General features: G+C 43.3%; 1 protein-coding gene across 5 annotated transcripts; it reads left to right on the forward strand.

Moving 5' to 3' along the window:
* The first annotated feature begins 2,105 nt into the window (after nt 1–2,105).
* CCDC169 (coiled-coil domain containing 169) lies at nt 2,106–47,642 on the forward strand. Of its 5 annotated transcripts, none has more exons than XM_054015293.1 (8): nt 2,106–2,300; nt 9,994–10,076; nt 13,170–13,280; nt 13,372–13,433; nt 33,269–33,367; nt 33,569–33,622; nt 40,706–40,782; nt 43,893–47,642. In XM_054015293.1, exons 1-8 carry the CDS (start codon nt 2,224–2,226, stop codon nt 43,990–43,992), a joined length of 663 nt encoding a protein of 220 aa, XP_053871268.1. In that variant the 5' UTR covers nt 2,106–2,223; the 3' UTR covers nt 43,993–47,642. The 5 variants fall into 5 exon arrangements, with proteins under 5 accessions (XP_053871268.1, XP_053871267.1, XP_053871269.1 ...); XM_054015292.1 differs by having other exon boundaries at nt 2,111–2,300; nt 43,890–47,642; XM_054015294.1 differs by having other exon boundaries at nt 2,114–2,300; nt 13,393–13,433; nt 43,890–47,642.
* Nucleotides 47,643–60,948: the final 13,306 nt, after the last annotated feature.

Genomic DNA, 60,948 nt, shown 5'->3' on the forward strand with positions numbered 1-60,948 from the left:
ATTTAGCGGGTCTAGTGAAGTCCCACTAAATCGACCGCAGATCACTCTCCCATCAACTCTTGTACTCCACTGGATCGAGAAGAGTAACGGGAATCGATGTGAGAGTGTCTCCCATCGACATAGCATAGTGTGGACCCTGCGGTATGTAGATTTAAGCTACGTCAATTTGAATTATGCTACTCACTTAACTTAAATTGCGTAGCTTAGATTGACTTAGGCCTTGTCTACACTACAGGGGAAGATTGAGCTAAATTACACAACTTCAGCTACGTTATTCAGGTAGCTGAAGTCGACGTACTTAGATCTACTTACGAAGGGGTCCACGCTACTCTTCTCGATACAGTGGAGTACAGGAGTCAACAGGAGAGTGATCTGCAGTCAATTAAGCGGGTCTTCACTAGACCCGCTAAATCAACTGCCACAGTGCTGATTACTAATATTGGTATTGCAGTAGTGTTTACAGGCCTCAACTAAGCACCAAGGCCCACTGTGCGAGGCCCTGTCCATGCAACACAGCAACGGTCCCTGCCCTAAAGAACAGACAATCTAAGTGTTAATTGTTTCTGTAAGGCTAAATAATTATGCAATGAATTTTTAGCCCTTTGTTTATCTACTACAACACTTCACAGGTCAAGGTGGTTTAGACAACAGTTAGCTTATCCTACCTGGTCAAAACTCTTGTTTAACTGGGTCAAAGCAATATCATGCTTTTTCATTAGTTTCTGGTATTCTGCCAAGCTGTCTGCTTCCTTTGTGAGTTTCTCTAGACAAAGCAAAGTAGGCGAGGCATCAGATATGTGGCCATTAAAGCAATAGTTGAGCAAACTCTGTAATAGGTTACATTTATTTGCAAAATAAGTTCCAGTCAAGTTTTCATACCATAAACAAGTCTGCAGAGTAAAATGCAGTGCTTCATTCTGTTTGGTGCCTTCAAACCTGACCTCACATTGTACTCTTATAAAATCCTCCCACCGCTGTGGCAACAGTATTAAAGAGAACGGCTATGGAGGAACTACTAGAGTAGGGGTTCTCAAACTGGGGCTCAGAACCCCTCAGAGGGTTGTGAGCTGTCAACCTCCACCCCAAACCACACTTTGCCTCCAGCATTTATAATGGTGTTAAATATGTAAAAAAGTGTTTTTAATTTAAAAAGGGGGGTCACACATCGAGGCTTGCTATGTGAAAGGGGTCACCACTGTACTAGAGCATATGTAGCTGGCAGCAGAGCACACCTCCCTTCTATTACACTCTTTGCATAGTCTCTTTAGCTCTCGTCTAGTCTATAACTGTAGAAGAGGAAGGGTCCATTTCTGCCCTGGAAAAAGTACTGTCTAGCCTGTGCCATGACAGGCTAAGCTTCCATGGGAAGTTTAAAGTTCCCATGTGCTGCAGGACACTGTACTGTCGCACTCTGCTGCCTCCCACAGAGGCAGAAACTGGTTGCAAAGCTTCCCTCGTGAGTTACTTAAAACTATTGCAGCCCCTTAGGCCGAGACACGTCAATCTATTTGGTTTGAGTCGGGAAGTTCCCCCTGTGGTAGCTGACTCCGTTCAGTCAGTCAATCTGTGCCGCTGCTTCGCCCCCGGCCCCTGCCCTGGCAGCCGCGCTGCAGGCGCAGCGTGAAACCAACACGGTGCCAGCGACGTTTAACTCCGCGGGCGGGCGCTGTGACGGGAGGGGGGCCGGGCTCCCCGCGCGTCCCCTCGGCCGGGGTGCAGGGGCAAGGCGCGACAGGCCTGGCAGACAGGGGCGCTGCCGCGTGACCGGAGCGGGGAGCGGAGCGTAGGGAGCACCGGGAGGCCGCCCCACGCGCCGCGGCTGGGCTGTGCAGAGCGGCTGCCCCGCGCGGCCCCTCCCGTTACCTAGCGCAGCCGCCATCCGCCCGTACGCCGCGTCGGAGGCGAGACACTGGGGCGCGCTCGCAGCCATGCTCGCCCAGCCCAGCCCAACAGTCAGAGGCTTAAGTCGCGCGCGCCTTCCCGCCAGCGCCCTCGAGACTCGTTCCCTAGCTCGCTGTCATGTGACCCAGCGCCACTCATGTGACCTGCCCCCTCCTGGAGTGGCTGTCACGTGTCCGGGATGGGCCCTTTGATCTGTGGCTCGCGTGGCTGCTCCCCTCTCTCCTCCCCCGCCCCCTTTATCCTTCCTCCTCTCCATGGAGATGGGCGCGCGCACACACATGCCCCGTGGCAGGCAGGGTCTCGGGGCTGCTGCGGGCAGCGATGGGAGAAGGCGGGGACTCCAGTGCCCTGAGCTCTGAGCAGCTGCGGCTGGAGCTGGGGCAGGAGAAACAGATGAAGTGAGTTCCCGTCCCAGAGCGGTGGGGAAAGGGGCCGCGCTCGGTGCCTGGAGCAGTGCCTGGGAGTCAGCGTGGGACGTGCTGCGGGGTACGCCGGGGAAAGGCTCCTAGCGCGCTAGAGAGGAGGTCAAGACTAGGGCCTGTCTGGTATAAGGTTGCCTAGTGCTTTCCATTGTAACACCCTGCTGTCAGGTGCTTCTAGCTTTGCCTTCCCTTGAGCACTGGGGCTGAACTTCCCCAGGCTGGTGTCTGCCTGGGGCTGAGTTGTTTTGGGAAAAGGTCAGCCAAGGAACTCCAGCTGTTTTAGAGAATGAGGCTAAGGAAATGTTTTCTCTTTGCTACGATGTTCTCACAATCTTTGCTTTGAGATGCTCTAGCGCCCACCTGCTTTGAAGCTGGAGCTTGACATTTGGCCAGGGGTGGCCTTTGTGCTCGGGATGTGCCTCTTGCCACCCCCAGGAAGTTCACACCGATTTAACCAAGTTCTAAGCCTTTGAAAAATATGCACATGCTCATAGATTTTAGCAGCTAAATTCCCCAAAGATTCCATCTGTGCTGGGCATGCTCCAGCGCTTACAGCTCTGGGCTGCTGCAGACTATGAGGGGTCGTCTAGGTACTTGAATTGAGAGCAGGGAGCCTTGTTTTGTTTGTCTGTGCTCCAAGTGACCTACTGATAGCCTGGAGAAGGAAGCTGCCTGATGCATGCAGAGAGGGCAAGAGCTACATGGTCTGGGGGAAGTAGATGGCACACAGAGCTTGGGGGGAAGAAGCTGGGATTGGAGGCTTTCGTGGTAGAGGGAGTTGAGGTGGGAGGAGACGAACTGGCTGGCAAATGAAACTGGGAGTTAGGAAGGGAAATGCGGGAGGACTTGGGAGTCACTAGGTTGGAGGAGAGTGAGACTGAATGAGGCTTTAGGAGGCAGATTGGGACTCTCTGGGCAAAGAGAGTGTGAGGAGTGGAATTGGGAATAGTAGGCAAGGAAACTGGGACTGGGATGGGAAGTCTGGAGAGGTGAAATTAAGATTTGCTGGGCAAAGAGACTAAAAGGGGGATGAGAAGCCTGAGGACTGGAGACTGGACTGCCTAGGTGAGGCAAGTGGGACAAGAAGCCAGGGGTGAGGAAGAGCCAGGACTAGGACACATTGAAGGGCCTGAGGCAGAAAGGGTCAAGCTTGAGGAAAATGGGTAGACAACTCTGTGCCCACTAGAACACACTCCCTTCCAGAGTCTGGAATGGAACCCCAGATTCCTGAGTCTCACCATCCTTCTGCTGTCAGCAAATATTACTCCTGGGGGAATTGTATGCCACTGCACACATGCACACTTCTTGTTGGATGCAGAATTATTTTTTCTGCAGAAAATACATTCTGTGGAAGAAGTGCTGCAGTTCCGCCTTTCACCCACCAGAGGCTGCTGTGGCGCCAGAACAGCCCGCTGACCGGCACTCGCAGCAGGCTGCTTTAGTCAGAGCAGCCAGCCTGCCAATGGAGCCAGGTTAGGAGGCACAGTGGGGCACACAGGGCTGTGGGGAGGGGGGTGGTCACAGACAGGGGTTCAGAAGGGCTAGTGTGGGGGGGATAGACTTGGGCATGGGCTCAGGAGTTAGTGGGGTGATAACACTGAGCCAGTGTCTGAATGGGAGGAGTGCTCTGGGACACATGGGGATGGGGGGTGCAGGGACACACAGGGTTGGGGGCAGATGTGCCTGATTGAATGGTAGAGGTTAGGTGTCAGTCAGGGTCTCTATGGAGGAAGCTCGCCAACTCCCTAACAATCCCTCCCCCTCCAAAAGAAACTTCCGTACTTCTCCCACCCACACCAATAACCCTCCAGGTTCACTCCCAGGTTCCTTCCCTCTCCCTCAGCTCCTCTGTTACCCCTGACTCCCCCAAGCCTTTGCACCGCTTCGGAGGGATGTGGGAAATACGTTTCTGAGTTGTAGTTTAAATGAATTACTCAAAGTTCTATATTAATATGCCTAGTAAGGAATCCATTTGCCAAAAAAATTCCTGAATCTTTTTTTGTCTGTATTGTTATGGACATACTTGCTGACAATATTTTGAAATAAATTACCAAAATAATTGAAACTGGCATGATCATATTGTGTTATGTTGACAAATAAAATATGCAGAATTTTGTAGAATTTTAAAATATTGTGTGCATAACTTATAATTTTTTTGGTGCAGAATTCCCCCAGGAGTAAAATATCTCTGAAACCCATTGGCTCCTTCTTTTGGGGTGGGAGCAGCAGTCGCTGGATACCCTCATGATCTTCTTGCCTCTAAGCCTGCCCTCTCATGCATTTATCTCAACTCTCTCCATCCTCCTCATGCTTTCCTTGCAGTATGCTAACTCTCTGACTTTCTCCCTTCCTGTTGGTGTCTTCTGTTCAAACCAGCAACTGTTTTGTTACCCTCCTGCCCCTGTGCCCCTCCTCCCAAATCTGAAGTGGATGGGGACAGAGTGACTGGAGCAAGGAGTAAATTAGGACTTCTCTCCACTCTCCCCTTCCCCCCTGGTGACTTCAAGCCTCCTTGGGTTATCTGGCCCAACCTCCTCTTGGACTGAGGGCTTCCTTTGAAACCCTTGACATTTGCAGGCACCAGCTTCCTCACAATTGGTTCCTTCCCTATCTCTTCCCTGATATGTCAGCTTCCCATCCCCTGTTTGCCTTCCTGCTTCTCTGATCATTGATTTGGCTGTTTAGATGCTGTCATTTTACTGAAAACTGATGGCATTTCTGGTACCAGCAATATGGTAGTCCTGGAGATACTGCTTGAGTCCTCTTTTTCTCCCACTCTGGGCTTCATGTATTCTGTCATGTTGTATCCTATACTTGGAACAGTTGCCATTTTCTTGTTCACCCATATCCCTCATTCTCTTCCTCTCCTTAAACCTCACTTTTCCAGTAGCCCTTTCTATCTTTTTCTGATCTGTAATCCTTTTTCCTTACCTTACATTCCTGTTAATCCAGTGTTTTTGTTCACTTTAGGCTCCAGTCCTGCAATCATGTCTGCACAAACTGGTGGTGTCTTTGCAAATTTAAGAGTCCACCTGCGTGGCTCAGTCTGTTTATTTGGGGGACTGTGTACTGAGCCTAATGGCCTGCTATGCAAGGCTGAGAGCTTCTTAATGAGGCTTTGATCCCTTAACTAGGGGACAGAGATACTCATGAAGACCAGGGCTTTAAAAAGTGCGCTCCGAAGTGACCGGACGAGGTAGCGAACGGGAGCAGCTAACACTGGAGTTTTGAGGGGGAGTTTGAGGTGGGGCTAGATACACGCAACGTTCTTTAAATTTAAAGCCAAAAATACCCCCTGATAAAAACAAAACATCAACAAAGGAACGAGCTGCAGGAGTAAAAAGAGAATGCAGGCGAAAGTTCAGCAACAGAATGGGGGCTATCCAGTTTATTGCACCCAATGTAGCATGTATTATTACCTGCCCTATGGGCAGGTGGCGTATATATGCATTCGGTGCAAGGAGCTTCTGTCCCTCAGAAACCATGTACAGGCTTTGGAGACCACAGTGGCTGACAGCCTCTGTGCTATTGAGGAGGATGAATGTCTCAGGGAAGGAGAATATCCAACTGGAGCAGAGGAAAACGATACCATAGTTGGGACCTCCCTTCCAGATAAAGTTGTGGTATCCTCTCGCACTGAGGATACCTCTCCGGGAGAGGGAACTCCAGTTATTAGGAAGAGACAGGTAATGAGGGATTCGATCATTAGAAACATACATAGTTGGGTTTACGATGACCAGAAGAATTGCATGGTGACTTGCTTGCCTGGTGCAAAGGTTGCGGCTCTCAAGATATCTAAATAGACTTATGTGTAGTGCTAGGGAGGAGCTGGTGGTCATGGTACATGTACAGTGGTCATGGTACATGGTATAGGGAAGGATAGGAGAAAGGTCCTAGAGGCCAAAGTTAGGCTGCTAGGTAAGAGACTGAAGTCCAGGACTCCATGGTAGCATTCTCTGAAATGCTTCCAGTTTCACACGCAGGGCCAGTTAGACAGGCAGAACTACAAGGTCTCATTGTGTGGATTAGATGGTGGTGTAGGGTAGGGAGGAGAGGTTTAGATTTATTAAGAACTGGGGAAACTTTTGGGAAAGGGGGAGCCTATACAAGAAGGATGGGCTCCACATAAACCAAAATGGAACCAGATTGCTGGCACTTAAAATTAAAAAGATCATAGAGCAGTTTTTAAAGTAAGGGCTGGGGGAAAGCCGACAGGTACAGCGGCGTACGTGGTTCGGACAGAGACATCTCTGAGGGGAGGATTTATTAATGGAGATTCTCTGTCCTAATAAGGAGGAGAGGATGGAAGATGATAAAATATGGGTAGGATCTGATGAGAAACAGTCAAATAAAAAAGAGTCCCATTCAATTACATCATGTAATGGCAGACAGATAAGTAGTGACAAGTTTTTAAAGTGCTTGTATACAAATACTACATAATAAGATGTGTGAACTAGGGTGCCTCGTATTAAATGAGGATATTGATGTAATAAGCATTGCAGAAACTTGGTGGAATGAGGATAATCAATGGGACACAGTACTACCAGGGTACAAAATATATCGGAAGGACAGAACAGGTCATGCTGGTGGGAGGAGTGGCACTAAGTGTGAAAGAAATCATAGAATCAAATGAAGTAAAAATCTTAAATGAACCAAACTGTATCATAGAATCGCTAAGGATAATAATTCCATGCTCGAATAACAAGAATATAGCCGTAGCCATATATTACCGACCACCTGACTAGTATGGTGATAGTGACTGTGAAATGCTCAGTTTGATTAGAGTGGCTATAAAAATAAAAAACTCAATAATAATAATAATAATGGGGGATTTCAACTGTCCCCATATTGACTTGAGTACATATCACCTCAGGATGGGATGCAGAGATAAAGTTTCTTGACACCTTAAATGACTGCTTCTTGGAGCAGCTAGCCTTGGAACCCACAAAAGGAGAGGCAGTTCTTGATTTAGTCCTCAGTGGAGTACAGGATCTGATCCAAGAGGTGAATATAGCTGGACCGTTTGATAATAGTGGCCATAATATAATTAAATTTAACATCCCTGTGGCGGGGAAAACACCACAGCGGCCCAGCACTGTAGCATTTAATTTCAAAAAGGGGAACTACACAAAAATGAGGAAGTTAGTTAAACGCAAATTAAAAGGTGCCAAAAGTGAAATCCCTGCAAGCTGCATAGAAATTTTTTAAAGACACCATAATAGAGGCTCAACTTAAATGTATACCCCAAATTAAAAAACATAGTAAGAGAACCAAAAAAGTGCCACCGTGGCTAAACAACAAAGTAAAAGAAGCAGTGAGAGACAAAAAGGCACCTTTTAAAAAGTGGAAGTTAAATCCTAGTGAGGAAAATAGAAAGAAGCATAAACTCTGGCAAATGAAGTGTAAAAATATAATTAGGAAGGCCAAAAAAAGAATTTGAAGAACAGCAAGCCAAAGACTCAAAAAGTAATAGCAATTTTTTTTAAATAGATCAGAAACAGGAAGCCTGCTAAACAACCAGTGGGGCCACTGGACAATCGAGATGCTAAAGGAACACTCAAGGATGATAAGGCCATTGCAGAGAAACTAAATGAATTCTTTGCTTTGGTCTTCATGGCTGAGGATGTGAGGGAAATTCCCAAATCTGAGCTATTCTTATTAGGTGACAAATCTGAGGAACAGTCGCAGATTGAGGTGTCATTAGAGGAGGTTTTTGGAATAATTGATAAACTAAAGAGTAATAAGTCACCAGGACCGGATGGTATTCACCCAAGAGTTCTGAAGGAACTCAAATGTGAAATTGCAGAACTACTAACTAGTTTGTAATGTATCATTTAAATCAGTTTCTGTACCAAATGCCTGGAGGATAGCTAATGTGACACCAATTTTTAAAAAAGGACTCCAGAGGTGACCTCGGCAATTATAGGCCAGTAAGCCTGACTTCAGTACCGAGCAAATTGGTTGAAGCTATAGTAAGGAACAGAATTGTCAGACATAGATGAATATAATCTGTGGGGGAAGAGTCAACATAATTTTTGTAAAGGGAAATCATGCCTCACCAATCTACTAGATTTCTTTGAGGGGGTCAACAAGCAAGTGGACAAGAGGGATCCAGTGGATATCGATATTTTCAGAAAGCCTTTGACAAGGTCCCTCACCAAAGGCTCTTAAGCAAAGTAGCTGTCATCGAATAAGAGGGAAGGTCCTCTCATGGATTGGTAACTGGTTCAAATATAGGAAACAAAGGGTAGGAGTAAGTGGTCAGTTTTCAGAAGGGAGAGAGGTAAATGGTGATGTCTCCCTGAGGTCTGTACTGGGACCAGTCCTATTCAACATATTCATAAATGATCTGGAAAAAGGGGTAAACAGTGAAGTGTCAAAATTTGCAGGTGATACAAAACTACTCAAGATAGTTAAGTCCTAAACAGACGGTGAAGAGCTACAAAAAGATCTCACAAAACTGATGATTGGGTAACAAAATGGCAGATGCAAAAATCAGCAAAGAGTCCTGTGGCACCTTATAGACATACATCTGTTAGTCTATAAGGTGCCACAGAACTCTCTGTTGCTTTTTACAGATCCAGACTAACACGGCTACCCCTCTGATACTTAAAATGGCAGATGAAATTTCATGTTGATAGATGCAAAGTAATGCACATGGAAAACATGATCCCAACTATACATATAAAATGATGGGGTCTAAATTAGCTATTACCACTCAATAAAGAGATCTTGGAGTCATTGTGGATAGTTCTCTGAAAACATCCACTCAATATACCGTGGCAGTTAAAATGCTAACAGAATGTTGGGACTCATTAAGAAAGGGATTGATAATAAGACAGAAAATATCATGTTGCCTCTATATAAATCCATGTTACACGCGCATCTTGAATACTGCACGCAGCTGTGGTTGCCACATCTCAAAAAAGATATATTGGAATTGGAAAAGGTTCATAAAAGGGCAATAAAAATTATTAGGGGTATGGAATAGCTTCAATATGAGGAGAGATTAATAAGACTGGGACTTTTCAGCTTGGAAAAGAGACAACTAAGAGCAGATACGATAGAGGTCTATAAAATTATGACTGGTGTAGAGAAAGTAGGTAAAGAAGTGTTACCTCCCAACTTTGTGTCATCTGCAAACTTTATCAGTCCACTCCTACAGAGTCATACTGATCACCATTTTGGGGATTGCGAAGTAATTCTCCTCCCAAGTTAGATTGGCAGGGACCTTGGGATTTTTGGTTTGTTTTGTGTTGGTTTGTTTTTGTTTTTCACCTTTCTCTGCAGCATGAGTCTAGCTCACTTGCTAGGATCATCTACGTATGTCTCACCAAATCCTTTCCCTGCCATTGCAGGGGCCTCAGGCATTCGTGCACCTCAGTCCCTCCTATTCCCTGCCTGTGGCACACAGTAGTTTAGTCTTCTGAAGGCTGTAATATTTTAGTCTAATCCAGTTACTGGATTTACTACAGGGCAACTGAGTAGGGTTTAGTAAGCTGTGTGCAGGAGGTCCGGTGGTCCCTTCTGGCCTCAATCTCTCCAGTGTAGATAATGGAATATAAGCACAAGGACACTTCAACTGTACATAAAATTAGTTAAAAAGTTAGATTTTGTTGTTAGTAAAAAGATTAATTATATAACCATTTAATTAACTTCTTTATCACAGGGAAATGCTTGAACTCTCAGTATTTGAATTGAGAAACACGATAACAGAACTTGAAAAAAGACTTAGCAGTGTTGAGGATGAAGGTAAGTGAATAATAATTAATCTTGGCAGGATTCGATTTTAATCGAAAACTGTCAGTAAATGTGGATTTCAGCTGACACACTGACTGGAGTGAGTGAGTGGGTCCCTGACAGCACAGCTGTAGAGAGCTCCCTGTGCTGCCTCAAGGCAGTGACACCTGGTCCCTGTATGCTGGGGGGGGGGGGGGGGGCGGGGGGCGGCTGTGGTCCTGGCAGGGGTGAGCAGAGACTCCTGCTAGGACTGCATGGAGGAGAGGAAAAGCTCCCCACTGCCATTTGCTGAATGGCTCTGCACTCACCACCTGGGAGTGCCGGAGATCTCTGGTTTGCCATGCCAGTACTGCAGCCTTCTCCACATCTTAGGCCTGCAGGGATCAGTGTCACTGGCCCAGCGGTTGTGCAGGGAGCTCTCTGCAGCTCCGCTGTAATGGGAGTGGGGCTGTGACAGCGGAGGGCTCCCTGCACACCTTGGGGCCAGTGACACCCAATCCCTGCAGGCACAAGGTGTCAAGGAGACTCTGGTTCTGGTCCAGCAGAGAGGAGACCTCTGGCCAAGACTGCAAGGAGCAGGAGAGGAGACTGTCGTCCCTGGCCTCAGAGAAGGCCACCCTGCTGCTGAATAGCTCCGTTTCTGGGCAGGAGCCATTCAGCAGCGTGGTGGCCTTTCCTGTAGCCAGGGGATTTGTCATCCTCCTGACCCTGGCCAGGGCTCTCTGCTATTCCTCTCCAGGACCACAGCCTTCTCTGCACCTTTTGCCTGCAGGAATCTAGTGTCACTGGCCATGCAAGGGAGTTCTCTGCAGTCATGTTCCAACTTGCTTGCTCTCCAGCCCTCCCCAGCCAGGAACTGCTTTTATAGTATGTACAGACATACATTTTAACAATGAGAGTAATTAACCACTGGAACAATTTACCAATGGTCATGGTGGATTCACTGTCACAAACAATTTTGAAATCAAGACTAGATTTTTTTTCTAAAAGATGTTCTAGGAATTATTTTTGAGAAATTCTATGGCCTGTGCTATACAGGAGGTCAGACTAGATCAGTGTTTCTCAAACTGGGGTCCACAGACCCCTGGGGGGACCCCGAACGTATTCCAGGGGGTCCGTGGGCCCCACTGATCAACTCCTCCCCCACCCTCCCTCAACTCCTCCCCCTTCCTCTATTTCCAGGAGGCTACTGAAGCCAAACCAGGAGATTTTAGGTGGTAAAAGTCCAGCGGTGCAGCGGGGCTAAGGCAGGCTCCCTTGCTCTGCACCATTCCCAAAAATGGCTGGCACGTCCCTGCGGCCCCTGGGGGAGGCAGGGAGGTTTCGGCGCACTCCCCCCCACCCCGAGTGCCGACTCCGCAGCTCCCATTGGCCAGGAACTGTGGCCATTGGGAGCTATGGGGGCAGTGTCTGCAGGCAGGGGCAGCGTTTGGAGACTCGCTGGCCCCCCTACCCAAGAGCCGCTGCCAGAGAGATGTGGCAGTCGCTTTTGGGAGCCGCCTGAGGTAAGCGTCACCTGGCCGGAGTCTGTACCCCTCACCTGCTCCCATACCCCAATACCCTGCCACAGCCCAGAGCCCACACCCCGCACCCAAACTCCCTCCCAGAGCCCGCACCCCTCACCCCCTACTGCATCAAAACTCCCTTCCAGAGTCCACACCCCCTCATGCACCCAAACTCCCTCCCACAGCCTGAACCCCTCACCCCCTCCTGCACCCCAACCCCCTGCCTCAGCCTGGTGAAAGTGCATGAGGGTGGAGGAGAGTGAGCGATGGAGGGAGGGGGGATGGAGTTAGTGGGGGAAGGGAAAAGGTGGGGAGAGGGTGGGGCCTTGGGGGAAGGGGTGGATTGGGGGTGAGGCCCGGGGCTGAGCAGGGGAGCTTGGGGGTCTCCCCGAAAAATTTTAAATAAAAATGGGGATCCTCTGGTTGCTAAAGTTTGAGAACCGCTGGACTAGATGATCACAATGGCCCTTTTGGCCTTGGAATCTATGAATCTTGAAGATGTAAAATAAAGTCATAATAAAGACTACAAAAGTACATTAGCCATGTATTTTGTATTATTTCACATATCATGAATGAAAAATATAAAAAACATAAGTTTCAGTTACTGAATAAAATCCTGTCCTCACTGGGTATGTCTACACTGCAGTGTAAGACCGTGTTTGTCCCCACCCCATTGTGTCTACACTGCAATTGCACTAACCAAGAGCATAGACCCAAGGTTCTAGGACCCTGCAGGGCTATCAGGTCCAAGTTGAAGTCAAGCTGGGACCCAGGGTCCGAGCCTTATTGCTTTGCAGTGTAGCCACAGCCCCATTTGACTCAGGTCCCCAGAGTCATCCGGAGTATCCCACAATTCCATGGAACAACTTCTTTAGTCCTCTCTATCCCAGCAATTTGCAATCTACTCTATTGAAAACAGAAACACCCCTTCCCCTGGGAAACGGCAGCAGCTCAGGTCAGTGTTAACCCATTCTGTTCTGATTGCTGATCTGCAGACATACTATCAGAGAGCTTCCCCTGGGTTTGTAATGCAGAGCAAACCGATCAAGCCTTTTGCAGAGTGAGCTGCTTCCTGGTAATGTGCAGAGCAGGCAGTAAAGTTTTCCCACAGTGCACCACGTTTCTAGAGCTAGAGCGGGTCTCATTTCAGAGGGCAGGGGGTGAGCTAGGGGTTCTGGGATACGGTTACTGTGACTCGGGTCTGCCCACTGACTGCAGTGTGGACGCCAGAGCCTTACAGACCAGCACAGGTCATGAAATTCTTAATTTAGGGTTAAAATGCAATGTAGATGCTCAAGCCCAGGGGTTCCTGGACACGGGTCAGCTGACTAGAGTCCCGCTAATCCTGGGTTTACATTGCAATGTAGACACACCCACAGAAGTAAATTGCAAAACTCCCATTGACTTCCAGGGGGCCAATATTTCACCTAGTATCTTTTTCAAGTTCCCTTGTTTGTAAATGGACACTTTCTTGGTTACACAAATGTGGGGTGCCAGGCTCCAAAAGGAGGTGGAGTCATTCTGAAAAAGGCAATTTCTAATTCTAGTGGTATGAATTAAATTTTGGAAATAAATATAGTAACTTTGTGCTTCTTTTGAGGTAATGAATGGAAAACCAGGTATGAGACACAAGTAGAATTGAACAGACAACTAGAAAGGCAAACTGGTCTTCTTCAAGAAAAGATGGAACATATTTGTGGAAATCCAACAGGTAGAAATGTGCATTCATAGATATATTAATGTATAATTTTATGAATACTAGAGAAAAATATCAAGGTATCACATATTTTGCTTATTTACAGATAGATTGTCTTCTATTACAGATAGATTGTCTTCTATTCGCTCCTTTGATCAAATGCCTGTGGTGAGTAGATTGGTGTTTAATTGCATAAGCATCTAACAATTCATTGTAGCTAAGGAAATTATTAAATAATTTCAGCCATTTGCAGCCCAGAAAAAATCAGTGACTCTATCCAGAAGCCACAAAAATCAACCCTTTTTTTTTTTTCATTGTTTCTCCTCTGCAATTGTTTATAAACTTGTAAGACCTATAGTAAAACAAGTAAATAGGGGATACATAAGGCATGAATCCTGGGATATATTATTTTACATATTACAGTGGGAGTTTTTACTGAGTAAAGACTGCATGATTGGGTGCTAAATCATGAGTCAAACCTGGACTGTTTCAATTCATAATTTATATAATGTATATTCTCGATGCATTTAGTACTATTACAAATACATTGTACACAACATATTTATGGGGAAATCCTCACTGTAGAATAAACGTTATATTTGTACAATACAAAATGGCTTAAGCATTTTAATTTCTTTAACTTCACTTCCTCCAAAGCCATGCAGACTTCACATTCACCCAAAGACCGAAAAATTGACCAGTATGAATGAGGCTGGTTAGGGAATGGCACTCGGGAACCACAGAGACCTTCACCCATAATGTGGGTGCACAAGAGGGCAGAGTGAAAACAAAGTTGAATTCTATATTTTTCTTTTGTTTTTTAACCTCTCAAGCTCCATCCAGATACTCTTACTTTAAGGCCCTTTGCTCCTCCCATTCTGTTGTCCATCGGGGGACTAAGAAATAGAGAATCAATGTAATACAGGCAGAAGTAATATAAAGTACGGCAATGTGACACTGTGAAATGTTCCTTCCTGCTTGGGAGCTCACAGGAAAAACTCTGAGTGGTTCAGGCTTTCCAGATTGGATGGAAGGAGGTTGAGCCAGGATGTAGCTGCATTGTATAGTAAGCTCTCTTCCCAACCCAGTTCATTTCCAAATGGAAGTGTGTGTTTTGGAATTAATACTGCTCCAAGCACAATTAAATTCTCTCTATAGCTCTGACCCCCTTAGATGGAGGTTTGGGCACATCTAAGATGAAGGAAACCAATAACAGCACAATTTCTAAGGGATCTGTTCTGCCAGAAGGCAGAGGAGGAATCAAAAAAGGAGCATAGAGGGGCCTGCACTTTTTCATTGGTATCTAAGAAACTTCTGGGTTCCCAGGGTATGCCCCTGCCCTGTCCATGAGGCCTCCCTCACTCTTATTCCTCAGGAACTGCAGGTGTTCAGGCTTGCAGATTTATCCAAACATTTTTTTTTTTTTTTTTTTTTTTTTTTTTGCTCCTGTAAGTTTATCTGTGAGAAAATGGAAATATTTAGCCCTTTGAGGATTAGAATGAGAAACTGACATTTCTTAATGGACAGGAGCAGGGAGATCAGCAGCTAGCCATTATCCTACTTATGTTCAGTATTTTTAATGTTATTTATTAAAACTTCAAAGTCCCAAACCTGCCATTACATATGAGATCCTATGAAGACATCCATATAATGTTTTTTCTAAATGATATGCTCTAGTTCAAACAGAAATTAATTCAGGGAAGTTTTATGGCCTGTGTTATACAAGGTCAGAGTAGATGATCACAGTGGTCTCTTCTGGCCTTGTGAGCTAAATAACGCTTCCAGTCGATATCATGTCATTTCTACAGTGTCCCAATACTGGATAATGGATTCCTTTCTGGAACATTGTAGAACGATAAAGTCTATTAGTTCTTGTCATCTTTATGTTATTTTTAAAACACCTTCAGGAGTTTAAGAATTTATGGGATTGAAAGACTGTGATAAATCTAAAAAGTTAGGTACTGGTATGAGAACTCTTTTTTAACTGGAGAAGATGGAATGAATACAAACAAATTACCTTTGTTTCATATTATTTTTTATTTATTTGTAAGTAGCACATATGAACCCCATTGAGCTAGTCCTGTACAAACACAGACCAAGACGACCCAGAGAGCAAATTGATGCCAGTAATTATAAGCAAATATCATGTATATGTTTGCCAGACACCCACAACACATTGTCTGGCAAAAGTCTACTTTCTCCACATTCCACTCTCTGCTTTTAAAAGCTACAGGTCTTGTTTTGAGCACCAACAGGGAAATGACAAAAATAAGCACTCAGGAACCACAGCAATGAGCAAGTTATAAGCATCTAAATAGAATGGAATAGTTTACACCACGGCAAACTCTTGGATGGTGGATAAGGAAGCACACTGGATTTTCCATACCCAGAAATTGAAATAATTGCTTTCAAAGGTCAATACCATTGGCTGTATGGACTTGGAATATTGCTGAGGAATTTTTCCTTGCTTTGGAAATTGTGTAGTTCATTCATGTTTAAACACACAGGTATTATTTTGATGATCTCATTTTGATTTGAAATTTCCTGTTTGTTCATTTGTTTCCAAAAGTGATGATGGTGTCATCCCCTTCAAATAGCACAATAATATAGAATCAATAACACAAACCTTTACTTCTTTATAAGTGGAGATTAGAAAATCATTTCTGCATGTTGAGGTTGGATGTTGAAAAGCTCTGAAATAGAACTTCTATAGTGAAGACTGTTAGTCATAACTTCCTTTGTGCCCCAGTGAATAATACACAGGCTGTACTGTAATTCAGCAATAATTATGAAGAAATTGAAAAGCAGTTCCTTTGAAACCTAGCCCAATGCAAATTTTACTTCCTCGTTAGATAAACCAGTTAGCATTTGTTCACTTCTTTTTTGTTAAGCAATATTATGTGAAATATACATAGGCTGTCTCCTAAATATCATTTCCCATGCTAGGAGACAAAAATATTCATATTTTTTTTCTCTCCTTATAGTTACTGCAAGAAAGCCTCCCTAGACAGAGGCTTTATTATGCAAATAGAGGAAGGCATACTGCAGAATCAGTTCAGAAGAACACACTTCAGATAGCATTGCCTTAGCAACGCTCTAGTTAAGATTAGCTGCGGAACCAGGGTTTCTATTATAAATCACTGTGTTCAGCATTGTCCAGCATCATGATTGAGGAAATTCAGAAATTATTGTTCAGGCATTTGCTTTGCAAAACTGCATTGTAGTAAAAATGCTGGATACATATTAGCCACATACAGGCCATCCCTGTGCCTTACTGGGGTTCTGCAATTGATGTTACACCACTAGCAAAGTGTGTGCGTTGGTGTCACATTGGAGAAAGAGCTGAAAACACAACACAGACTGGGTATCTGGATCCTAAGAAGACGTATGTTGAAATTGTTCTCTGAGCCTTTGTGTGGGGGACATCAGCACTTTGCCAAGGTGGAGGAAATTTTGACAATTCCCTTAGCGGGTCACCTTTCACTGAACTTCACTGACCTTGTTTGCTTAAGTCTCAAATAGGGGTGTGTGAAAAGTGTGTCTGAGTTTCCTTCTCTTTGCAAACTTCAAATACCAGCTTGGAAAAGGGTCTGCACCGGTCCCTGAGATGTCCCTGATACAGTTTAGGAAGGCAGCAAGCTGGTCCCTGGTATCAAAAAGGTTGAGAAATACTGCTCTAGACCTCTACAACACACCTTATGTGTCCAGGAGACCCCTGTTAACCTAGCTTCCCCTGCCTCATTGCCATCCTGGTATGGGATGTTCTTCCTTTGATATCTTTGGTCACACCAAGTGGTTACTTTCCTTGTCTTTATATGGTCTTCAGTGGGGCAGGAAACACCTGCTTTTTCTCAGCAAGGCAATAGGAGCAGAGGAAAATCCTGCTACCAGCCCTTCTTATAGCTATACAACTGGGGATTATAGGTCTTCTGTTCCCTAGCTTGTGGCTGGGCAGAAACACTGGTGGTTCCCTAGCATCTCCTGGGTTGGCTCGGGAAAGAGGGTGCTCTTTGGAACTTGATGTTCATGTAGAACCTGAACCAATCTGTGCCAGCCCCTGAGCCAAACAAACTGACCCCGGCAGAGTTCATGCAGCCTGTCATAATCTTCATATTCTTTTTTAATATAGCTTTAATGTGAATTATTATATTAGCCACAAGGGGGCACTTGGTATTTAAATATGCATAGCCCTCCTGGGTTCAGCTATACTGAAACCTTTAGTGTTCAGTGCACAAAATCTCACGTGTACAGTATACGCAGAAACATGCTTTGCTAAAGAACTTTAATATTTCATTTTGTCACAGTAATTATTACAGTAGGAAATTAGTGACAGTTTATCAATAGAGCTAAAAATGGAGTTCAATTTCAGTAACATGAAAGATGCAGCATTACTTTTTGCACTAGGTTTTAGATTTAATTACTTCAGCTGATAGACATACCTCCTAGTGTTGAAAGGAAAAGAGTTTATTTTCTGGGTGAAACTACATGTGATTTCAAATGTCAAGTAGAATAGATTGTAGAGGCTTCATGGTTTTTTTTACGTGCCAAACAAATGTATTGCTTATGTGGCTACTTGGTAGAGGAAAATCGAAGAGGATTAAGGCTGGAGTGAATTGCCGCTAGACCATTAGACAGCTCAAGTCAGTCTCTGGTGAAAGTAAGTTTTCTACGTTGACGATGTCACCTGTTGGTCACCGTGGATATGGAGGAGTGATTGATGGAAATTGTCATCTGCATTCCTAGTGGAAGCAATACACTGAAAAATCCACTGTGAAAACAGCTTGTGTGGGTGGTTTTAAAATCCAACTGTAATATAAATCTGCATAATTTCATTTGCTGGCAGGTGTTAAGTCAACAGCATACTTCGGAGGGAATAAAAAAAGAAAAAGCGTGGGGATAAATGCAGAAAAGATTAATTGGGAGAGTTTCCCTTTACTGTGAAGCTTTGGATATTGGTCACTGCTGGAAACTAGACTTGATGGATCATTAGGCTAATAACATATTTGCTAGTGAAGAATTCAGTTATGTAAAGAAGTCTCTCAAGGTATTATTTTAAAATTGCAGCATGTCTTTTAGCCCATCAACTCACTCAGAGTGACTTGACAGGCAGTTTAATGAGAACTAAGAATTTTAAATCCCTTAGTCAGCTTATGTCTCCTTTCCAGGAATACATTGTCCGGCTATTCAGGGTTTAGCAGAAGAAGCTGTTAATAAACCTTAATTTACAAGAATGACAATATTTAATTAAACCAATTTCAGCAATAAAGTTATCCTGACTTTTTCAGGGTTTAGATCAGAATTTATCCCACCCACTCAATCTTGAGGCTAGGTGGCAGCATATTCTCACAGGTCAGTACTGGATAAAGTCAGGGAGATAATGGTGTGGTGGTCACTCTGGTGCACCCCCTGCAGTCAGTCACAACACCACAGGTGAGTCCCTGCCTCAGTTTCCTTTTTTGGGCTATCAATTAGTTCAGTAAGGCCCACATATAGTGAACGTTGCCCTTTCAGGAGTCCAGTTTATTTAACCAAAGTCTGAACATAGTATGGAAATTAACATAAGAATAGCCACACTGGGCTGGACCAATGGTTCATCTAGCCCAGTATCCTATCTTCCAACTGTGGTCTATGCCAGATGCTTCAGAGGGAATAAACAGAACAGTGCAATTATCAAGTGATCCATCCCCTGTTGTCCAGTCCCAGCTTCTGACAGTCAGAGGCTTAGGTACACCTACAGCATGGGATTGCTTACCTTACCATCTTGACTAATAGCCATTGATGGACCTATCCTCCATGAACTTATCTAATTCTGTTTTGAACCCAGTTATAGTTTTGGCCTTCACAGCATCCCCGGCAATGAGTTCCACAAGTTGACTGTACATTGTGTGAAGAAGTTCTTCTTTGTTTTGTTTTAAACCTGCTGCCTATTAATTTCATTGGGTGACAGATGGTTCCTGTGTTATGTGAAGGGATAAATAACACTTCCTTATTCACTTTCTCCACACCATCATGATTGTATAGCTCTCTCTCATATCCCCCCCTAGTCATGTCTTTTCTAAGCTGAACAGTCCCAGTCTTTTCAATCTCTCCTCATATGGAAGCTGTTCTGTATCCTTAATCATGGTTTTTCCCTTCTCTGTACCTCTTCCATTTAAAATATTTTTTTTTTTTTTTGGAGATGGGGCAACCAGAAATGCACGGAGTATTCAAGATGTGAGCATACCATGGATTTATATAGTAGCATAATGATATTTTCTGTCTTATTATCTATACCTTTCCTAATGGTTCCTAACATTGTTAGTTTTTTTTGACTGCTACTGCACATTGAGCAGATGTTTTCAGAGAACTATCCACAACGACCCCAAGATCTCTTTCTTGAGTGGTAACAGCTAATTGGACCCCATCATTTTGTGTATATAGTTGGGATTATGTTTTCCAATGTGCTGTACTTTGCATTCATCAATATTGAACTTCATCGGCCATTTTGTCATCCAGTCACCCAGTTTTGTGAGATCCCTTTGTAGCTCTTCGCAATCTGCTGTAGACTTAACTATCTTGAGTTGTTTTGTATCATCTGCAAATTTTGCCGCCTCACTATTTACCCCTTTTTCCAGTCATTTCTGAATATGTTGACTAGCACTGCTCCCAGCAGGGCTGGTCTTAAACCAAATAGCACCCCAGGCAAGCAGTGTATTCGGTGCCCCCCCTCCATTTGTTAAACTTTTGAATACGTTATTTTTATTGCATTTGTAGTCCATTTCACGACTTTGATGCACGATTTGCATGTATGATTTATCCCTGTCATATAAGACGATAAATTTGCCCACTAGGATCTGTAAATCTGTATTTATTCATGTCATATATAAGCAAATTAAAAAAAAATAATTTTGTCTAAGCGTATAGAAACTTTAATTTTAAGAATAACTGAAATGTACTAACATCAAGAAATTGAACTGTGCACCAACACTGGGTGGACAAGCATTAAATAGAGTTACAGTAGGTGACAGCCTTAGAATGTCAACCCTAGTTAGGGTGACCAGATGTCCTGATTTTATGGGCTTTTTCTTACATAGGCACCTATTACCTCCCACCCCCATCCCGATTTTTTACACTTGCTCTCTGGTCACTCTAACACTAGTCCTTTAGTTCAAAAGGTCGTTTTTCTTGCCTTTGTTCTCGCAAAATGAAGCACAGCGTCAGAGAGATCCAAAGACTGGCCAATGGCCTTTTCAAGCGATAAAATAGAAAACCATGTCAGTCTCTCGTTGGCCATGGTCGGTCGATAGAAGATATATTTTAATGAGCCTGAGCTTCGAAAAGCTGCGCTCACCACTCGCGACTGTGACTGGCAGCATGAACAGAATCCTCAAAGCTATCCATACATTAGACAAAATGTCCTTCAGCTCTGCATCATGAATCAATTGGAGAACTTGAAGTGGAGAGTGCTTCCCATGTGGCAAAATGTGACAGATGTTGTCCAATTCAACGTAGAGGTCTTAATCATTGACATCCGAACATTCCCCATGTCTCTGTCCAGTGAAGGTCCATACAACTGTTCAAGAGCGTTTTCATATCCTCTGGCAGCTTACTAAGGTCATACAAAAAAAAACAGGTCTTTTTGTGGTACTTCATTTGTCCAAACCTTTCTTTAATAGACATTCAAGCAGTGTCAACAAGAGAGCAAAAAACCCTCCCTCTTGAATTTTTCTTCTGAGCTTCCCATCACCTCATCTCTGCCCTCGCAACCTAAATGTATATTTTTCCAATGAATCCAAGTTTCCTTGAAGACAGAATCAACTCCTAAGTTTTCCACCATTTCTCTGGCAGCAGAGATGGCATCTTCAAATCCATTCTCTCTGTAGGCCACAATGAAGTCAAGGCAGCTTCTCATCAAAGTAGAAGCAGTCGCGATGTCCATCGATTGAGTTTTTAATGCCTTGCTTACAACATTTACTTGGAACAGGATATCATGCCAAACCACAACTGGTTTGCCAGACTTTACTCCTCATGTCAGATTCCGGCCTCCGCTTTACTCAACTGCATCGGTTCCATCAGGGCGTCATAAGCCTGCAGTAATGGAGCTTCTTTACAAACTACTCAATGTAGGTGCTCACGCATGACATCATAGTATTTCCCAAGGAGCTCTACCAAACCAAGGAAATTACTGTTATGTTCAGTGAGCAACTTATCCAACAAGCCCCGGAAAGCCAAATTACTCTCTGCAAGGAAGAGAGTAATTGAGATCAGACGCTCAAGCACATTCCTCAAATACGCTGTTTTTATGTGTCTATGCATGTATTCTGCTTGAGCCTGGAGTAGACTCCATTCATTTGGAGTAGGCTGTAAAATGGCTAGGTGATTTTTCATGTTGCTTTAGAGCATCAGCTAAGTTATGCCAGTAATTGTACCTGGAAAGTGCAAGCAACAATTTGGCATTCTTGTCAAATATTTTGCTACAAAAACAGAACACGTTGTCAATTGATTTTGAGTAAACTAGCCAATGCCAATTCAGTTTCTCACATTCTCAAGCACTCTTTCGCAGTGTGACTTTGAGAAATGGCACTTCTGCTTATTTACTGGAAACGTCATATCCTCGATTTTGCCTGGCCTATTCAAAATTGTATTAATATCAGCACAGTTTAGGATCGCCGGCCGTAAAGCAGGATCTGATATATCAATTTGTGGTGTGCAATTTTTCTCACTGCTGTTTCTGTCATCATGCAAGGCTGATTCTTCTTTATCGTTTCTCTCCTTTTCATGTAAACCAGATTTTTCTTTGTTTTTATTCTCCTTTTCATATGAGTCACATTCTTCTTTATCATCACTCTCCTTTATGGCACAAGGAAAACTGGATGATTCTCTGTTACTTTCCTCACATCTCCATTCCTTATCTTCAGGTAAATCTGCTAATTCCTTAGTATTAGGACTTCCATCATTTACGCTTCGCTCCGCAATTTCTTCTGCGCTGAGACAATTGCTACTGCCTAATGCTCGGTCTATATTATTCTGTTTCAGATATTTTCCAATCACGTTTTCTCTTTGCAATCTAGTTTGCAGCAATGGAGCTTTTTGCTTCCTATACTGAACTCCTGAAGGCTTCTTTGGGGGCATCTTTTATTTTCTATGTGGGAAAATAGACAGTATCATGGAGAGCAAAAGGCTATGTTCCGCAATCTTAGAAACTCATCAAACATTACATGTTAAGCATGGCAAAAGAAGTAACAGTATTTCTTTTATATTGTTGCTTAGATAGGGGTTCAATAAATATCTCTGGTGTCTCATTAAATATGTCCTTTATTAGTCACTACTTACACTCTTCAAGTCTTAAAACACAAGTACATTTCACAATTACACAATAAAACAAGGTTCACAATATCGCAGGTGCGCTCTCACTTCACTTCATTCTCACTGATTGACTGGAGATGCACCATTCCGTATACACCCATGAGGGCATGGCTGACAACATTCTAGAAAATTCAAGGAAAATGTTGTTCTCAGAAAGTCTGGAAGTTTCCACAAGATTCCACAAAGGTCCAGAACATCCTAGGAGGTTAGTGAAAAACGAATCCACATATGGAATACCTGAAACATGTTCCAAACATTCTGTTTTCCTTTTTTTCACTAAAAACAAAAACAGCACCCCTGGGTCACCTGGGTCGCCTGCCCCTAAATCCAACCCTGGGTCCCAGTTCAGATCCTGGGGGACACCGTTATTTACCTTTCTCCATTCTGAAAACTGACCATTTATTCTTAACCTTTTGTTTCCTATCTTTTAACCAGATACCAATCCATGAGAAGACCTTCCCCCTTATCCCATGACTGCTTACTTTGCTTTAAAGCCTTTGGTGAGGCACCTTGCCAAAGGTTTCTGAAGGTGCAAGTACACTATATCCACTGGATCTAGGGTTGACAACTTTCTAATCGCACAAAACCAAACACCCTGCCCTGCCTTGAGGCCCTGCCCCACCCCTTCTCCGAGGCCCCACCCTCGCTCACTCCATCCCCCCTCTCTTAGTTGCTTGCTCTCCTCCACCCTCACTCACTTTCACTGGGATGGGGCAAGGAGTTGGGGTGTAGGAGGGGGTGAGTGCTCTGACTGGGGGCCCTGGGGTGGGGCCAGAAATAAGGGGTTCAGGGTGCAGGAGGGGGCTCCAGACTGGGGCAGGGGGTTGGGGTGCGGGAGAGGGTGTGGGGTGCAAGCTCTGGGAGGGAGTTTGGGTGCAGGATGGGGCTCAGGGCTAGGGCTGGGGCAGGGGATTGGGGTGTGGGAGGGGATTCATGGTGCAGGCTCCAGCCGGGCAGCACTTACGTGAAGTGGCTCGCAGAAACGGCTGGCATATCCAGCTCCTAGGTGCAGGGGCAGCCAGGCAGTTCTGCGCACTGCCCGCGCCTGCAGGCACTGCCCCTGCAGCTCCCATTGGCCATGGTTCCCAGCCAATGATGGGCAGCACTCGGGGCCGGGGCAGCGCGCAGAGCCTCCTTGGCCACCCCTGCACCTAGGGGCCACAGGGACATGCCATCCACTTCTGGGAGCCGCATGGAGCCAGGGCAGGCAGGGATCCTGCCTTAGCCCCACTGTGCCACCAACCGGACTTTTAGCAACGTGGTCAGTGGTGCTGACCGGAGCCCACCAGGATCCCTTGTCAACTGTTCCAGTCGAAAACCGGACACAGGCAACCCTAACTGGATCACCCTTCTCCATATGTTTTTGACCCCCTCAAGGAATTCTAACAGATTGGTGAGGCATGATTTCTCTTTACAATAGCCATGCTGACTCTTCCCCATCTATGTGTCTGATAATTCTGTGATTTACTATAGTTTCAACCAGTTTGCCTGATACTGAAGTTAGGCTTACCTTCGTTATTGCTAGGATCGCCTCTGAAGCCTTTTAAAAAAACTTGTCACATTAGCTATCCTCCAGCCATCTGATACAGAAGATGATTTAAGTGATAGGTTACATACCACAGATAGTAGTTCTGAAGGAACTAAAATATGAAACTGCAGAACTCTTGGGTAAATACCTTCAGGTCCTGGTAACTTAATACTAGGGCTGTCGATTAATCTCAGTTAACTCACGCGATTAACTAAAAAAAATTAATCACGATTAAAAAATTAATCACAGTTTTAATCACACTGTTAAACAATAGAATAACAATTGAAATGTATTAAATATTTTGGATGTTTTTCTACATTTTCATATATATTGTATTCTGTGTTGTAATAGAAATCAAAGTGTATATTATTTTTTATTACAAATATTTGCACTGTAAAAATGATAAACAAAAGAAATTGTATTTTTCAATTTATCTCATACAAGTACTGTAGTGAAATCTCTTTATCGTGAAAGTGAAACTTACAAATGTAGATTTTTTTGTTACATAACTGCACTCAAAAACAAAAAACAATGTAAAACTTCAGAGCCTACAAGTCCACTCAGTCCTACTTCTTGTTCAGCCAATGGCTAAGACAAACAAGTTTGTTTACATTTACAGGCGATAATGCTGCCCTCTTCTTATTTACAATGTCACCAGAACATGAGACCAGGCATTTGCATGGCACTTTTGTCGCGGCATTGCAAGGTATTTACATGCCAGATACGCTAAACATTCGTATGCCCCTTCCTGCTTCAGCCACCATTCCAGAGGACATGCTTCCATGCAGCTGACACGTGTTAAAAAAAATAATGCGTTAATTAAATTTGTGACTGAACTCCTTGGGGGAGAATTGTATGTCCCCGCCCTGCTCTGTTTTACCCACATTCTGTCATATATTTCATGTTTAACAGTGTTGGATGATGACCCAGCACATGTTCATTTTTAGAACACTTTCACTTCAGATTTGACAAAATGCAAAGACTGTATCAATGTGAGATTTCTAAAGATAGCTACAGCACTCGACCCAAGGTTTAAGAATCTGATGTGCTTTCCAAAATCTGACAAGGACAAGGTGTGGAGCATGCTTTCAGAAGTCGTAAGAGAGCAACACTCCAGGGCGGAAACTACAGAACCCGAACCACCAGAAAAGAAAATCAACCTTCTACTGGTGGCATCTGACTCAGATAATGAAAATGAACATGCGTCCATCCGCACTGGTTTGGATTGTTATCAAGCAGAACCTGTCATCAGCATGGAAGCATGTACCCTGGAATGGTGGTTGAAGCATGAAGGGACATATGAATCTTTAGTGCATCTGGCACGTAAATATCTTGCTACGCTGGTGTCACGGAGGGTGCGGGAGACAAGGCCCTGCACCCCCAGCTTCCTGCAATTCACTATGACTCTCAGCCAGCCAGGAAAACAGAAGGTTTATTTAGACGACAGGAACACAGTCCAAGACAGGTCTTGCAGGTACAGACAACCGGACCCCCTCAGTTAGGTCCATCTTGGGGGGCCCCAGGGAGGCCAGAGCCCCATCTGGGCTCCCCTCCATTTTCCCAGCCAGCTCCAAACTGAGTCTTCCCACTCAGCCTCCCCCCGGCTCCTCCCCCTGCCTTTTGTCCAGTTTCCTGGGCAGAGGTGTCACCTGGCCTCCAATCCCCTTCCTGGATTCTCATGCTACATGCTCAGGTATCTTCCCTCAAGGAAAGTCTCCCATCTCCCAGTGCAGACAGTCCCAGCAAAACTCCCCTGCAACCTTCCCAGGTCAATACTCCCCCATCAGTATTCAAAGAACACATTGAGAACATTCCCAGTTCATCACAGCTGGCTACAACAGTGCCATACAAATGCCTGTTCACTTTCAGGTGACACTGTAAATAAGAAGAGGGTAGAATTATGTCCTGTAAATGCAAACAAACTTGTTTGTCTGAGTGATGGCTGAACAAGAAGTAGGAGTGAATAGACTTGCAGGCTCTAAAATTTTACATTGTTTTATTTTTAATGCAGTTTTTTTTTTTTTTTACATAATTCTGCATTTGTAAGTTCAACTTTCATGATAAAGATATTGCATTACAGTACTTATATTAGGTGAGCTGAAAAATACTATTCTTTTTTTTTATAGTGCAAATACTGGTAATCAAAAATAAATATAAAGTGAGACTGTACACTTTGTATTCTGTGTTGTAATTGAAAATAAATATATTTGAAAATGTAGAAAACATCTGAAAATATTTAAATAAATGGTATTCTATTATTGTTTAACAGTGCAATCAATTTTTTAATGGCTTGACAGCCTTACTTAATACTATTTAATTTATCAGTTTGTTCCAAAACCTCCTGTATTGACACCTCAATCTGGGGCAGTTCCTCAGATTTGGACCTAAAAAGAATGGCTCGGGTGTGGGAATCTCCCTCAGATCCTTTGCAGTGAAGACTAATACAAAGAATTCATTTAGCTTCTCTACAATGCCCTTGTATTCCTTAAGTGCCCTTTGATTTAGCACCTTGATCATCCAGTGACCCCACTGATTATTTGGCAGACTTCCTACTTCTGATGTATTTAAATTATTTCTATTAGTTTGAATCTTTTGCTAGTTGCTCATCAAATTCTTTTTTGGTCTGCCTAATTATACTTTTACACTTGACAGTTTATGCTCCTTTCTATTTTCCTCAGTAGGATTTGACTTCCAGTTTTTAAAGGATGCTTTTTTACCTCTAACCGCTTCTTTTATTCTGTTGTTTAGCCATGATGGCATTTTTTTGGTTCTCTCACTATTATTTTTAATCTGGGGTATACATTTAATTTGAACCAGTCTTATGGTGTTTTTAAAAATTTCCATGCAGCTTGCAGGCATTTCACTTTTGTGACTGTTCCTTTTAATTTGAGTCTAACTAGCTTCTTCATTTTCATGAGGAGATTGTGAAGGCTAGGACTATAACAGCATTTAAAAGAGAACTGGATAAATTCATGGTGGTTAAGTCAATTAATGGCTATTAGCCAGGATGGGTAAGGAATGGTGTCCCTAGCCTCTGTTTGTCAGAGGATGGAGATGGATGGCAGGAGAGAGATCACTTGATCATTGCCTGTTGGTCCACTCCCTCTGGGGCACCTGGCATTGGCCACTGTCTGTAGACAGGATACTGGGCTAGATGGACCTTTGGTCTGACCCGGTACGGCCGTTCTTATGAGTTCCCTTATCTGAAGTAAAATACTACTGTGGTGGTATTTTCCCCCTCCCCCCTACAAGGATGTAAAATTGAATTACATTATAGTCGCTATTACCAAGCAGTTCCGTTATATTCACCTCTTGGACCAGATCCCGTGCTCCATTTCAGACTAAATCAAGAAATGCCTCTCTCCTTGTGGGTTCCAGGCCTACCTGCTCCAAGAAGCAGTCATTAATGGTCAAATTAGCCTTCACTCCAGTGTTCTAGCAAGCTAATCTTAGTCAGCCCCCCACCTAAGGCCCTCCATCCAGCCTCTTCACCAGTAAGGCCCTCTTAGGCCAGGAACCTCGTCAGGACTCAGCTCTCCAGGCATCACCTGGTAAAGGGTTCTTTCTCTGGACTCACAGCTCATGCATAGGTTAAACTACTCCAGCTCTTCACTGGAGCGGCTTGTATTTCCCCAGTGACCTAGACCTTTGACCGCTGTCTGGTAAGATCCTTTTGCTGGAATCAAGCCTCTCTATGGCTTTGCTCCTTGGGGAACTTGATCCCTCCAGAAACACCTTTCCTAGTTCTCCTTGTCTGGCAAGTTCTCTAATCAGCCCCCCTGAGAAATACTCCTATTCTGGGGCCTAGTAAATGAGTCCTCATAAGTCTTTATTTAGGCCCAGGTGCTCCTTACCTAATGAGCTGCCACCCAGCTACTTAGGCAATTTACTATCCACAGGTGGATCTGGGTTATTTTATTCTCCTAAGTGGAGTCTGACATAGGTAGGCTGGGTTTCTGTCCCCTTCAGAGGGTTAGTTCTCCTGTGGGCTCTTGCTAGTCCTTGTTTTTAGCTGAGACTTGTCTGTGCTGTGTGTCTGTGTTCTTTGAGCTGTTTGCTGTGAGCTTCTTCTTTTGTGCTGTTTCACGTCTTTGTACAGAAAGCTGCTCACGTTGCTATAAGCCTCTTGAGTTACATCTGTTTCAATGAGTTTTTATCCCCTCCTTTCTCAGAGAGTTAATTGAAGGTGAACATACCCCGTAGGGGTTTGGCTGGATTCAGCTTGGCTGGATTCTTGTTTTGTGCAGCTACACGTGTGGCTAGATGCACCATAGATAAGGTCTCAGTTGATTCTTCAGTTACTGCTTATGTGATAGGAGTTGAAGGTAACTTATGATCTGCCCTAGCAGAGTTAGCGCTTAGAATATCTTTGAAGTTTTACTGGTTTAAATTTTCTTCAGTCCATTTTCTGAAACATTGTTTCATCTCTTCCTCCAGTGTTTGAATATCTAGAGAGGTTTTTCACATAAGTAAACATGTGTAGTCTATATTGGTTCCGTGCTTCATCTAATACCCAAAGTATGTGCTCAAGAAGGAAGAGCTCTGCAGCAGAGCTTGCCTCATTCAGTGTTCATTGTGTGCAGTACATAAGTGTTTTGTTTAGCAAATAGTTCCTTATTATGGAAGAAGGATGATCCCGTTGTTAGACCGTTAGCTTAGGACATGGGTTCAAGTCTCTGCTCTTCCACAGATTCCATGTGTGTCCTTGGGCAAGTCATTTAGCCTCTCTGGTTCATTTCTCCATCTGCAAAATGGGGCTAATAGTACTTCTCTACCTTACTGAAGAATTGTGAAGATAAATACATTAGATTGTGAGATGCTCAGATACTACAGTGATGAGGGCCATATAAATACTTCAGATATATTATAGAATTTTTTTCTAGACCTTTTTTCTGGTAGAAAACATAGGAATTAGGGTACTACCAGAGGTATGAGCTAGAGTTATACTAGGAAACTGAACCATTTTGGAAAATTATTTTCAGCAAATTACTTTGAGCTGGTGTTTGAAAATGATTTAAGACCATGCAGATGAGTCAAATCCCTTCAGAAAGCATGTTACACGAATGCAGAGTGGACTGCCCAAAAGTAAGGAAATGCTAAAATAAAATTTGCTTGTGAAACCTTAACTCTGCCTTGTTTACACTCGGGAACTGAAGCATTGCAACTCAACAGTGCAGTGCATCAACACTAACCCTTCTGGTTTGGGTGTAGTTCTCCCCTGCACTAGATGCACTGCTGTCTATGAGCTACCTATTCCTCAGGCCCTGGAAGTGATACTTTGTGGGAAATTGTGCAAGGTGTTCGGATTGTCTAAAGGAATTATGGGAGATGGGGTCAAATCCTATAACTCACTGACAACTGCAGTCTGTTTTGGCATTTTATCCCAAAACAGAGAGTGCACTGGAGGTTCAGGGCATTTTCTGTTTGTTCAGAGAGCCAGATTTGTTCTTGAAAAGAGCTGAAAATGCAGAGCTAGCTATCTGCAGAAGTTTGAAGGTGGTGATAGTTCGTATTTCAGTAGAGCACCAAGGTCACCAGAGAGCCAGAACAGACTTTATTTTGCCGCTCCTGGGGAGACGCTCCAGCAGAATCCACTTCCCATGATGGTAACTGACTTTGGGTGGGTCCCTGTACTGAGCTTGAGGAATCAGATTACTGCTGGTGGGGGCTTGGCAGAGGGCAGGCCATTTGATTTGATTTTTTGTTTGTTTGTTTATCACATCAGGGGTTGTGAGGAAGGGTCCTGCAGTGTTTGTTCAAGTGACTGAGTTGAAGTAAGAGAGGGACTTCTGCCCTCACTTGTGACTGTCTGCCTGTTCCTTAATAGCAATGGCAGTGTTCATGTTGGCGTAGCCCTCGGCCATGCAGAAAAGTACAAATAATACATAGCTTAATACATACCTTGTGTAGATAGTTCCCTCTAATACTGCCTGTGACATAGGTGCCCTCTCCTTCCTCTTTGGGCTTTACTGTTGTCAAGGATCATTTCAGTCTCCATAAACACCCAGGAACTAGCATCTGTTCAAACACATGTGAAGGTGCAGCTACCAGCCTTGTTCTGATGCACCTTCAAGCCTTTAGTTTTCTCTTTGCATTGCTGGGCCAGATATGCATTCACCTGTCAAAAGCAATGGTGTGCTAAATAGTCTGGGTTACCTGGGATTGGATCTAACCATTGTTCAGTGCGTGTCCTGGCATCTACCTTGGGTCAGCTGCTAGCACAGCTGTAGGATAACTTCTGAGAAGAAATTATCCCAGATCCAAAAGCAAACTGAGTACGGGAACACAGTGATCTTGAAGATGATTTTGGCTTAAAAAGTGCCTGCTCTGGGACTAGAGGTATGTACATGTCATTGTGTTCAGTGAGGGACTTCTAGAAGACTTAATCCCTAGGGTCAAGTGGCCACAGAGTTTAGAAATTTGACCAGAAGAGCCACTAAAAAGTTACTCAGTTGCTCTGCTGCAGCTATAGCTGCAACACCAGCACTATAGAATGATCCAGAGCAGGGGCATGTGGTGATGCTTGGACTTGCTCCGAACAATTAGAACAGTTGCATGAACTCCCATCTACTGTTGGGAGGAGTTTTGTGTGGGACACAAACAGTGTGTTACAAGTACAGTAACTCCTCACTTAAAGTCGTCCCAGTTAACGTTGTTTTGATCAATTAGGGAACATGCTTGTTTAAAGTTGTGCATTGCTCTCTTCTAATGTCGTTTGGTAGCCACCTGCTATGTCCACTGCTTGCAGGAAGAGTAGCCCATTGGAACTAGGTGGTGGGGGCTTGGAATCAGGGTGGACTGGCAGCCCCCCTATCAGTTCCCCGCTCCCCTAAGTTCCCTGTGCTACAGCTGCCCAGCAGGCTATCAATTGCTGGCATTCAGCTGTCCCTCCCCCCACTGCCATGTGCTGCTCCTGCCCTCTGCCTTGGAGCTGCTCCCAGATATTCCTGCTTGCTGTAGGGGGGGAGGGAGGGAGGAAGTGGGGGGCTAATGTCAGGGTGTACCCTGCACCCCACTTACCCCATTTCCATAGAGCAGGGGGGGACACAGGACAGGGTTCAGGATGGAGGGAGCTTCCAGGCAGCAGCTGCGGTCTCAGCAAACTGATCTAATTAACAAGGCAGTGTACTTAAGAATGGGGTGAGCTACTTAAAGGGGAAATGTGCATTTCTCTCTCACACACACACACACAGTGTCTCTCTCTGTCTCTGTCTGCTGCCTTGTAGAGTGAGGCTACATTAACAATGAGTTAACCCTTGAGGGCTCAGGCAAATGCTAGTTCATCATTTAGCAGTAAGGCATTCCCTGCGAAATATCCCACCCTCTGTCTCCTCCACATCAACCAAGCTTCACAATCATCATCACTGTGTACCAGTATTAAATTGTTTGTTTAAAACTTATACTGTGTGTGTGTAAATGTGTGTGTGTGTGTGTGTGTATATATATACACAGTGTGTGTGTGTGTGTGTATGTATGTGTATATATATAGTCTTTTGTCCGGTGAAAAAAATTTCCCTGGAACCTAACCCCCTCATTTACATTAAATCTTATGGGAAATTGGATTCGTTTAGCATCGTTTCGCTTAAAGTCGCATTTTTCAGGAACATAACTACAATGTTAAGTGAGGAGTTACTGTATGTCAGGTGGTTACACTCTCCAAAATGCTGTCAGGTAGAGATTGCTAGTAAAACTTTCTTTCAACCAAAATTCAGTCTCCTAGAGTTGACAGAGATAAAGCTTTTTCTTTCTCTTCCTTCTTTGATTCTGTGGGGACACAGATGTAATAATGAAGTAGAATATGGCACTAGTTGGATTTAGCCAAATAACCTCCTCATTCTGTCCATTTCTTTCTCTTTTCAAATGGGCTGAATGTAAACACTCTGTAGGCTCCTAGATCCTATAATAGGGAGAGGTTTGTAATATGCAACAGAGTTTCAGCTGCAGCTAGGGTGTTCTGATTTCTAATTTTAATTTAAAAACAATGGCTTTTCATGTCTTCTCCAATGTATCTGTCATAATAGAAAACTAAAGATAATAGCAGCTCAGCCATGGGTGAAGCATTCTTGAAAGCCATGGCTCTGCTCTCAATTTCTGTTTATTAAAATCAGCAGGAAGGGTTATTTCAGCGTGGTGGCAGCTTTTAACAGCACTTCACCTTCGGCCAAACCCATTATAAATTCTTGACTCTAATGAAAATTGTTCACAGGGAAAACTTAATAGCATCCAGGAATGTTTTTGTGGAAAAGAAGGGATGCAGCTTTATTAACAACATTACTGTGCCCAAAAGAGAGTCCTTGTCAATCTAAACTGTTTGCCTGCTGTGACACCATAACTCAAGGATAGGACAGACCAAATTATGGGGGAATTACTTCCATACGTTGTCTATAACACTGCTTCCTATAGAGGCTCCATCCATGGACTCTCTACTGTCACATACTGGGAGCCAGCTTTCTGGTAATGGGTCAACCAAACTCCCTTGTAGCTCGGTCTTATGCTGGGATCTCTGGGCCCCCCGACCACCTTTTGGAGCTCAGAGCTCCAGGGTCCCCCTGCCACCAGCAGCGGAGGGGAGTTGCAGGGTCCCTCTGCCCCATCCCCAGCAGCAGGGAGCGCTGTGGGAATCCCCCTGCCACCACCACAGTGGGGAGCTGTGGGGGTCTCCCTAGCCCCCATGGTGGCTGGGGACTGCGGGGGTCCCTCTGCACCACCCCCTGCCTGCGGCAGCCAGGGACCTGCCAGGGTTCCCCTGCCACCGCGGGTGGTGGGTAGCTCTGTGGTTTCCCATGTCCCCCACAGCAGCGGGGAGCTGCAGGGTACCTCTGCTGCCCATGGTGGCTGAGAGCTTGGGTGCCCACTGCCTCCGGCAGCGGGGCTATCTTATAGCTCCCTGCCGCTGCAGGAGGCAATGGGACCTTGCAGTTCCCAGCCGCCAGGGCTGAAGTCACGGAGGTCTTTGGAAGTCACAGATTCCATGATTTCCACTACGTCCGTGACAAAACCGTAGCCCTAAGCATAAGCACACAGACCTTGAAGATTGTAACTCAGAATCTAGATTGTAATAACAACTTCTATCATTGTTCAGAACAGGAATATTTGTAACCTATTGATTTTATTTTGTATACAACTGCAGGGTTCCTTAAACCAGCTTCTTAAACAACTAGAAGAGGAAAAGAAAAGTCTCCAGAACCAACTGAAGGATTATGAGCTTAGACTGGAACAAGAAGCAAAGGTCTGTTACTGCCATATCTGTCTAATCAGCCCTTTCTAGAAGCTGTTATGCTGTCTGAATGTCTAAAGCATTGGTGCAGAGAATGTAATGATTCCATGAAACAGTCCTGGGGTGGTACGTATGTTTGTTCCTTCCCTTTTGATTAACCATGCTAATTGTTTTGTTTGATTGTAACCATTTACTCATTATTTTAAAATGTAGGCTTACCATAAGGCTAATGATGAACGGCGCATGTACCTAGCAGAGATCTCACAGGTAAGTAACAAAAACTTTGCAACCTAATCATCTTTTTCCTCCCAAGCTGGTACTGGAAGGATCATTACTGTTTAACTCTTTATTTTTCTTTATTTTTTCTCCTTCATACAAATCTGAGTTTTATTCCAGCCAAGGAAAGCCAGGCATAGTTCCCGTCAGAGCCAGGCCTCGGTTAGCTGGAGCGATCGCTAGAATCGCTCTCTCTGCCATTGTTTACACCGGACTTCTTGCCTTAAAATTTCCCACCCATTATATTGCTGGTGGGAGCACTAAAGTAGACATGGCATGATGGCTACTGGAGCTTTAACCATTGTACCCTCTAGCCCTGCTCTGAGCAGAGTTGGATGGCACAGAGGTTAAAATGCCAGTGGACAGTCTATACCTGCACATCCCCTGGGTGGAATTGAGCTGATGGCAACAGTGGTGGAAAGTCTGAAGCATAAAAGTCCAGTGTATACATCCTGTCAAAGGGCTGACTACACTGCCCCTATACAGCATCTAGTCCCTGCTGGCACAGGTGTAAAGAACTAAGCTAAGGTCTTATATACTCAGATTCCTGTATTGTAGCATGCTGTGCAGTTCTTAAGATGGTTCTCAGTCTTTCTTCAACTTTTTTTTGTTTTTAAATGTAATAATGCATGTTCAGCCAAAGCATCGTTTTGGCTAAATATAAGAACAGCCATCCTGGGTCAGACCAAAGGTCCATGTAGCCCAGTAACCTGTCTTCTGACAGTGGCCAATGCCAGTTGCCCCAGAGGGAATGAACAGAACAGATAATCATCAAGTGATCCATCCCAGCTTCTGGCTAACAGAGGCTAGGGAAACAATCCCGACAAGGGTGACAATGACAAGGTGACAAGGGTCACCCTGTATGGGATAAGAGATCACCATCACCATTACCATTACTTGAGACCACATGAAAGTTTCCCTAAATGTGCTGAATACAGGTTTTTCCAACCTTTATTAGAAGACAAGCGCTGCTGTGCCACTCATTGTTGATAATGTCATATTAACTGGTCATAGTCCACACTAGGGGACCACGGTGCCATCTAATTCTGTTCGGAGCATTGGATTGGTTTGTCTAGGATTGACCATGAACACAGCCACCGAACACTTTTACACACCACTGTCTTTATCTACATTAGGGATCACCTCAGCGGTGCAAAGGCAAAATAACTTCCCAAATGCACAGCGTGTGTGACAGCTGGATGTGCTGATCTGTTGATTTACATAAAAGCATATTAGATCACTGTTAAGGTTTTGCATTAGTATGCAAGTTTGAAGTTGGAGTACATATTGCTTCCATCTCCATTAGATACCCAAGAGCAAGAGCCTTATTACTTCTGGGGGAATTTTGCGTGCCTGCAGAAAATGCCCCCGTCCTGCAGAATTCCTGTGCTCCCTGCAGAAAACGGCAGGGAAGCTGGGCAGGGGGAAAGGGCGGGGGGACGGGCATGGGGAAGACCATGAGCACAGGTTTTGGGGGGGCGATTCCCCTGCAAACAGAGGCAAGGCATGGGAGGGTGCACAGAGTTACATGCCACTTCCCCCTCCCCCCATTTCTGCAAGCGCAGAGCTGCCCAGCTGAAGGAGACTGTGTCTTGGCTCTGCTGACTCTGCAGCTGAAGGCTGCCTCCTGAGTCCTAGTGCCAGTCGTGCTCCCCTTCTATGTTCCTGTTTTCTGTGCAACAGTGAGTGCCCGCAGTGGGGCTGGGTAAGAGGGGGTGAGGGAAATGGGGGGAGGGGTTGGAGGGAAGAGGCAGTGAGGAAGGAGAGGGGTTGAATAGGACAGGGTAGGGTAATATGGGAGTGAGGGGAGGGAGATGAGGCATAAGGCAGTGGGGGAAGGGGATGAGATGGGGAAGAGAAGGGGATAGAGGAATCATGGGGGGAAGCAGGAGCCTAGCATATGGGGTCCCCTCGGCAGCAGCTGGAGCTCTCCTGTTAAGCAGGCCCATCGAACCCTCACCCGATAAGCCCTACCCCACCACACACCTGGACCCCCCCCGACAAGCTCCCTACACCCAGACTCCCACCCTACTGAACCCCAACCACCTGCACCTGGACTCCCATCCCATCAAGCCCCACTCCCCCAGCAACTGGACCCCCACACTGAGCCCCCCAGACCCAGAACCCCTCCACTGAGTCCCATCTCCCCACATCCAGACCCCCCCGCTGAGCCCTTGTGCATCCAGATCTCCCACTGAGCAATCCGCACCCAGATTGCCCCACACAGAAACCTCTCACCCCACACCTAGATCCCCTCCACTAAGCCCCTCCACACTTGGATCCTACTGGGCTGAGCCTGCCCACTCACACCTGGTGCAAAGGGGCAGGGCCCCGGGGTGTTTCTGGGACAGGCCCGGCCCTTGCACTGTGTCAGGGCTGGGTGCAGCCTCACTGCCAAATCCCTGTACTGAGGGAGGTGGGGGCTTCAGGGTAATCTCCCACCTCATTGCAGCCAGTGGCCTGTGCTCCCTACTGCCATGCTGGACCCACATTTATTTATTGACAAAATTTGCAGTATTTTAAAATACTGTGCACATAATTTTTATTTTTTTGGCACAGAATTCCCTCAGGAGTACCTTATGGAGCACTGGAGCATGTTGTTGACATCATTGTAGACAACATGAAGGTGGAAAAGAATGCAGGATACTTTCCTTTAACTTCTTATTTCCATACTTGTAAGGTTTGGGTGAATGGGGTATGTCCTGTTACACCCAGAACTGTCACTAAACAGTTAAATATAGTATTTAATTTGATGATATCTAATCTTCAGTTTTTTGTTTTTTACTGATTTTATGCGTTGGTAGATGTATGCAGTGTTGTAGCTGTGTCAGTCCCAGGATATTAGAGAGACAAGGTGGTGAGGTAATATCTTTTATTGGACCAACTTCTCTTGGTGATAAAGATATTCCCTCATCCTCCTTGTCTCTTGGTAGATGTAACAAGTTGTAAAATTTGTCATGGGAAGGTTATGATAGCAAGGTAGTGAAAAGTTGAGACATTTGATACCCGAGAAGCGATAGAAGATGGTTTGGGGTATTGGCACCGTATGGGGATAGTTGAAGCACTAACACCAAGGAAAAAGTGAAACACTACATCTCTTTACCACTCCCTCATGCCAAGGACGGTGCTGACTTCTCATTTTGAGGGGACAGGAGAAGCTTAAACTCCTAGGTCAAGATTTTAAAACCTGGATGTCAAAATTTAGGCTTCTGAAGCCATATTTAAACACCTCAATGAAAATGTCCTGATTCTGATTTTTGGAAGTACTGAGCGCCCAGAAATATGATTAAAGTTAATGGGAATTGCAGGTGATCAGCACCTCTAAAGTGAGGCCACTTTTACTTTGTTGACTAATTATAGATTTAAGAGCTTAACTTTGGGCAACAGGCAGGGCCGTAGCAACAAAGAACGTGGCCCCCTCCGAACATGGCCCACTCCGAACATATGTCCGGGCGGGGCCCCTTACAATGCAGAAACTGGAATGCAGTATTTATTTTGCCACTTTTAGGGGCCCCCTTCCTTGCGGGGCCCCCTCTGGTCGGAGGGTACGGAGGGCGCTCGCTACGCCTCTGGCAACAGGTTTGGCATACTCACCCTAGACCCGACTCCAACAACCCTTGATAGAAACCAGAATTCATGCTATTAGAGCTGGCCGGGAATTTTTCGATTCAGTCTTCTTTTTGTTGAAAAATGCTGATTCATCAAACAGAAACTGTTTGCAAAACCTGCTCAGGTTTGACAAATTTCCCAACTCAAACAAAGTAGAGAAACAATATTTCAAAATTGTTGAAATGTTTAGTTTTAACTTTTTTTTTTTTTTTTTTTTTTTTCAAATGAAAAATTCTGGTTCTGGTTTGAAATGATTTTTTGTTATTAAATGTAAGTCATTAGAATGAAAAAAGGTTAAGAAAAAAGGTTGAAATTGAAACCAAACGTTTCGATTGATTTGGGGGGGAAATGGTTTGGTTGGTGGGGGGGGGGTTTGGTTTGTGAATATTTTCAAGATTTCTGCTCTTCATCTTGAATCAAGATGGGGAAAATATTTCAGATTCTTTACAAATCTTTGTGGGACAGGAAAACAGTTTCCTACCCAGGTCTACCCATTATCCCTGCTCTGTTATTCATTATTGCATCCAACATGGATGAGATTACCATGTTGTTGCAATTGGTTGTTTCTGCTGAAATGAACAGAGCAAAATAGTGAACAGTATCGACCATAGGCTTCAGCATTAACTTCCCTTTGAGATAAATTGGCCATTTCACACCTTTCAGAGTTATTGTTGCCATCTGTCTGCAAGTTCAGGATGACAATACAGTTCACATTCCAAAGAGTAGTAAGGGCTAGGTCTTATTGTTTTATAAAATGAAAGATTAGATGTTATAGCATAGTTGGATTTATTCTGCCACAAATTATGTGGCTGTGGAATACACAGGAGCCTATAATACAAACTGGAAGTTACCTTGAAAGCTTTACGTTATCGTACCTCTTATTCTGAAAGAGATCTTACTTCTTAGATAGTGTAAAAGTAGTAGGTTAACATGATACTCCAGAACTCTGCGCAATGAAGTGACTGTCATTGAATTGCCAGTATAGCTAACTGGGGTGAAAGGTTGTAATTAGCAATGTTTCCATGTGTTTGCACAGCAGGCAAGTGGTTCACTGTGTGTAGTCATTGCTGCCTTAGGGAATGGAGGAAAATTGCTGAAAACAAATTTGCAGTGTTAGACCAGTAAATGCTGATGAATCTGGGGCTGGTAACATGAAGACACTGTGGGAGGAAGACAGTAGTAAGTTAGGAAATAGTGTTGTTATGTCTGAACATAGCTAATGAGTGTGGTGTGTTCTTTTGTACTTAAATAATTTAGGCCACTGTTCAGCAAGGCACTTAACACATGCCTAACTTTAAGCACATGGTAATTCCATTGCTTCAAGTTAAGCATATGCTTAAATACTTTGGTGAATTGAGACACTGGAAATAGATTCTGCCACCCGTGCTGTGCTTACTTTTTGAGTAATTCCACTGATGTCAAAATCAGTCATGGGTGGAAGAATCTGGCACATGTGTTTTTTATTTTTTTTTATTTTTTCCCCAATTTTATTAAACAGCCCACTGTCTTAGATCTGTCTTATGAAGTTGGCAGAGGCTAAGGTGAAGGGGGAATTACCACTCATGGTTGACTAAGCAATATTTCCATATGTATTGAGGCAAATGTAGCAGCAGGAGAACCATTGTTCTCTGACAACAATCTATTCCATAGATATTCTCTCTTAACTATATAGCTATAGATTATTCCATTTTGTTATTTTTCCTATCTTGTTAGCCTTCTCCTGTACGCTTAGTAAATCAAATGCAATAGAACCTTTTTTTTTCTTATTAAGTTATTTAAAATATCAGCATAATGAATGCATTTCCTGAGAATTTTTTTATTCCTTGTTTGAGATCACCCCTGTAACCTTTAGTGGGAGTGGAGGGGGAAGAAAAGGCTGTGGTTCAGAAAAATAATTTATTTTAAATATCTTTTTCTTGTTACCTTGTGTGTTTTTTTTTTTTTTTTTTTCCAAAGTATTTTCATCTTCTAAGTGTGTTTATGTTGTCCGGTTCCATAAGGTGCTAATCTTTTTTTAAGTGATACAGTTAAAATAAATGTAAAGGTTTCACAAAATTTAGTATTCATCCAAAAGGCATTACTTTTTTTTTCATCATAAAAGACTGGTTCTCAGACCACACACTATGGAACATTGATGGTCAGTGGAACTTTCCTTGTGGCTTGCAGAATGCAATATTTTGAGAACCAAGCAGTGGGGAAATGCGATAGGTCTTTAAGAGAACCTTTTTCTTAAAGTGGTACACAGAATTAAAAAAAAAAACTTCAAAAATTATTTCTCATACGTCAATGTCTTTAGTAGAACTCCCTGAAAGCAGACAATTTAACAGTGCTTTCCATAAATTAAATCCAGGCAGCTCTTACTCTGTCTTTACACATATATTCTTTGAAAGTGTCTTCGTTTGAATTATAGTAGGCTTTGCTAGTACAGTGTTAGTGAGAGTAGTTGTCTAATGTAGTACATACATGGAAGCACACTAGAAACCAGTGTATTTGTTATAACCAATCACAGATGTGGTTCCTTGCTGTGCTAGGTTCTTTCCCCTCTCATGGAGAATGCATTCCCATACATTTTAAAGTATAACATTAAGATTTAAAAATAATCCAAACCATGTGCTTTGTTTAAATGGCATCAAAGAGATCCATGGCTCCGCGCTTTTAGAAAAAGTCATCTATGGCTCCCTAGTGTGGCCAGCTGTCTTGCTTTGCCTTATGCTCCCACAAAGCCCCTCTATGGGGGCTCTGTGGATCTGGGAAGTTGGCAGGATTGTGTCAGTTTTCAACAAGCACATCCCAGCCCACCAGCCATGGAAGCGCTAAATTACTGCAAAGTTAGCCTGAAGCATTTTTCGTTGCTTCCCCCTCCAGTCTATGGAAATTCCTACAAGAGGATGTTTCTGGGGTGACAGTTGGACATGAGCCTGGAGGAGCTCTGCATCAAGGGGATCTGTGAGCCAAGGGACAAGAGAGACAGTTTAAGTTCTCCCCACATTTTTGCTTTTTATTACCAAAGTTTTATAACTGCTTCTTGGATTTTATATATCACAGTATTGTAGTAATGCTCTCTAGAGGCAGCAGGGAAGATATAAATGCTGCATTCTTCTCACTTAATAATTTCATAATTCCAACAGCACAACAAAATCACTAAAACTGTCATTATTCTATCTTTTCCATACAGGACAATACATAGGGGAAAATTGCTTGCAGATGGAAAATACGGGATTCCTTTCCTAATTAGTAATAAATGGATTCAAGTAATATAGTTTTTGATTCAGCGGAGGACTTAAACATGTGATTAGGTCTTGTTGATTTCAATGGGACATAACCTTAAGTATGGGCTTAAATTCTTTGCTGAATCAGGGTCATAGTGCTTGTCTTTTTCAAAATCAACGTGAGGAGAATTTTTGCTTTCCTAACAACATATATACTTGGAGGATAACTTGCTTTGTAAAAATTTGACCATTGCAGACATCAGCTACACTTAAAATTGCTGAGAGGCAGAAAACAGATGCAGTGCAGATCAAGAGGAAAAACCAAATACTGAGGTAACTCTTTCATATTCCCTCCATTTTCTGATTTAATACATTTATCTAAATACTCTCCCTTGACTATCATAGCCCTCTAGCCAAGATAAAGATTGCTGCAGATAATCTTACTGACAAAATATTGATGTCCGTATCACTCTTGGTACTCATTTTAAATCAGCTTATCACCTAACATAGACTATTACAGAATGATAGTACAGTACTCATACAATGTAAGTGGCCTTTGTGGAACCTAACAGAAGGTTTTGGCATCCTGGCATATAAATCTCAGTCAAAAAAAAAAAAATAGGCCTTTTTGCTAAGTCTGCTCTTACATTCTCCAGTCCATTAACAGTAATGTAATTAAAAAATGTTCAGCCTGGTTCTTCTCAGTCAATAGAGTGTGTACAGCTGTCTAGTGGATGAGAAGGTGAGTAATTTTAGATGAACTCATATAAAGACCTAATTGCTTAATAAATCAAAGCCAGTTTTTAGTTACACAGGTGCAAAATTTTTAAATGTGAAGAGCACGAAGCTGTTTGGGGGAATTTAGAACATAAAAATGTGTGTCTGGGCTGAGCTCTGATAAACCAAGTTTCAAATTGAAGCTGATTCTTTACTGAAAATGGAAACACTAACAAATCCTTAACTATATCATTGCAATTGAGCCATGATACAAATTGAGAACAGCTGTCCCATCATTAGATTATGAAAGATAATTGATATGAAATAGTTTTCCCACCTGTTTTCTATTTTAACCTCTCACTCAGGACGTGAATAAGATATATTCTGCAATGTTAACTATATTCACTGATTCCCACTCTTTGGTCTCATGGTGAGAGTTCAGTAGATTACTGTTATTAGAGTAAGGTTTAATGTCTGCTACTAAGGATTCTTAAGATCAGACAAGTATTGTGTGGCTCTTAAATACTTAATATGCAGCCCATAGGCAGTTTCTGGCTCTGGCTGTGTTTTTATATAGCTCCTGTGGAGGTGGCCAGAGAGGGCAGAGCCAGCATGTTTCTCCCTTACTCCCTCTGGAGGGACTAAGGAAGCCAGCAACAGCCAGACATTGAGTACCAGCTGAATAGTAGCACTGATCTGTGGGTTTTAGACCAGTATTTATTTGGGAGTATTGTGACCGTTGCTGTCTTTAATTCTTTTTACATTAGACAAAAAATACTTTCCTGTAGTTGTTGTTCTGGAAAGATACATGTTGTGACAGATTACCACTGCCTCACCTCCTCCTGTCAAAGTTGATGGTTTTGTAACCTTAGTCAGCACTTTTCAAATGACTTTACACACATGATGGGATTGCTTCACCTTTTGCTTAGAATCATATAATACCACGGTTGGAAGGAATCTCAGGAGGTCATCTAGTCCAACCCCCTGCTCAAAGCAGGACCAATCCCCAGACAGATATTTGCCCCAGATCCCTAAATGCCCCCCTTAAGGATTGAGCTTACAACCCTAGGTTTAGTAGGCCAATGCTCAAACCACTGAGCTATCCCTGTAGCCAACTGCTTAGAACTTTGAGCCTGGTGAATCCCCACCTTGATCTCACCTGGCAGCTTATACCAAAGAGTGTTGATATGTCACAGTGTGTATCATCAGGAAGTAGCAAGCACAAGTGAGGAACTCCTTCAATGTATGGAGAATTTAACAGAGAGCTATTGTCATTATTCCTCCATAAATACTACTCTAATGACTTTAAAGACTCGGGGCCTGAATCTGCTCTCACTCACTGATGCAAATTAGAAGTAATTCCATTTAAATTCCAGAGTAAAACTATGCAATAAATTCAGGCCTTGAGAATAACCTCATAATTTCCTCCAGCAGCTTCTCGTCTAATTTCAACCGATATTTCAAAGCTTTGTCTTCCCTGGGTTTCAAATCAGGTTAATAAACAATATCTAAACTTTGTTTAATCATGGTTGCTGGTACATTTTGGCTGAATTAGAAGCCAGTTTAAATAGCGATTCTTACCATGGTTCCTGGGTCAGGTCAGATGGGGCTTTAGACACTTGCACGACAGTAGAAAAACATGGGAACTGGAGGGTGGGGAGAGATTGATCTGTCTGTCTACTCAGCTCTGCAACAGCTCCTTATTGATTACTGAGTCAGATTCAAGACTTTGGCCCTGATCTTCAAAGCTTTAAATGGAAGCAGGCCTCATATACTGCTCATGATAGTTAGAACAATGGAACTTGGCAACCTTAAAAGTGAAACTAGAGAGCACTGGAGATCACGCTTTCTTGGCAGCTTGCCCAGAAACCTGCAACTCATTCCCAGAACATATGAAATGACCGCAACTTTCACCATCGAACAATATGCAGAATATTTCTCCAATCATCAGTGCACAGACACATGTATGCAATTGATATATATTCCCTTCCTCCTTTCTCAACTGGGTGAGAGAGAAACTGAAACCTTGTATGTTAGACTATATAAAATGCTCAGATACTGCAAGGATGAATGGAGAGATACTTAGCTGTTTTGCATAATAGTAGAGAGATGCTGCCTGCATCCTCCTGAGAATGGCTTTGTGGATTTACTTAGTCACCTTTCTTCCCTTGGAAATTCTGTTCTATAGTCCTATAAATTAAACTTTGATCCAAAAGAAAATAAATAACACTTTATAAAAATTAGGGGAGTTATTCCCATGAAGTGAATGTAAACTTGTTAGTCAGCTACCAAAGTTTTATATGTAAGGGCATGGGACTTAAGAGCATGGCTCTCTAGAGCATACTGCCTGCAGAGAGCTCTAATTACAGGTGCAGACAGTAATTTCCGTGTCTTGATCAGGAGCATATAATTGGTGAAAATGTCTCCCCAGCCTGCTGCCTTCCTGTTTATACAAATGTTTAATATTCTCTTCATGTTCCTTTAAAAGTTCATCATTTAAATAATATAAAGTTATTCAGGAATGATGAGATGAGGATTAGGATTTGTACACAGAATAATTAAATGTTCTGTTAACCTCACACCCAGAAAGAAACTGTTTATTAATTAACCATAATAATCAGTTATTTTTATATAAAAAGCATGCCTATTTCCAGCAGTTCAAGTTTCCGGAGCATCATCATGTAAGTGACATGTAATGACTAACCTTTCTGACTTTATTTCAGAAGAAGACATAATGTTCCAGAAAATCAAAGGATTCTGGATCCAAAAAAAGGACCAATTAAAAAGACTGCAGGAGTGAAACAACTTCCAAAATTAAAGCACTGACTTAATATTCTTAACAAGAACTTCCAATCACTTTTATTCTTGTTTCTATATATTTAACTAAATGTTTCTGAAGAAAAATGTATGTACCACATTGATTTAAGACACATTCCAATAACAATAGCTACTCATGAAGATCTGTGCCTCCTGGCAGCTTCAGAGACTCCCTATTCTGAGGGAAAAGTAGCCCTCTGTAATCCTGTGGAATAGTTTATTGGGCAGTTCCTGGGTGCCCTTTTAATGCTGGTGAAGTCTGATCCTTCCCGGCCTGATTGCCAGATGTAAAAACTGAATCAAGGAATCAAGTTGGGTGACTCAGGGAATCACTTAAATGCCTTATGCTAGGCAGTTTCTTCCCCACTTTGACTCCACAGCCAGTCATTGAAAAAAAATTAAAGGGTTTGTTTTTAGAGCTCACTGAGGGAGGAGAAGAAGAGAGGAGGATGTGTGACCTGAAGAGTAACCCCACTACCTATACCAGAAGAAAAGAGTAATACCCCATTAGGAATAGCCACTTAGCACACAAGCTACTGGGGAAACTCCCTTGATTACTAGAGGATGGGAAAACAGATGGTTCTTTCTAGGAAGACAACCACAATTTTCAGATTCCAAGGCTAGAAGGGACCACTGTGATCGTCTAGTTTGACCTGTGTACCACAGGCCAGAGAACTTCCCCAGAATAATTCCTACAGCAAAGCATTCAATCTTGATTTAAAAATTGCTGGTGAGGGAGAATCCACCATAACTCTTGGTAACTTGTCCCAATGGCTAATTACTCTGTTAAACATTTATGCCTATTTCCTGTCTGAGATACTGCCTCCCCTTTGGCTGATTCTTTGCAAGCTGAGAGCCAATCCGGTTCTGGGTCAGGTTCCCAGCAGTGGGCTGGGGACAGGGCACACCTATGGCATTAGGGAGGCAGAGCTGGGTGGCGTAACAGTGGAGTCTCTTCCCTGCTGGCATGACAGAGAGGCAGCCAGGCCAAACTTGCCTGATTCTGTGACCTGGTACATGGGGTAGCAAGACCCCTCAAATTTGGCCTGCCGACTCCTTTGTCACACCAGCAGGGAAGGGGCTCCACTGTTATGCCACTCAACTCTGGTCAAGGGCTAAGCTGGGGGACCTGGGGCCCCCTTTGTTGCACCCCTGGTTTCTTAATTCTCAGGTATCCCTTTAAAAAAAGCTCTGCCTGCTAGACGCCAAGCTTGGAGTCAGTCTCATCCTCCCAGGGCTATGCAGCACAGTTCCTCTACCCTTAGGGCTGTGCTATGTTCCATGAACTGCCTGGCTTTGGCAGGGAAGACAGAGCAATTCTAGGCCTGGCCTGTAAGTGGCCATGCTAAAAGGGATGGCTTCTGCACTGCTAGTATCCACAGCCTTCAGTAGTCTGCATGGCTTGGAATTCCACCGCTGTTTTCAGCTGGGTAGGGCCCTTACTGTGTAAACCAAAGTTTCAATGTTTTGCGAATGTCCCCAAACAAATATTGTTATGTAAAGATTCTTCAGAGTGTACCTATTGTGAATGAAGGGTTCTATCTTCAAATCCTATGTATATTTCTTGTTTGCTGGTGTATGTATTTTAGTATACGAAATCTAAACTTACAAACTGATGTTTCCATCTAAGGCCCCAATCCTGCAAAGACTTCCAGTGTGCGTCAATGGGACAGCTCCCATGTATCATTGCAGATTTGGGGCCTAAGTAGTACCATCCTTTTAAATTCCTGCCCTGTAAATCACTGCTGAGGGATTATTTGAAGTATTTTGAATGATATCTTCAATCTTAAGCATGCAATTGTCGTTGCAGTTTCTTTGCCAACAATATTTCAGTAATTGAACTTTGGCAGGCCCTTTTTTTTTCTTTTTCTTTCTTTTTTTTTTTTTTTTTTAAACTGCAGAACAGTGAAGAGAATGTTTTGGTATTTAAAATTCAACCTTCTAGGTTAGATTTAAAAAGCACTCTTCAGAATAAATCTGATTGATGGACTCCTTTTATTTTAAGAGCTTCTGTAGCTCTTCATGGTATTCATTAAAGCTTTTTGTCTCTTTAAGAGCAGTGCTAATAGCATAGTTTCTTATCACTGGCAGCATTAAAGTGAGGCTGCAATTAAACTCATACAGAAAGAACATGATGTCATTGCTAAAATGCAAGAAAACAAGAACTGTAATGATATACAGCATATTCATTATGGAAACACCATTTCCTCATCTAGATTGAGATTTATAAGATATTTATGCCGTTTCCATGATACAGCTGGTATGGTTCTTTAACAAGCAGACTGCTCTGTCTGAACCGTTTTAGCCCCCAACAACAGTTGAAAGCCTAGCACCGATGATTAGGTTAACATTCTGTTCCAGTTTTTCCATATGGAAAGTTTTCAGATTCTGATTGTTCTGGCATTTGTCATTAGTGAGAAATGGGGAGGAGGGAGGGAAGAGTAACATAATGCTCCCATTAGCATAAAAGTTAAAGTACATCTGCTATAGTGAAGGTGATCCCATTCTTGGATACATTCAACAAAGGGGCATACTCTTTTGTCTGTATCAGGTGGCTGTCAGCACAGTCAATTGTGATCATTTTAATAGGCTTGAAGGAACTAGAACCTTGCACACTGATACAGGCGGAACAGCTGTTAGTGATGACTCAGACATTCAAAGCACAGATTTTTTTCACATGTACCATGTGACTGGTCCTCACTGAGGACATACATTGGAAGTTTTAAAGGTCAATCATTTATTTAGTTTTCTGCCTGTTCTGATGATGTGGAGGAGTAGCAGAGTAGAACACTGTATCAACCAGCCAGGGAGGCGGAGGCTAAAAACAGAAACAAAATCTAACATTTTAAATCTAACATAGCAGTTTTCAAGTATAAAAAGTTGTTACAAGGAGGAGGGAGAAAAATTGTTCTCCTTAACCTCCGAGGATAGGACAGGAAGTAAGGGGCTTAAATTGCAGCAAGGGCAGTTTAGGTTGGACATTAGGAAAAACTTTGTAACTGTCAGGGTGGTTAAGCACTGGAATAAATTGCCTAGGGAGGTTGCGGAATCTCCATCATTGGAGATTTTTAAGAGCAGGTTAGACAAACACCTGTCAGGGATGGTCTAGATAATGCTTAGTTCTTCCATGAGTGCAGGGGAGAGGACTAGATGACCTCTTGAGGTCCCTTCCAGTCTGATGATTCTATGATTAAGCTGCTTATTTAAGCCTTAAAACATTGGGGTTTTAGCAGGTTCTTTCTTTATCTATAAACTGTTGTTTGCAAAACTGATAGATAAAAACACACACTTTACTCTCAGCAGAGATGCATCTTTGAGTTTCCATTTCTTCTCCCAGTCCTTTCGGACCTAAGAGCAATATGAGGGACTAGAAAAGAAAATATTGTTTCTGTGTAAAAAGAGGGTTCCTTTTATTTCTGGCTGCAAGTGTGTTGGGTTTTTTCTTTTTACTTGAATTTAACTCTTGTACTGTTATATTTTTTTAACAGCTTTCCTGTGCTATGGTGTTTTGTTTGTTGGCCGGGGAGAGGAGAGGCATTATTTTGGGGTTTTAAATTTTCTTGGTTTATTTTGTATGATTTATTCTTCCCATACTGTCCAACTCTTCTGTGTGGCTTTCCTTTTTAATATTTTTCTCTGGATTAAAATGGTTTTGCTCACATTTGCATTAATGAGTAGTATTTGTACTTGTATTGCATCTTTCATATGAGGATTTCAAGGAATTTAAACATTAATTAATTCCTGCAATATACCCCATACTTCTCTATTAGCCCCATTTTACACATGGAAAACTGAAGCAGTGATTCAGGACCCATTTACAATAAGGATAAAACAAAAATACAGTCTGGTTTACAATACTGTTGTGCACTGACCCAATTATGGTTCTATTTTGTGGTGTAACAAGCCTAAGGAGGCTTCCATCACTGTGGAATTTAAGCTTAGGGTTTAGCTAAAGCTTTGGACACTCCGAAGATGCAGAAGAGGCCACTGGATTCTGAATCTGATGCTATGATGAGAGAACGAGTTAAGCTGAGGCTACGGAGAAAGTCAGGATCAGAGTCCAAGGCTTGAACCTAGTTAAAGTTTTGTCTGCATCACAGAGTGGAATTGGATCCCCAAACATGATTATTCTGATCCACTAACAGAAGGTAACCCAGGTAGTACCAAGGATCAAGTACCAAGTTAGATTTCCTGACTCCCTTAGCCCAGTATTACATAGAAGTAACTCCACTGGCTTCAGTGGAATGACTCTGATTAGTACCAGTGTACTGAGCACAGTCTCAGGCCCCCGCTCTTCCTCTTTTTAGCTTTATAGAGCTGTCATTGTCACTTCAGATTTCTGGAGGGGGTAAACAAAGGGGTTTTTTGGTAACACCTGCCCCAGGTTTTTAATTTGGGGTTTTTCTTAAAGCTGCAGCTCTTGGAATCCTAACCATAGGGTTAGAAGGGACTGCAAGGATCATCTAGTCTAACCCTCTGCCAAGATTCAGGATTTGTTGTGCCTAAATGATCCAAGACAGATGGCTATCCAGCCTCCTTTTGAAAACCTCTAGTGATGGAGATTCCATTCCTAGGCAGTCTGGTCCATTGTCCTATTGTTTTTACAGTTTGGAAGTTTTTCCTGAGATTTAATCAAAATCTGCTATGCTGTAGGTTAAACCTGTTGCCTCTTGCCCTGCCCTCTGTGGCAAGAGAGAGGACTTTTTTTTCCCCACTACAAAAGTTTTTTTTTCTCTCCTGCTGCTAATAGCTCATCTTAATTAATTAGCCTCTTAGAGTTGGTATGGCAACTTCCACCTTTTCATGTTCTCTGTATGTATATATATCTTCTTACTATATGTTCCATTCTATACATCTGATGAAGTGGGCTGTAGCCCATGAAAGCTTATGCTCAAATAAATTTGTTAGTCTCTAAGGTGCCACAAGTACTCCTGTTCTTTTTGCGGATACAGACTAACACGGCTGCTACTCTGAGACTTTTTCTCCATCTTTCTTATGGCAGCCTTTCAAGTATTTGAAGACCACTATCATGGCTCCCCTTAATCACCTCTTTTCCAAATTAAACACCCAGTTCCTTCAGCCTTTGGTGGTATGGCTTACATTCCAACCCTTTGATCATTTTTCTCACTCTCCTCTGGATTCTTTCCAGTTTCTCTACATGCTTTCTGTATAGCGGTGATGAAAATTGGAGTCGTGATTGTGAGAAAGCTTTCAAAGTAGACAGCCTCGTGGTTGCAGAGAAAAGCTTTACAACATGAACAAAAGGCTCAAACACCAGAAGGCAAATAAACCAAGTTTATTAATTTTCAAATTATGATTTTATGGGGCCTGACTCATTTTTAGTGCTTTCTTGGCAACACTGTATGCGTCTTCTATAACATAAAAAATATGAACATCATGGTGCATGAAAAGGGTTAGCTAGTGACTGGGGAACTGATTATGTAATCAGTTAACACTGCCACAGAATGCAGAATCCAGAGACCCTAGTTATAACTATATGCGTACTGAGGCTATTCTTAGCAACAGGCAAGATATTTAATTGTTTGTGGACTTAGTTTGAAGATGGGCTCACTGTACAAATCAGTAAAGAGATGCATGTGTCATTCCCCTCCTACTTCCCCAATTTCTCCAAGGTCGTATCTACATTAGGAAAAATTAGATGTGTAATTCATCCTGATGCAGCTCCATTGGCAGTAGCAATAGTGGAAGGTGCCACGTAGGTATGACAACAGTGATGACAAGGCAGTAAAAATAAATAAATAAATCTATGCCTTGCTTACACTGTAACTTCTATCAACCTTGCCCCGAGCAGGGAACTATAGCTAAGGTTGTGTGCACACTGAAGTTTTCTGAAAGTCTCCCCGTGTTGCAATCTTATCAATGCAGCTCTGCTATAGCAAGAAACAATGGGAATGCCAGAGTTTACTGGTATCTTTACCAGTGCTGTCTAAACATGCTCAGAATGGGCCTGGATAATATGGTGGTAAAAATGCTGGTGGCTAGCCTCTGCTAGCACTGGTGTTGTGATAGTGGTGGAAGATTTTCAGAAAGACCTCGATGTAGACAAGACCTCAGTGTGCAGCATGTGTCATCTGGGACATTCTCTGTTCCGTGTCAACTTTGACAGCGGACAGTCAAGCTGAGGCCTGCTCTTCACTAGGGACCCGCCCAGTTTCAGCCATCATTGATCAACTAACTAGCCAAGGGCACCAGAACCTTTGCAGAAATTGGGGAACGGAGGCCAAAGTGCCCTCTCTTTCTCCGCAGCTGCCCTCTCTTCTGGTGCCATAGCAGACCATGGTTGGCAAAAAGTGTAATTGCAGCACCACCCTGGCAAACTATTATTCTGCTGGGGAAAAAAAATCTGCAGGGGACATGAAATCTGCACTTATGTTCCTTTTGTTAAAAGCGGGAGGTGGGGGGAGGACATGGTCCCCTGATTCCGGCACCAGTGCCACCAGCATAATTACAGGGGTGCAATTTGCAGCTCTCTAGGGCAAGGCACAAATCTGCCATTTGAACTGGTACAAAACTTATCCTAGTTGGTAAACTACACTGGAGCAAATGGAGTGTTTTGCCTTGGTCCACTAGGGCTTTGCACTGATGGCTGAAATCTCCAACACAGACCAGGCCGGAGAATCAAGTTACCCGAGGGTGGAAGGCACTAGGTGAAAGGAGACCACTCAGTCCCCTCTCCCGGTAGGACAAAAATCTGAGCTGAGCCTCCTGCTCCGTCTCACAGTCTGAGTCCAGACAGCGGCTGCTCAAGAAACATGAATCCCTTCAGTGCAGGGAGACTTGAGGTGAGCCAGCGAGACCCATCCTGCCCTCAGTGCAGAGACACCGAGTCTCTCAGCACGTGGAGATCCAGCACACCCTGCCCTGCCTTCTGAGACATATATGGTGCTTGGAAAGATGAGGTCCCCGCACTGAAAAGCTTATGCTCTGTTAAATAGATAGACACTAATAAGCTTCAGTTGGGAGAAAACAACAGTACAGAAACTGGAAGCCTAAACTGCAACATCTAAGCAGAAGAAGTAAATTCTAAGCATGGATTAGATCATCCAGTACAAGATCATCCGTATAGTATATATTTCTAAAGCTGTGTCCAATCTTCTTTTGTTTTTAAATGTCCCATGCAATGTGGCATCCTTGGTTATACTGAGGATTCGTTTTGCAGGTTCTTGCAGGAAGCTTATCCTTACAGCCTAAATGTTTGTGTCTGGTTTGGTGGTGGTGGTTTGTTTTTAATCCTACTGTGACGGGTTGGATCACAGAAACCCCCTTGGGAGCTGCCACCCGATGTGCAAAGACTACCTCTGCTCCTGTTTTCCTTGCCAGCTCAGGACTCCAGCACCTTGTCTTGCTGAGCCAGACACTCCCGTCTGCTCCAACACAGACCCAGGGTCTGAATCACTTGCCCCAAAGCTGCAAGTTTACCTGAAAACAGCTCACAGAAGTGTGCTTGTCTTTAGCACTCAGATGCTCAACTCCCAATGGGGTCTAAACCCAAATAAATCCGTTTTACCCTGCATAAAGCTTATGCAGGGAAAACTCATAAATTGTTCGCCCTCTTTAGCACTGATAGAGAGATATGCACAGTTGTTTGCTCCCCCAGGTATTAATACATACTCTGAGTAAATTACTAAATAAAAAGTGATTTTATTACATACAGAAAATAGGATTTAAGTAGTTCCAAGTAGTAACAGACAGAACAAAGTAAGTTACCAAGTAAAATAAAATAAAATGCACAAATCTATGTCTAATCAAGCTAAATACAGATAATCTCACCCTCAGAGATGCTTCAGTAAATTTTTCTAAGACTGGGCACAATTCTTTCCCCTGGTACAGTTCTTGTTCCAGCTCAGGTGGTAGCTAGGGGATTCTTCATGATGGCTCCTCCCCCCTCTGTTCTCTTCCACCCCTTTATATATCTTTTGCATAAGGCGGGAACCCTTTGTCCCTCTGGGTTTCCACCCCTCCTCACTGGAAAAGCACCAGGTTAAAGATGGATTCCAGTTCAGGTGACATGATCACATGTCACTGCAAGACTTCATTGCCCACTTGCCAGCACACACATATACAGGAAGACTAACAGGTAAACACAGCCATCTGCAGACAATGATCCTGGTTAATGGGAGTCATCAAGATTCCAAACCATCATTAATGGCCCACACTTTACATAATTACAATAGGCCCTCAGAGTTATGTTTTATATTTCTAGTTTTAGATACAAGAGTGGTACATTTCTACAAATAGGATGATCACACTCAGTAGATTATGAGCTTTGTAATGATATCTTACAAGAGGTAAGCACGAAGCTTTTGCACGAAGCATATCCCAGTTGCATTATATTCACTTATTATCAAAGCTTTATAAAACTATCCCAGTTACATTATATTCACTTATCATCATGTTTTTATAAAACCATATAGACTACACAATGTCACACCTACTTTCTCCAGTTATAACTTCCATACCACAATGCATTCCTCTGTATCCATGTGTTCATAAACTTTCAAATAATTTGATTGGTGTCTTGTTTGCAACTTCTAAACCTGTTGCCACACTAACAAAATTGTGTATGTGGGAAGGGTTAATGTTTCTACAACCATCCCTGCCCTTAACATCTGCATTTGGAGATGTGTAAAATGCACTATAGCCTTCTCTGACACTAAATGTCTAACGTCTATGGGATTTGGCAAACCAGAGTCCAAAAATAGCTCTGAAACAGAGGTCATCAGCTGTCACCAATCCTGTCAGATCTGTTCTGGTGGATAACGCTGACATGAACAACAACTCACTAAAATGCAGACGTGATTTATTTTAAGCACTTTAGCACCTGCTGTTACTAATTACGGGATTACCATGCTCCAGGTTGTAGCATGAGGAGTACTGTCTACATGCTACCTTTCAGTGGTGGATTCCCTTAGCTATTCTGTCTCCTTTCTGACCTGTCAATCCCTTAATTTTTAAGATTTTACTTTTGAGTTGAAGCTACTAACTTCGGATATGGGATAGGAAATGGAATAATTAGTAGAAAGGCAGAAATTATAGCAATCTACATGTTTAACATCCACATTGACTGCAGATTTAGATTTCAAATAGTTAATGCAATCGATAAAAGCCTTTTTTCAGACACTGATTTATTTTATTATGCAGAGTCATAATTAGCACTGTGATGGGATCTCCCTGGGGTACCACCTGGAACTTGGGTACCACTGAGCCCTCCTGACCCACCAGCCTGGACTACCTTTTCATTGTACTGCTGTGACAAGCTGCCAAGCCCTCTCCAGGCTTGAGCCTGCACTTTCGCCAGCACACATACAGGTAGGGACACACCCAGCTGCAGTTACATGTGGACACTGTGACCAGCCCCTGCATGGGAAGGCTAGGGAACTTCCCAGGTAAGGAACTTCCCAGCTACTCAGGCACCCACCCCCTCTGGAGTGTAAACCCAAGATGATACCGTCTTGCGCTGCACAAGGAACTGTACAGTGTAAGCTCATGAAATTCGCCCCCTCCCTCAATGTGGAGAGGAATACACAACAGCTTTCTGCCCCACACGCGGGGGTTTAGACAAAGCAAAAACAAGTTTATTAACGACAAAAGATAGATTTTAAGTGATTATAAGGGATAGCAAACAGATCAAAGCAGATTACCTAGCAAATAAACAAAAAATGCAAATTAAACTTAATATACTAAAGAGATTGGATATGAATAGCAGATCCTCACCCTAAGTGATGACACAAGCAGGCTGCAGATTCTTAAGGGGAAAGGTGCACTTGTTTACAGCTTAGAATCTCCAGGTATTCCATTCACAGGCTAAAAATTCCTTTAGCCTGGGTCCAGCACTTCCCCCAGTTCAGTCCTTGTTCCTCTGGTGTTTCTAAGAGTCTCTTTGGGTGAAGAGTCAGTGAAGAACTTTGATGTCATTCCCCTGCCTCATATAGCTTTTACATAGGGCGGGAACCCTCTGTTTCAAAGCTTGGTTATGCCAGTCAGTGGAAAAATACTGATATCCCAAGATGGAGTCCAGAACCAGGTGACCTGGTCACATGTCCCTGTAGTGTCACAGAAGCCATTATTCGAGGCTGTTTATAGCATCCTTAGGAAAGCTCCCCAGGTGGTAGATAAGCTTCTCCAAAGGCTATTGTTCTCTCTAATGGCTCATTAACTTGAATGGGCACTTCCCAGACAGCCATCTAGACTGAGAGCCTTTTGCCTAGTGGATGTTGCCAAGGAATAGCTACATGTGAAATAGATACATAGCCAATATTCATATCTTCAGATACAAAAATGAAACATGCATACAACTAGGATAAGCATATTCAGCAAATCATACCCTTTCCAATGACATCTCACATGACTTATCTTGCATAAAATACATCATAACTGTCATAATCGTATCATAATTATATCACTTTGAAGATTATGGGGTGCAGTATAACAAGCATGTCCTGAAAAAGTTGTAAAAGAAGGTAGAGATGGAAAAGATGTTATGTCCTTTAGCGCATGGCCTTGCTAATGAAGAATTTTTTCCCGTGTTCCATTCCACAGTGCTTCGATTGCAAAAATGGGGTTCCACCACTTCTCTTAGGAGGCTGTTCCACATGTCTTGCTATAAAATTGGTTTTGTGCTGATCAAGACAATCCTTTTTTTTCCTAGTTTCATTCCATTACTGCAATACCTCTTTGTGCCCTAACCAATTTCCATCTCTCCTTAATATTTTACAGTTTTATGGTACTTAAACCATTTCATTTAAACTCTTTTTGCTTCTTATGTTACTTAAAAGTCTGAGCCTTAAGGAAGATTTAATGGCATGTCTCTGAGTTTGAGCACTGACCTTGTGACTCCTCAGTACCCGCTGGCCAAATATGTACAGGAGCCTGTAGCACCTCTTTTTTTTTTTTTTCCCAAGAGCTCTGTGCTCATCCAAGCATCGTTTATGATGATGCCCACTGTGTCCTAAGTGCTTATTAGATAGGAAAGGCGGCTGCCCCAAAGAGCTTGCTTTGGAATTGCTGCAGAGGAAGGAAAGCTGGGAAATGGAAAGGAAAACCTCCTAAGAAGTAAAAGAACAGAAAGAACCTCAGTTTATTTCCAGCCAAGGTTGTTTGACAGAAAATCCTTCTGTGGAAAGTGGAAACAAAAGTTGAAAATTGATTTTTTTTTTAGACCGTGTCTACATTAAAGCTATAAATGGTTTACTCCAACTCAATTACAACATGGTCAAAATGTGGCCGGGATTTACCTATGTCCCACCCACTCTAAAATTTTTGATCATGTTATAACAAAGTCACTCAATTATTCCTGTTCAAACCTATGTAAGATAATGGGTTTGCACATATGTATTTGGGGCAAGATCTGGCCTACAGAATCTTTGTCTTGAAGTTTTGGGGGAAGAGTAATGCATTTTACAGGAACACTTTTGTTCGTTCTGGAGAAATTGAGACAGATTCCAATAAGTTGTCCTATAGAACAGTATCTGCAAAGGTTTCCTTAAGCAATACATTTTTCAGGACTATTTTAAGTCAAAAACCGTTGGAGGCAAAGAATAAATTTCTGCTTTTGACTTGTTTAGGGAGAATTTATTGTGACGGGATCCCCAGGGTACAACCTGGACTGGGGTACTACTGTGGCCTCTTAACTCTCCACCCTGTGCTATCTCTCACAATGCTTTTCTAGTGACAAGCAGCAAAGCCCTCTGGGCGCTGTTATCACTCAGCACAACAGCATGTGGAGCCCCACACCCAGCTAGATTGCATGAATGCTCCCAGAGCCACTCATGAATCACACAGAGGCACCAGCCAATTCTCCCAAGCCCCCAGCCTTGCATCTGCCTGACCACTGTAAGTTTATTACCCAGTCTACCCCTCCCTCAATGTGGAGAGGACATACACAAGCCTTTGTAACCTGAGCTGAGATTTCCCAACATTTCTACCAAACCGCACAGTTTTAGGTAAAATATAAAAGAGATTTATTATCCAGAAAGCTAGATTTTCAGTTATGATAAGTGGGAGGCAAAAAAGGGTCAGAGATAGTTACCAAAGAAAATAAAAGGTAAGTGCAATCTAATAAAATTTGTTAGCCTCTAAGGTCCCACAAGTACTCCTGATCTTAAACCTTATTACACTAGGTCAGGGGTGGGCAAACTGTTTGGGCCGAGGGCCACATCTGGGTAGGGAAATTGTATGCAGGGCCGGGGCAGGGGGTTGGGGTGCGGGAGGGAGTGTGGGGTGTGGGAGGGGGTGCGGTGTGCAGGAAGGAGCTCAGGGCAAGGGATTGGGGCAGAGGAAGGGTGCAGGATATATGAGGGGGTTCAGGGAAAGGGGTTGGGGTGCAGGAGGGGTGTGGAGTGCAGGAGGGGGCTCAGGGCAGGGGTGCAGGAGGGGTGCAGACTGCAGGAGGGGGCTCAGGGCAGGGGGTTGGAATGCAGGAGGGGTGCAGGGTGCGGCAGGGGGCTCAGGGCAGGGGGTTGGGGTGCACAGGGGTGCAGGGTGCAGCAGGGAGCTCAAGGCAGGGGGTTGGGGTGAAGAAGGGGTGTGGGGTATACGAGGGGGCTCAGGGCAAGGGATTGGGGCAGAGGAGAGGTACGGGGTGCATGAGGGGGCTCAGGACAGGGGGTGGGGTAAAGGAGGGGTGCGGGGTATATGAGGGGGCTCAGGGCAGGGGGTTGGGGTGCAGGAGGAGTGCGAGGCACAGGCAGGGGGCTTAGGGCAGGGAGTTGGGGGGTGGGGTACAGGGGGGGTTCGGGCTCCGGCCTGGTGCCGCTTACCTAAAGCGGCTCCGGGGTGGCAGTGGCACACACCGGGGCCAGGGCAGGCTCCCTGCATGCCTGCCCTGAACCTGGCCTTGCGCCGCTCCCGGAAGCGCTGCGGCCCCTGGGGCGGGGGAGGGGGGTGAGGGCTCTGTGTGTGCTGCCCTTGCCGCGCCTCCAGGTACTTCCCCCAAACCTCCCATTGGCTGCGGTTCCCAGCCAATGGGAGCTGCAGGGGGCAGTGCCTGGAAGCAAGAGCAACACATGGAGCCCTCTGACCCCACACCCGGGGGCCACAGGGATGTGGTGCCGTCAGTGCCATGGGCCGGATCCAAAGCCCTGAGGGGCCGGATCTGGCCCGCGGCCTGTAGTTTGCCCACCCCTGCACTAGGCAGTATATGGATCAAGCAGTTTTCTCACCTTACTCTCACCCTGTCTGTGTCTGAGAAGAAAATCACAGTTTCCATTTGGAGATGTTTGTTGTGTGCCTTCGTGGTTTTATAGCCATGTGACACTAAGACTGAACTACTGCCCAATCAGCAAAAGGGAAGTTCCATAACCCTCTGCTACCCTGGAGTATTTCAATGATCTATAGCCTTTCTTGCTGTCTGAAGCCTTGTAAATGGGAAGCTCTATATGAAGTAGAAATGAACCATTAGTGTTATGGAGACATAGTGCAGTGACATTAATGGTTTGTTTCTGTTTCATTGTTTTGGTGTTTGACAATAGAAGAATCTTATCCTACCACTTGTATAAAATAGGTTTCCCCTGATACCTCTTTATATTAACATTGAAATAGAAAAACATTGAAGGAGGGAGAAAGCATTCAGAATTAAGTGAAATCAAAAGGCCTTTTCACTGAGAAATGTCAAATATAGAAGAAGGGGCCTGAATAACCTATTAACTATTTGCAATTTGGAGAAAATAACTATTCCAATATGTATGTCTCCATGAATAGTCCTGTTTGCATGTTATTTCTGCCTTTCTATTTATTATTACGTGTATAGAGAACCGAAAGTGTTCAGAGCACTTCAGGAACATGTAAAGGAGTATAAAGACAAAATGTACAAAGTGCTTTGACTCCGGCTATGTCTGGAGAGTGTGTGTGTGTTCATGCCCAGCAGAAAATTACAAAATTATGTAAGCTGGTCTTAAATAGACTAGGTCTTTAACCTCTAATGCAAAAAAAATTAAAGGACCTCAGGCTGCCATTTATACAATGGTGATCAATGGAAACATTCTGCACTAAAGTCAATTAGAAAAGCCGGCAACTCTTGAAGGTTTTCATACAGCAAGACTCAATGTGTACAGAAATAATGCTACTTTTTCCCTAAATTTGGTATTGTTTTAATGTAAGCCATTTCTTTTTCTACAGATGCTTTTTCTACAGTGCAGTGGTCTGATGCTAAAGCTACTGCAGGTGTATTGTTCTTAGGTGGCAGAAACACATAAATAGAAAGCACAGAGGTCATCCCTTGAAAGCTGACTGCTTTACTTATTTACTCATTTTCTATGTTCAGAGCAAAATTAGAGGAAACTTGCCATACAAAAAAATTCAGCTTCTACGGTGTAAAGTCAGAGCTGGTGGCTAAAGGAATATTGGAAATGCAACAGGTATCTGGCACAAAATGATTGCTATTTGGGGATTATAAATAAATATTTAAAAAGAGAATACTAGTCAGGTTTTGTTAACCCTTAGAATCTGTGCAAAAGACTTCTAACTAAATCTTTTGATACAAAGCCTTTTAATGACTATAACTTTTAGTGGTCATTACCATAACAGTTTCTCTGTTTGGCTTTTTTGTTTTGTTTTGTTTTTCAGGTGAAAATAGCCATCTTATTAGTTGGAGGAGACGCTGCTGTTGAGAGTACAGTAGAGATTATAGAGCAAAATTATTTCTGTTGTCATCATGATTAGCAGTATTGATAATGCAGCAGTTTTCTTGGATGAGTACACGTTCAGTGTGGTCTTTTTAAAGATGAATTCTTTACCAACTGCAGAGGACTAGGACGCTGTCGGGCTAATTAAGTAAAAACAAAATTCTTGTAATTTTATTCTAAAGGTGTAATATCTGTAACTCACTGAAAGCTTTTCTATAGGCTTTTATTTTCTTCTGGCCTTAGTTATTCAGGCTGCTACCTATAGAATTGTACCGACTTTCTTTTGCTTTATGTGCATCTTGCACTCTCCCTGCACTCTGCACTATATTCTTTTTGAACAGGGATGATGGAAAAACTTTTTTTTTTTTTTAAGGTGTTAGGTAGAGTGATTCAGCTGAAAAATTGTCTCTTTAAAATACACTCAATTAGTCATATTGAGTCCTTAGGTTGCTAAGTAGATTTACTTGCACTCACCATCCTGTGTGACTGATAGTATTGCATGAGCGTACCCAGCATGCTGTGATGATTACAGCAATGTCTGGTCTGCTGCGATGGGGCAAAAAGTTCCCAGTAGAGGAAATGGTCATGATCTACTTTCTTATGAGTTGAGCCACTTTATCAAGTTACTGTTGACACAGTCTGTCCTAATCTACACTGATTGCTGAGTTGGTGTCAGCATTTTGGATCATCCTGTAACTCAGATGTCATAATGGTTCAGACATGGTAAATATTTGTGTGGACAAGGCCTATAGATAGAAGATAATGTTTTCACCCCTCAGCTCACAGATAGCTGAGAAGCGATGAAAACATTATCTTCTATCTATAGGCCTTGTCCACACAAATATTTACCATGTCTGAACCATTATGACATCTGAGTTATGGTCATACTTATCTCTCCTCTAAAATGACTTTTAATTACTATGTTGATTCTGAATAGATGGTTTTGATGCAAGGACACCGAACTTGGATTTCGGAAGATGAGATTGTCATGATCAGTTTCTCATCTGTCAAACAGATAAAACACCTCTAAAACATTAAAGAAATGTAATCCTTGCAATGCCCGTATGAAGTATGGGGTTATGGCATTCCAAGGCTTATATTTTTGTAATGTTTTAGAGGGTTTGGGTCCTTCACTGATGAGCACCATAGGTTCTACCTATGAATGAACCAGTGTCCCCAAAAGGATGGAGCAGACAGGTGGAATGGATGGCACAAATGGCATGTGCTTGTATTCAGTACATGCCTTCAGATCACATTAATTGAATGAATGAATTTGGTGGTTGGATCAGCAGAATGCAGGAGCTGAAATATTAACCACGTTGCTTTAGAGCTAAGTGACTGTAAGCTTTTCAGGGCAGAGACCATACATGTCTCCAGGGCCCTATTGCACTGATCTTGACTCGGGCCTCATGATGCTCTCTTATTGCTAATAATACTTTCAGTTTCATAAAGACATAAAGTAATGTTAACAGGCTAATCAATGTTGTCCACTCTTCCTGCTTGGAGGCAGGACACAATGATGTCCTCTCTGGACAACCTTTCCTATGGGTTAAGTGAACCTAATTATTTGAAACCCCAAGAGCAATGGGGTGGGGGAATTCTCCTTCACTGGATCACCACAAAGTGCCCATTTTCATAAATGGCTTGAACCCACTCACCTTCCAGCTTGGGATTTGGAAGAGAAGAGGGAGCCATTCTCACTCCGCTTTTCCTTAGAACCTATCCTGTGCCACGGTCCAAAGCAACCCAAATATCTCCGGCTATGAAAATAGGAGAAAAACAACATAAAAAAGCCAGTGTGTGTGGATGAGGTGCTCTTGTTTCGCATAAAGTTTGCCTCATTGGTACTTGCTCTTTTTGAAGTGTCATAGTTGTCATGGATGAGTAGCTGGATTTAACCATTGTAGGTTGACAAGCTCATGGCAAATTCAAGATTTGCTGATTAAATTGTCCCAATGCCTCCTAAAGCAGCTAGGTATAAATATTGCACCAAAAATCTTACAGCAATTTGAAGCAAATTACTGACAGTCTAAAACTAGCTTCAAAATGTATTGGATTGTGATTGCCATCTAGTCAGCAGGCTTGTGTGAACTGTTGTAGCGGGGATGGTGGCACTACTGCCTCTTTTTATGTAGCTGAAATAGTTCTACTATAAATTAAAAACACTTAAACTCATGATCATTTTGTTTAGTTCATTATTTGGCAAAACAAGCACCAAAGATGAGTTAGAACAGCCTTTGTGGCTCATAGAGGAAAGGAAACTTTGGTACTTAAAACATTTTTTCACTGCAGTACAATACAGAAAGTACCAATTTGTACTAAA

Source organism: Malaclemys terrapin, chromosome 1, assembly GCF_027887155.1.
Source record: "Malaclemys terrapin pileata isolate rMalTer1 chromosome 1, rMalTer1.hap1, whole genome shotgun sequence".
Classification (NCBI taxonomy): Eukaryota; Metazoa; Chordata; order Testudines; family Emydidae; genus Malaclemys; species Malaclemys terrapin.

Coding starts and splice junctions, on each gene's coding strand:
- CCDC169 (XM_054015292.1), top strand. CDS start 2,224: ATGGGAGAAGGCGGGGACTCCAGTGCCCTGAGCTCTGAGCAGCTGCGG. Junction 13,281..13,371: donor TATTTGTGGAAATCCAACAG/GTAGAAATGTGC, acceptor GCTTATTTACAG/ATAGATTGTCTTCTATTACA. Junction 13,434..33,268: donor CCTTTGATCAAATGCCTGTG/GTGAGTAGATTG, acceptor ATACAACTGCAG/GGTTCCTTAAACCAGCTTCT.